Source organism: Lepidochelys kempii, chromosome 27, assembly GCF_965140265.1.
Source record: "Lepidochelys kempii isolate rLepKem1 chromosome 27, rLepKem1.hap2, whole genome shotgun sequence".
Taxonomy (NCBI): Eukaryota; Metazoa; Chordata; order Testudines; family Cheloniidae; genus Lepidochelys; species Lepidochelys kempii.
The window spans coordinates 5076554-5146245 of NC_133282.1; the positions used below are offsets into that span (position 1 = coordinate 5076554).

General features: G+C 55.9%; 2 protein-coding genes and 1 long non-coding RNA gene across 4 annotated transcripts; 1 reads left to right on the forward strand and 2 right to left on the reverse strand.

Moving 5' to 3' along the window:
- Window positions 1–1153: 1153 nt before the first annotated feature.
- HEXIM1 (HEXIM P-TEFb complex subunit 1) lies at window positions 1154–3583 on the reverse strand. Its single transcript, XM_073325711.1, has one exon. The coding sequence runs from the start codon at window positions 3216–3218 to the stop codon at window positions 2247–2249; it is 972 nt and encodes a 323-aa protein (XP_073181812.1). The 5' UTR covers window positions 3219–3583; the 3' UTR covers window positions 1154–2246.
- Window positions 3584–30552: 26969 nt separating this feature from the next.
- LOC140903774 (uncharacterized) lies at window positions 30553–35580 on the forward strand. Its single transcript, XR_012156338.1, has 2 exons — window positions 30553–31186; window positions 33452–35580. It is a non-coding gene; the product is annotated as an uncharacterized lncRNA (long non-coding RNA).
- On the reverse strand, window positions 34055–58672 carry ACBD4 (acyl-CoA binding domain containing 4). 2 transcript variants are annotated; one of them, XM_073325546.1, is made up of 10 exons: window positions 58605–58672; window positions 57415–57509; window positions 55599–55719; window positions 55244–55328; window positions 54683–54803; window positions 47161–47267; window positions 45684–45858; window positions 41498–41676; window positions 40828–40863; window positions 34055–34677 (listed from the first exon to the last, which is right to left on the reverse strand). In XM_073325546.1, the coding sequence occupies exons 2-10, from the start codon at window positions 57494–57496 to the stop codon at window positions 34567–34569; spliced, it is 1017 nt and encodes a 338-aa protein (XP_073181647.1). In that variant the 5' UTR covers window positions 57497–57509; window positions 58605–58672; the 3' UTR covers window positions 34055–34566. The 2 variants fall into 2 exon arrangements, with proteins under 2 accessions (XP_073181647.1, XP_073181648.1); XM_073325547.1 differs by lacking the exons at window positions 40828–40863; window positions 58605–58672 and having other exon boundaries at window positions 57415–57880.
- Between the last annotated feature and the right edge of the window lie 11020 nt (window positions 58673–69692).

Genomic DNA, 69692 nt, shown 5'->3' on the forward strand with positions numbered 1-69692 from the left:
TTTTCTTTTTATCATATCCCTCGTTAGTCATCTCTTTTCCAAGCTGAAAATCCCGGTCTTATTAACCTCTCCTCATATGGCAGCTGTTCCATACCCCAAATCATTGTTGCCCCTTTTTGTACCTTAGCCTCCATCCTAGAAAATGTTACATGTAACACTGTCTTGTATGTTTTATAATTCAAAAGAAAAAATGATTTGTGGAAACATTATACACAAAGTACTTGAAAGAATAGTGGGAGTTTAAAAACAAAGTATTGTTAGACTTGATATTCCTTGGAGAGAATTTCATTTGTACTTATAATTAACTCATTCCCTGCTGCTGAATTCTGCCATCCATTCTTACCCTTCAGAAGGCTGATCTTATGGGCTGCAATGCCTACTTCACACCAGACTTCTTTCTCTACAACTGAAGCTACAGTGCACCAGCCCCAGCTAAATGATGTCATGGCAGAAGGAAAGAAAATTAAGACAAACCTATTTACCACAAATAGATCTTTAATAGTGTCTTTTTCTTTCCAAAGTTAATTGATATCAATACATGCCTTAAAGCAGAATTTCTGCCAGGAACATGTAGTTAAAATCCATCTTGATCCTTAATATTGGAGTCCCTAGATCATTCCATGGCCAGCTGTCAAATTCACTTGACTAGTTTATACAATTTCAATTTGAAATGTGGATTACTTGTGCTTCCCACCCCAACTACAATTGCCTTTAGCTGGTGAATTTAACTTGCTCCACTTGCATATTGTATTTTAAGCCCAGTTGCTGCACAGATACTGACTAGGTAGGGTGAGTAAACCCTACATACAGGCTAGTATCAAAACTGGTAGAAATATTCACACTCAGTATGAAACTGATTAATTGAAAATTGCATGTGTTTAAATGGCTACTAGTTATGGCTTTACTATGGGTTAGGATGGCTGCATCTACTATCCACATCAGGTTGTCTTTTAGGGTGAAGGAGATCTCACTGGTCTATCCCCTGAGAGAATGTCCTGAGTCTGACCCTCTGATTACATAATAGTGCAAAAAATTCAGCACAAGGCAAAACTAACTCCACACTATACAGAGCGGTTTGGAGAGAATAGGGGCATCTCCTTTTTTCTCCCCTGGATCTTGCTTTTATTCCAATTCAAAGACATTGATTCAGAGGTTAGAAACATAGGTTTTAAGATAGCAATACAATTTTCACTGACCAACCTTATCCCCATCACTTGTGGGTCACATTTCTGTACATTAAAACTCCTAAAGGTTATTGCACAATTTTACTAAGCGTTTATTAAAGGATCAGACTTCTGTTCTGGAGTTTAAAGTATATTAAAAAAATCAAGGTGCCTGTAAACAAACAAATGTAGGCAGTGCTTATTTGGGTTCTTATCGGCTCTAGACAGATAAAAGATGAGAAATTCAGAACTATCCTTGAAATTTAAGGAAGGCCAACATAGTGTAATTTTTTTTTTTTTTAGAATAAGTGAATGACTACTACAAAAACATGATAAAGTAGAAGCAAAGTATAGAACCGACCACTTGCCCACCAACCCTATTGTATTTACTTTTGTTACAGCAAAAATATTTGCTAAACCACCGGAAAACAAAATGGGTTTATATGAACCCACTTACATTAGAGTGTTAGTGGTTTAGAATTGGAAATAGGAAGTTCTGTAGTCTGCAGGGAGCAGAGATGCAAAAGAATTAAGTTTAAGCCTTAGTTCTGTTGATTTATTAGGCAATAAAAGCCATTTAAAAATACAAATATCACTTTAAAAATTATTCAAAATTTATTCCCAGCTAGGAGAATGCTATTTTGAATATTTTTCTAGAAATCACACTGAAACTGTTACATTTACAAGTAATTAAATTTATTAGAACTAATGAATTTTATTGTTTTCAGAATTTGGCCGATTTACAATTCCCTAGGTTTTTCCCCCTCCCCCTGGATTTTTTTCCCTTTTGGTTTAAACATAAAATGCATCATAAATTGAGTCAAATTTACTTGCACATCAAAAAAAAAAAGTCACACCCCTCCCCTTGAGTCACATTTGCCTTAAAAAAGGGGGCATTCGCAGTTGCACATAGTTAACAGAACACACACTACACTATAGCTATAGCTTCAAAAACAATACAAGGCTGTGGTTTATTCTGATTATGTATCATAAAAAGGATCCACTGTCTTATATACACATGTATATAATGTTACATTCCATCACTGTAAAAAGTCCCCCCCCCACCCCACCCCCCAAAAAGTTTCACTCTCCAAACTTGGAAAGAGAGTTCTCCTGTTGTCTGTGAAGTTCATTCTCTTTCAACAGCTTCAGGTTCTCAGCTCTCAACATGTCCAGTTCCAACTCGAGTTCTCTTACCCTAGGATCCTCTGCGGAGTCCCCCCCATATTTTTTGCTTTCCATCCTCAGCCTGTTGTTCTCATCTTCCATCCTGGAAAGGCATTTTTCCAGCTCCAAGTACTCCTTGATCAGCTCCTGCTTGCTCATGTTCTGCAGGCTCTCCACATGGTACCTCTCGTAAGTCTCTGAGAAATCCCTCTGGAGAAACTCGCTGCCGTCGCCGCCCATCCCGTCGCTGCCTCCGTCCTCGTCCGCCGCCTCCTCCAGGAAGTCTTCCTCGCTGGTATCATCCGACTTAGCGGCAGCCTTCCTGGGGCAAAGGCCAGTCTTGAGATCCGGCTCCTCCTGGTCGTGATCCTCCATCAGGAACTGGGTGGTGTTGTAAGGGGCCACGGGCTGCCCCTTGGCGAACATCTCTGCTCGCAGCCGGGAAGCCCGCTGGCTTTGCTTCTCATCGAACAGCTTCTTCTCCTCCCAGGTGAGTTTGTAATAGGGCTTCCAGTGCCGCTTCTTCTTGGAGGGGCGCCTCCGGTGCTTCTTCTTGCCCAGCTGCCGCTGCCGCCATTCCTCTTCTCCTCCGACAGGGGCCCGGCACCGGGGGCCCCCCGGCCCGGCGCAGCCCTGGCACTGCGGGGCCGGCTGGGGCCCGGCTCTTTGTCCCTCCGCGGGAGGCTGCCCCGCTCCGGCGGGCCAGGCTCCGCCCTCCGCCTCCTCGCCCCGGCCTGCCCCGGCGGGCGGCGAGGCCTGACAGGCGCGCTCCTCCGCCCGCTGCTCGGCTCCTCCCGCGGGCCACCGCCCGGCCGGCTCGCGGGGCGACGCGCCCCCCGCGGGCTCCGCGGCCGCAGCGGGGCAGGACGGCGGCGGGCGCTCGGCCATGGCCGGGCCGCTCCTGCTCCTCGCGGGCCGGGGCTCGGCGCCTCAGGCGGGGCTCTCTCCGGCGGGGCGCGGCGGGCTCAGGGGCGAGCGCTCTCCGCCCGGCGCGCCCGAGCCTGGCGCATCTGGAACGGGCAGCGCGGGGAGTCCAGCCGCCGGGCCCCGGAGTCAGTCCGCGCCAGGCCCCAAGGGGTTAACGCGTCCGCGGGCACGAAGGGGTTAACGCCTCTGGTCCCGCCCCGGAGCGGGCCGCTGCCTGGCTGCTGCGCCGAGACCTGACACACTCATCTCAGGGCCAGCCTCCGCCCAGCCCCTCCCTTCCCCGGGGCTCCGCCTCCCGCGCTCTGCGCTCCTAGCTCCCAACTGCAGCGCCCAGCCCGCTGCCTCGCCTTATATAAAGGCGCCAGACCCCGCCCCACTCCGCGCAAGCGCGCTGCTCACCCCGTGTCCCGGAGCATGCTGGGATGTGTGGTTTCCCGTCCCGATCGATTCCCTGGCCCGCGCTTGCTGGAGCGACTACGGTTCCCAGAGTTGCGGCGGAGCCTCTCCTGCGGCCAATCAGCTCGAGAAGTGGGCGTGGCCAGGCGCACAGTACCACCCATTGGCCTCCGAGGCTTCTTCGGGAATACGATTGGTCCTTCATCTGCGGCTAGACCAATGAGAGAGTAGGGGTGGCACTTGGTCCCTACCATTGTTTTTTCAGGGGTCTTAAACTCGAACGGCTCCAAGCGACCTTCAAGGGGCTCTCTAAGGACAAAAGTCAGTAGCCAGACGGTTCCCTTTTTCTCAGTGTGTGTGTCGCGGAATGTGCTCTCTTTTCTCCCCATGAAGTGGAATGGTACGATCCAAAATAGTCCTAGGTGGCTTCGTGCGTTGAGCGGATGAGACTGCGGATTGGGCCACTTTGCCCCCTCGGTCGCAGCGTGGGGGTACGGGTGGGGGGTGAACTCCGACTGGAAGCGAGAGGGGCCTTAAAAGCGACACACGAGTGGGAGGCGGAAGGACACCAGGGATTGGGAGCTGCGTAAAATGTGAGGTGACTGTGATGAGACCTTGATTGGAGCGGAGGAAGATGTAAACAAACCAGAGAGAGAGAAACAAGTCCCATCTTAAAGGGACAGTGTCTCCTTCTCTTCGCAGCCTCCCGCCTCCCCCGCGATCAGACACAGAGCTGTGCTAGGAGGGGAGCCCGGACTCCTGGGTCCTAATCCTGGCTGGGGAGCCTCGTCTCCTGGGCTCTCTCTGGGAGGGACATGTCCCAGTGTTCAGAGCTGGGTTCTGAACCCGGGCTGCTGGGTTCCAGTCCTGGCTCGCTTCCCCGCCCTAGCCAATCCCTGCCCTCGCTGGGCCTCAGTTTCCCCATCTGTAAAATGGGGCTGGGGTTAATGTGTGTAAATCCCACCCCTCGCGCACACTGCCTGGGGTTGGCCTGTGCCAACTTGGCCCCCAGCACTGCGGGAGGATGGCTGGTGTTCCCCACTCCCTACCCACACGCCTTCCCTGGCTGAACAGCAAACCTGCTTTCCCCCATCTCCACTGGAGGCTCTGGGCTCTGTAACGAGCCATGAAGGAAAGATCCGAGTGTGTGCCATCTCAGCACACCGCAGGGATAGAAATGGACCTCCGAATCGGTGACTGGTGGGCTACCCATGCACTTGGCATGGCCCCAAAGCCTGGCCGATAAGACAAACGTGGCCTACACAGAGCTGGTCACAAGCACGTGAAATCAAGGGTCTCCTCAATCCCATGCAAGCTCTGAACCTCACAACCCTGTGCTGTCTTTTTCTGCACTGGAAACTGAGAAAGAGGGAACATCTCAAAACGCAGCGGTACTACGGGGGATGGAGGGGGGCAGGTCTGCTGCTGCTTGGTGTCCTGCAAATCGTATGGGGTACAGACCACTGTCTCTTGGGAAGTTTCCAGGGCAGCTGTCGATGTTGCAGAGGCTAAGGCCCCGATCCTCAAAGGTATTTAGGCTCCTGACTTGCTTTGCAGTCAGGGATCTGGGCCTACATGCCCACTGGACCCCAGCATGTGTAGCGCTAGAATTAAAATGCCAAACTTAATCTGACCTTCCATTAGGAGAAGTACCAGGAATGTTTGTCAAACGATCAGGACTCTTTCCTTCACTCTATCCCCCCTCCATACCCCCAGAATTAGAGGAACCAGGGATCTTTCACTGATAATGAAAGGGGAGTGGGACTGGGCTTGTCATTTGATTCTGCAAACTGCATGAAGGCAATGGAAGGGTTTCCCCCTTTCTTTCATGTATTACATTTGGGGCTGTTTTGCACTGTGCAAATTTAGGAAGTCAGAACAGCTGTTTAAACCTCTACATCTTTCTTGGATGGCCAGTGGGTTACTCCTGGTATAATTCCAGGCTGAGAGTACACAAAACCCCCCCTGCCTTTAAACAAGCCAGCAATTCTGTTAAAGAAATCATGAGGAAGCTTTCATTCAGTGTGTATGGAAGTGCATTTTTGTGTTAAGGAGGCAGTGTGGTCTAGTGGTCAGAGCATGGAACTTGTAGTTCTGGAGTCTAATCTTGACTGCCATTCTCTTACTTTGTCCTCACCCACAACTATTTCACATTCGGGGACAACGTATACCTTCAAGTCAGCGGCACTGCCATGGGTACCCACATGGCCCCACAGTATGCCAACATTTTTGTGGCTGACTTAGAACAACGCTTCCTCAGCTCTCGTCCCCTAACGCCCCTCCTCTACTTGCGCTATATTGATGACATCTTCATCATCTGGAGCCATGGAAAAGAAGCCCTTGAGGAAGTCCACCATGATTTCAACAATTTCCATCCCACCATCAACCTCAGCCTGGACCAGTGCACACAAGCGGTCCATTTCCTGAACATTATTGTGCTAACAAGCGATGGTCACATAAACACCACCCTATACAGGAAACCTACCGACCGCTATACTTACCTACATGCCTCCAGCTTTCATCCAGACCACACCACACGATCCATTGTCTACAGCCAAGTTCTAAGATACAACCGCATTTGCTCCGACCCCTCAGACAGAGACAAACACCTACAAGATCTCTATCAAGCATTCTTAAAACTATAATACCCACCTGCTGAAGTGAAGAAAGAGATTGACAGAACCAGAAGAGTACCCAGAAGTCACCTACTACAGGACAGGCCCAACAAAGAAAATAACAGAACGCCACTAGCCGCCACCTTCAGTCCCCAACTAAACCCCTCCAACACATCATCAAGGATGTACAACCTATCCTGAAGGACGACCCATCACTCTCACAGATCTTGGGAGACAGACCAGTCCTCGCTTACAGACAGCCCCCCAACCTGAAGCAAATACTCACCAGCAACCACACACCACACAACAAAAACACTAACGCAGGAACCTATCTTTGCAACAAAGCCCGATGCCAACTCTGTCCACATATTTATTCAAGTGACACCATCATAGGACCTAATCACATTAGCCACGCCATCAGGGGCTCGTTCACCTGCACATGTACCAATGTGATATATGCCATCATGTGCCAGCAATGCCCTTCTGCCATGTACATTGGCCAAACCAGACAATCTCTATGCAAAAGAATAAATGGACACAAATCTGACATCAGGAATCATAACATTCAAAAACCAGTAGAAGAACACATGGGGGCATGGGGGAAGGATAGCTCAGTGGTTTGAGCATTGGCCTGCTAAACCCAGGGTCGTGAGTTCAATCCTTGAGGGGGCCATTTAGGGATCTGGGCCAAAAATTGGCGATTGGTCCTGCTTTGAGCAGGGGGTTGGACTAGATACCTCCTGAGGTCCCTTCCAACCCTGATATTCTATGATTCAACCTCTCTGGTCACTCAGTAACAGACTTAAAGGTGGCAATTCTGCAACAGAAAAGCTTCAAAAACAAACTCCAGTGAGAAACTGCTGAGCTTGAATTAATATGCAAACTAGATACCATTAACTCAGGCTTGAATAGAGACTAGGAGTGGCTGGGTTATTACACATATTTAATCTATTTCCCTAAGTTAAGTATCCTCACACCTTCTTGTCAACTGTCTAAATAGGCCATCTTGATTATCACTGCAAAAGTTGTTTTTTTCCCCTGCTGATAATAGCTCATCTTAATGAATTAGCCTCTTACAGTTGGTATGGCTACTTCCACCTTTTCATGTTCTCTGTATGTATATATATATATATATCTTCTTACTATATGTTCCATTCTATGCATCCGATGAAGTGGGCTGTAGCCCATGAAAGCTTATGCTCAAATAAGTCCCTATCTGTACCTCAGTTTCTCCATTGTAAAATGGGGATTGTAATATTTGCTTACCACACAGGGTGAGTTGGGAGGCTCCATAAAGCTCTTTGAGATTCTTGGATGGAAGGTGCTTGAGAAAGCAAATATTTTCACTATAATACCTTTCAAAGCACTTTAACAAAGCTTAATTAACAAAAGGACCACTCTCAGATTAACAATAGGTGTTTTAAAAAATTCTTACCCATGCTATCAATTATATGTTCAATTAATTAATTGGAAAAAATTTGGAAAATCTTTTTTAATTTTTACTCTTTATACTGTTTTTGGTGTTTGTTTTGTTTTTCATTTCATTCAAGTCCTGCAGACACTTATGTAGGGACAGCTTTAAAGAAATTATTTCCTTTTCATTGCCTGAAAAACATTTCTCTTACTTTTCAGTTTTATAAATGCTTGTTTCTACAAAAATCAAACTTTGGGACCTAATTTCAGCTGTCTGTGTTATTTTTGAGCCTCAAAACATCCCTATGAAGGAGGTAAGTCTTATTATCCCCCATTTTATCTACTGGGGAAACCGAGGCACAGAGAAGCTACACGATTTGCCCAAGGTTACACAGTGAATCAGTGTCAGAGGTCAGAGCAGAATCGTGTCTCCCCATTTGCCTGCTTTTTGTGTACTTACTATGCTAGTTTAGCAAGCCTTTTGCACAACACCTTAAAGAAATTGCTTAAAGAAGGTATAACAAGGTCACTGCTTCTAAAATGTCTCTCTGCCTCAGGCCTAAAGCTGCACCTTCAGGGGATGAGCTGAAGAGGGAATATATTCGTTGTCACTTTACAATTGATCTGAAGGGAAACCTCCAGTGCAGCACACAAGAGATACTAGTTATTTCCTCTAATGACAATGAAGACTCAGCTACTAACACACTTTCTTCCAGTGTCTTAAATACAGTAGGAAAAGACTAGCTCACAATCAGACAGGAAGCTGCCAACACGTCAGTCTGAAGATGAAGATTAAAGCACCGGAAATGCAGCTCAGTGTCTGGCTGCAGGAGGAAACAGGAGCCTCTCTCATTTGCTGCAAGGTATGTCCTAGGGCTTTTAAAAAGTGGTTATAACCACAGCAACAGCTCACCAAAGAGGAACCTCGGCTGGGAAGTAAAATGGCAGCTCCTGCAGCGATGGCCCAAGGCTTGTGCAGGCCTCGAGTCTGGAATGTTCACACACAGAATTGGATGCCTGATGTGCACGTGCAAAAGGATGCACGTGAAGTCTGTGTGTGTGTGTGTAAACGGCCAGGCGGTCTCCGCCAGTTTCTGCTCACATGACCTTGTTTAGTGAATAGTTCAGGTAGGGGGACCTCCTTTGCTGGGTGGAAATAAGGGAAATAGCATGAAAAATAAGCCTTCTTTTAAAGGACATGTTAGGGAAACACCATTCCCCTTAGACTATCATATATTTTTCTCTCAAGTGGACATTTCTACTGCCCTCATGTATACAATGCAACTATCATAAGCGTCGATTTAATGTTTAAAATGGTCAAGGGATAGGCCTTAAAATAAGAGACGGTTGGTTGCCCTACGTTCGGGCCCAGGCCTGTTGGCTGGAGCAGACGCAGGGTAAAAGCCACAGAGCTGAGGATCAGAATCTCTAGCCCCAAACAGCCCGGAGGCCTGTGTAGCCAGGCCCTGCCTGCTCTGTTTAGCTAGCTTAGGGACATTTCTAGCCTCAATTCCCATAGGCTCTGAGTACCCCACCGGCTTAATGCAATTATCCTCAGAACTCCCTGGGAGGCAGGACAGGGCCATTACCCCATTGTACAGGTGGGGAGGACGAGGCACAGAGAGATGAAGGTCAGATCTGCCCCTTTAGGCCCCACTGACATTCTCAAAACCACCCCTCAGCTGCCACCTAGCCCCACGGGTGCCTAAATCCCCTAGGTGCCTGGTTGGTATTTCTTAAGCCACTGAAGCCCTGACACCACCCCACAGCCAATGGGCAGCTTGGCGCCCTCGCTCAAGCCCCCACTCCAGAGGCCCCAAAGCAGGATTCTTCAGTTAACGGGGGGGGGGGGTGGGGGGGGGATGCAGGTATCGCCAGCAGGGCCTGATCCTGTCAGCAGCGCTTGAATTGTGGGGAAGAAGTAGGGGGACCCTGAATGTCAAGTGGCTTTAATTTTAACCCCAGTGAGAAGTAAGGGGGCCATCAGGCAGAAGGGAGCTAGCCCCCAACAGTAGTAAGCCCGCCTCCCCCCCAATGCTTCTGTAGTTCAAGCAGGGCTTGTGGGTGTGCTCTGAGCACCCTAACCGCTGATACCCGTCAGATACCCATGATACCCATCAGATACCGCTGATACCCATGGCAGGGGGGCTGGATCTAGCCCCGCCCTAAGCGTGGGGACAGCTCAGCACCCCACAAGAGACAGCCAGGGGCACAGGTTTGGGCTGCTAGGGCATGGCTAGGAGAGGGTTTGTGGCCCAGGACCCAGGGCAGGAGGAGGCCCATCGGCAGGTGCGCCAGGTCAGCCGCTTGGCATTGAAACCCTCTCCCTGGCATTGTATGCCAGGCGAACGTAGGCAGCTCCCTGCTCAGTTTGCCAGCTCCTGGAAACCCTTCCTTAGGTGCCTGGCTCCCCGCAGGCCTCGTTTGGGGAGCCAGGGCCCTAGCATGGGGCTAGGGGATACGTTCGTCATCGCAGCACGCGCGCACTTTGCCACGAGAGCAGGGGACTGGACTAGGTGGCCTCTCAAGGCCCCTTCCAGTTCTGTGATTCTGTGGTATGGGCCCAAGGCAGAGGTTCTCAGACTGCTCCGCGGACCGCGGGTGGTCTCAGATCGTTCCCTCTGAGGTGCACTCCTGGGCGGCCACGCAGGAGAGAACGAAGGGCCACCCACCTAATTAGTGGGTATTGCCTGCCTGGACCCTGGAGAAGACGCACATGTAAGGGGAGGTGGTGCCGGGGGGGAAATGGCGGGAGGTGGGAGGGGGCAGTGAGGTGAGAAGAGGGGATGGGGGGGAATTTGGGACGTGCGGGGCTGCGTTAGCCAGAGAAAGAGGCGACTTTCCCCAGCTCCAGGGCAGACAGTCTTGCTTTGACGACGTCAAGAGACAGAGAATCCCCCCCTTCCCTTGGTGGTTTGGTCCAACAGTTAAACACCCTCACTAGTCAGAATGTGTGCCGTATTTCTAACTTCAGCTTCTCTGACTTGTGTCCAGCCTTTCTCGGCTAGAATAGAGCCCTGTAGTACCTGGCACTCTCTCCCCAGGAATCACCTCTCAATCTTCTTCTTGGGGCGCTCACAGATAGAGCTCCTTGCGTCTCTTGCCGTGCGGCCTCTTCTCCAGCTCTCAGATCCTGTTTGTGGCTCTTTTCTGCACTGTCCAATTTTAATATCTTTTAAAAAACGTGGACACCAAAACTGCATGCAGGGTTCCAGGGCCCATCTCAGCGATGTCGTATACGGAGGCAAATCACCCCCCTTATCTTACCCACTGTTCCCCTTTCTGCAGCCCAGGATGGCATTAGCCCGGGTGACCCCAGCGTTGCACTGGGAACTCATGTTCACTTGTTTGTCCGCTACGACCCCTCCATCTTTTCAGCGTCCCTCTGCTTCAGGGAGCAGACCCCCATTCTGCAGTCCTTGGACCTCGACGTAGAGTTTTGCATTTGGCTGCCTTAAAACGTGTTTTCTGTGAATGGGCCCAGCTTAGTAAGTTGTCCAGATCGCCATGGATCACAGCTCTGCCCTCAGCATTATTTACCACTTCTAATACCCTGCCGGGCAGGGCGCCTGGGCCACGCCACCCAGCAAGGGCGTCCCTGTGGCTTGCTGCAGCACCCACAGTGCAGAGAGATGGCTCGTGATCGTTCAGGAAAGCAGCCTCGCCACAGGGACAGTGCGTGGCGCTGGGTATTTGTTCCCCTCTCTGCATGCCCACAGGAGACGCCTGCAGCTTGGGAAGACCCAGGGGAGCCGAAGCCCCTCTCGGCCATGTTATCCTTCTGGCTACGCTCAGCACTTCCAAGCACCGGAGCTGGCATTCATGCCCGTCAGAGCCATGGCGCTCCCTGAGAAGCAGACTTTCCAGTGCAACTTGCTGAGCCTAACCTGCCTCCCCACTCCCAACCTTCTACTGCTAAGCAAGCAGGGCTGCAGCCCTCCGTGCAGCATTGACTTGTCCAGGGCCCCTTTCCCTACAGACCTTTGGGAAACGAGGGATTGTGAATCTGTGCAGAAGCTGCACTAAAATCCTGGCCTGTCCCCATCAGGGCCAGGTGCTGCACAGGTGTTCCCAGGCCGCTGCAACTGCCTACCCCTCCTGCATTCGCACGGGCTCCATCCTGCCTCACGGGGCCTGGGCTGGGACACTGAGCGCTCAGCTCCCTCCTGGGCCTGAGCAAGGCGGCCTGGCACCATGGCCCTGGGGCACAAGGCAGAGGAGGAGCTACTGAAAGTGCACACAGAGAGACAGAGCAAGAAGCTCATGTGCAAATACACACACACCGAGCAAGAGGTTCACAAGCAAACACACACACACCGAGCGAGAGGTTCACAAGCAAACACACACACACCGAGCAAGAGGTTCACAAGCAAACACACACACACACCGAGCGAGAGGTTCACAAGCAAACACACACACACAGATAATATCTCAGACACACTCGGCATGAGATTCATGAGCGAGCGAGCACACACGCACGCACACACAGTGACAGGCTCATGTACTGAGTATATTTATGGCAACCCGTATTAATAATTACATCCACAAGAACTACGTGAAAGGAGTGTTGCGGTTGCGAAGTTAAGCACTCATACGGTAGGAAATGCCAGAATTAAGGCTGCCTGTGGAACCTTAATTTGGCCCCCTTCTGCCGGTGCATTATGGGACAGGCTTTACTTACGTGATCCCATGGGCCAGCGGTAGGGTTTAGCACTTTAGAGCCACAGCAGAGACCTCAGCCACTTGAGCTAACAGTGACCTATAGCACATGGGGGAGGGGATGGGACGGTGGGGGTGGGGGGCGTATAAAAATAAAGGCTTTGTCAGGAATGTGCAGTTGTTTGTATTTCAGGATCTGGGCTCATTGTGTTGGGTGCTGCACAGTCCCACAGCCAGAGAGGCTGAACCTGCCCACATCGCCGAAGCACCGGCGTGCACCACCGGCATGCAACGGACTTGCCGGTCAGGATTTGCGGAAGCGCTGCCTGGGGGGAGCTGAGCTCTTTTGAAAGCCAGGCCCACAAGCGCCGAGCCCAGGCCTGCCATTACACGTGCACCCGTGCGTCGGAGAGCCAGCCAGGTGCAGGGTTGCCAGCTCTCCGGATTTTGTTGCAGGTGTCATGACAGTTGGTCTTTTACTTCAAGCCTCAGGGCCTGGAGAGGCTCCCCGTTGTTTGTGGAAAAGGACGTTTCTAGCTCTCACTGTCGTGGAGACAGTGTGACCCCAAAGGCTCCAAAGATGGAAGGCGAAGGAACGGGCCCACCTGACTCTTGGAACCCCATGACGGGAGAGGGGCTGGCACCTGATTGTCAAATGTTTGGGGTTGGCCTGGATATGACACACTGAGTCAGGGGGAGGGCAAGAGTTCACCCCAAGGCTGGGGGAACAAACCCCTGTGGCGAGCGAGCAGTAGCAGCCCCTATGGCAGAGCTGCCTCTGTGCCCAGCCCCACACATGTCACTCGGAGGGGCTGGAAGGGCCCTGTTCTGCCACCCGGCATACGAGCCATGCCCGTGGTGACCCGTGGCATGATGCTGCAAGGGGGAATGCCCAAGGCAAGTCTTCGGTTCCCCCACAGCTCTCCCCAGCCCAACAGTGGTGGATTCCCAGCCGCAGACATTGGCCTCGGGGACGGGACGCAGCAGAGGGCTCTGGCCGTGCTGGCAGGTCGGGATGGGGTCACAGGTGGGGTTCATGGGAGGTCACCTAGGGTGGGGCTGGGAGGAATTGGGCGCAGACCCAGGGCCCATAGCTACATGATGCCATGGGGTTCACCTGCCAACTGCCCTCACGGACCTTCCTCTGCGTGACGGGGCAGGGCCCCGAAAGACACGTGTCGGACTCGGTCATGCGACACCCAAGACAAAACCAGCAGGAAAGCCCTGAGGTACCACAGCAGAGCCGGGGGCCCAGGCCTGGACAAGTAAGGCCTGCTTTGGGTCAGGCCGAGCTGGGTGACCAGGGGGGTTGCGGGTCGGGATTGAGGGGCACCAGCAGAGCTGTGTGTGAAGGGAGCCCAAGGCTGGAAGAGCAGGGGGTTGTGGGTCAGGATTGAGGAGCTTGGGGGGATCCCAGTGGCAGAATAGCAGAGTTGATGGTCGGGGGGAGCCCAGGGCTTGGCTAGCCGGAAGGCTGCGGGTCGGAGCACGGATGGAGCTGGTGGGGGGTAGAGATTGCCCACACTGTACCCGTTGCTGGCCAGCACTGTTGCGCCCTCTCTGAATTAAGAGCTGTTCCCTGTTCGTAGCTCCTGTTACCCAGAGCAGCCCCCCCAGCTCAGGGGCCCTGGCCGGGGAGCGGAAGAGGTCAGTCCTTGCATCCAGGCTTTGCCTGGGGCTATACAAAGTGTCTGTGTATTCAGTAGGTCACCTTGTTTGCACTCCAGGAGAGCAGGCTCTGTCTGTCTGAGCCAAGGCGCTGCTGGCAGGGCTGTCTGCATGTGATGTCACGCCAGTGCCATGAAAAGGAGCCGTAATCGCGACTGGGCCAGAGGCCGAGCTGTGGGCACAGAGGCCCCGTGTTCTCTCCGGGAACAAAAGAACTGACAGCTCGCTACAGTCTGGCAGCCTTGACGGGAGATACGGGGACAATTCACAGCAGAGCTTGAATGGGAAGGAGAAATCAGGGCAGGCTTTGTAGGCGGCATCCCTGCAGCACAGAGGGAGGGAGAGGGAGGCAACCCTGGTGCACAGACCAAGGTTCTGCTGCGGCAGGGGGCTCAGGGGTACGGGGGCTAGAGACACTGGAGTCAGTGGGTGCTGCGGGTGCTCAGTGTTTCTGAAAAGCAGCCGCGGAGTCTCAAGCTGCTCCCAAAACACAGTGGCCACTTCTGAAAGTTTGCCTGTAAGTGATTTTACTCAGGGGGCTCCAGCGGTGCTGGCAGAGAACCCAGAAGTCCTGACTCCCAGGTCTTAATGAGCTAATCTGCATATTTGTAAAGACTGTAGATATAACCATAAGCCTCAGCAGGAGGGATTGTGTTGCTTATAAAAGGCCTTGGTCTATATGGTCCCTGGGGAAAGGCTCCCCTGCCAGGAATGGCTGTGGCTTCCCCCTCAGAGCCAGGTGGGGGCCACAAGGAACCCAGGACTACAGTAGTGTGGAGAAATGACCAAGTGCGGGGCTAGAGAGTGATGCCAGGGAGCCAGCTATGGCACCAAGCAGAGGACCCCAGACCGTCCCCCCAGAGTGGTTATTCACCCAGCCTCTGCTCAGCCCCTCTGAGCTGGCCTCTGTGCCATGACCCTGTCTGGGATTACATGATCACACAGTAGGTGTCAGAGAGCACCTAGGGCAGGCAGACACACCCCGTGAGGTGTCTTGGAGTCAGGAGTATAAAGTTATCTGTGAATCCAGTGCAGGTAGGAAGCAAAGTACAAGTGAGCAAGAGCAGGGGTGGGAAAAGGTCAGAGGAAAGTTCTGTGAAACCAGCAGGGGAAGGAGGCGCAAACAAACCGAGGCCCCTCAGCAGAAAGAAGAACTATAAATGTCTAGATATAAATGCAAGACACATTCCGCAGGGAAACTCCCCCTTCTCAGAGTCCCCCCTCCTTGGTTGAACCTGTGCCCAGGGACCATTTCGCTCCAAGGCTGTTTGCTACAGGGCCGAAGTGGGAAGTCCGTTTCCCCATCACCCAAGCAGCTCACAGGCAGCCCCACGGGTGAGAGATGGGTGACAAATTTTAGCGTGAACATTTTTTCATCTAGAAATGCTGGTTTGCTATCAAAACATTTCTCGGGAACGTGTTAACGTCAGTTTTTTTTCAATGGGAAAAGTGGGAAATGGGAAAAATCTTGGTGTTTTGATTCATTTCATTTTTACTTTGATATTGCATCGGAACATGAATTTTAATATTCTATTTAATAGAATCTACATCTTCCATCTATTATAGCAATAGTTCCTCTACGATCAAAGTCCAAATACAATGAATTTGTTGAAATGAAATGAATCCATGGGCCCCATTAGACACTTGTTGGAATTTTCGTTTCACGGGAAAGTTCCATTTTCTATTCCAAATTGAAACAAACAAACAAAAATTCCCACTGTCGCCTTCCCCGTGCAGTGGAAATGCTGGGGCCTGCGATGGCTGGTTGTTTGGCAGTTGGACCCATTCAGCAATCCCAGGCCATGTGCTGTGGGGCCACGTGCTGCGCCTGTCTCGCGCCCTGACGCGCCAATGGCCACCTCAGAACTCTTCTGCCTAAATGCATGAGGGGTCCAGAGCAACCGTCATTCGCCACCAGCACCCCCACATCGGTCACAGCAGCACAGCGAGGGAGCAAAGAGGCAGCAACACCCAACAACGTGGAAACAGGGAACTTCAGCAGCCCACGGATAAACTAGTCGAAGTAGCACAATGGGACAATGGCCAGAGACGCTGTTTCTTGACACTCGACTCAATTGCTTCTTAGTGCAGCTAGTTCCAGTGAACACAAGAGGGAAGCTGCTCCTCACTTCCTCCTACCTAATGCTGAGGAGTTAACTCAAGAAGGAACAGGAGCTGAGCCACTCAGGATCTGTCTACACTGCAATTGAAACCCTGTGGCTGGCCCGTGCCAGCTGACTCGGACTAAAGGCCTTGGGCTAATGGCTGTTTAACTGCAGTGCAGCCATTCAGTCTCAGGCTGGTAAGGAGGGTCCTAGAGCTTGGGCTCCAGCCTGCGTCCAAACGGCTACATCACAATTAAATGGACCAGTAGCCCCCAGTCAGCTGGCCTAGGCCAGCCATGGGTGTCTAATCGCAGAGTGGACATTGCCTGTGTAATGGTGACCACGGTATAACTACATTCCACATTCTAGCGAGAGGTGAAGTACCGAAAATGGACAGTGATGGGGAAAGGGCGATTCCAGTACAGCAGGGAGCTAGTCAGAAAAGCCACAAAGCAAAAGAAAAGGAAATAAATACCTGAGACGTGGCATGAATGGTACCTAAGGAACCAGAGCAGAGTTCCAGGACGCTGGCAAACCTCAGGGCACAAAGGGAACCGGGAAGGCAAGGAGGGAGCCAGTCTGCCTAACTAGCAAGGTGGAGAGGTTCCACAAACTCGAGAGCCTTCACAATGTGAAGGAGGACTTGTGGCACCCTAGCGACTAGCCAATTTATTTGAGCAGAAGCTTTCGTGAGGCGTGCATCCGATGAAGTGAGCTGTGGCTCACGAAAGCTTGTGCTCAGATAAATGTGTTAGTCTCTAAGGTGCCACGAGTCCTCCTGTTCTTTTTGCAGATACAGACGAACACGGCTGCTCCTCTGAAACCTTCACAATGTGAAACTGTAACCCCAGGGAAGGAGAAGAACGAGCAGAAATGACAGCAGGTGACATGCAAGAGGGAAACTGGGAGAGCCAAGGTGGATTTCAAAGAGCTAAAGTACAGTACCACAGTTAGTAGTTCTGCAACCCAATTTCATATTTAAGTTCCTTTAGGATTCTTTGGTGAATGCCAGCTGGTCCTGGTGACTTATGACTGTTTAGTTTATCAGTTTGTTCCAAAACCTCCTCTAACGACACCTCAATCTGGAGCACTTCCTTGGATTGGTCACCTAAAAAGAATGGCTCAGGTTTGGGAATCTCCCTCACCTCCTCTGCAGTGAAAACCAACGCAAAGAATTCATTTAGTTTCTCCACAACGGCCTTATCGTCCCTGAGTGCTCCTGTAGCATCTCCATCGTCCAGTGGCCCCATGGATTGTTTGGCCGGCTTCCTGCTTCTGATGTGCTTACAGTTTGTTTGGCTGTTCATTTTTGTGTCTTTTGTTAGTCACCTTAACATTCTTTTTTGGCCTCCTTATCCTTTCACACTTGACTTGCCGAAGTTTTTGCTCCTTTCTATTTTCATCAGGTGGATTTGACTTCCAGGTTTTAAAGGGCGCCAGTTTGCCTCTAACTGCCTCTTTCACTCTGCTGTTTAGCCACAGTGGCATTTTTTTGGTCCTCCTACTCCTTTTGGGGGGGTGGGGGGGAAGATATACATTTACTTTCAGCCTCTATTATGGTGTTTTTAAATAGTTTCAATGCAGCTTCCAGGCATTTCAATCTTGTGACTGTTCCTTTACATTTCCACTTAACTAGCTTCCTCATGTTTGTGTAGTTCCCCTTTTTGAAGTTAAATGCTATGGTGGTGGGTTCCTTTGGCATTTCCCCCCATATAACGATGTTGAATTTAATTTCATTCTGGTCACTATTATCATAGAATCATAGAATATCAGGGTTGGAAGGGACCTCAGGAGGTCATCTAGTCCAACCCCCTGCTCAAAGCAGGACCAATCCCCAATTAAGTCATCCCAGCCAGAGCTTTGACAAGCCTGACCTTAAAAACTTCTAAGGAAGGAGATTCTACCACCTCCCTAGGTAACCCATTCCAGTGTTTCACCACCCTCCTCGTGAAAACGTTTTTCCTAATATCCAACCTAAACCTCCCCCACTGCAACTTGAGACCATTACTCCTTGTCCTGTCCTCTTCTACCACTGAGAATAGTCTAGAACCATCCTCTCTGGAACCACCTCTCAGGTAGTTGAAAGCAGCTATCAAATCCCCCCTCATTCTTCTCTTCTGCAGACTAAACAATCCCAGTTCCCTCAGCCTCTCCTCATAAGTCATGTGTTCCAGACACCTAATCATTTTTGTTGCCCTTCGCTGGACTCTCTCCAATTTATCCACATCCTTCTTGTAGTGTGGGGCCCAAAACTGGACACAGTACTCCAGATGAGGCCTCACCAATGTCAAATAGAGGGGAACGATCACGTCCCTCGATCTGCTCGCTATGCCCCTACTTATACATCCCAAAATGCCATTGGCCTTCTTGGCAACAAGGGCACACTGCTGACTCATATCCAGCTTCTCGTCCACAGTCACCCCTAGGTCCTTTTCCACAGAACTGCTGCCTAGCCATTCGGTCCCTAGTCTGTAGCTGTGCATTGGGTTCTTCCGTCCTACCAAGCGGTCCAGCTATATTCCCCTCTTGGACCAGATCCTGCGCTCCACTCAGGACTAAATCTAGAATTGCTTCTCCTCTTGTGGGTTCCAGGACTAGCTGCTCCAAGAAGCAGACATTAATGGTGTCTGGAGATTTTCTCTCTATATCCCGTCCTGAGGTGACATGGACCCAGTCAACATGGGGATGGTTGAAATCCCCCATTATTATTGGGTTTTCTGTTTTTGTAGCCTCTCTAATCTCCCTGAGCATTTAAGAGTCACCATCACCATCCTGGTCCGGTGGTGGAGAGGATATCCCTACTGCTGTACTCTTATTATTCAGGCAGGAATTTCTGTCCAGAGAGATTCTATGGCACAGTTTGATTCATTTATGATTTTTGCTATACTTGACTCTAGGCTTTCACACGGAGTGCCGCTCGCCCAGCCGCCCAAGCTACTCTGTCATTCCTGTAGATTTTGTACCCTGGTGTTACCGTGTCCCACTGGTTACCATTGTTCCACCAAGTGTCTGTGATGCCTATTCTAGCAATACCCTCATTTGATATCAGGCAACAAGGTCACCCGTCTTAGTATTTAGACTTCTAGCATTTGGATACAAGTGCGTATAAAACCTGTCACTGTTTAGCTGCCTGTCTTCAGACTGTGTAATTGAACAAGGCTCTTTTTCGTTTCTCTTCAGCTCCTATCTGTACGTTATCAGCTTCTGTTGTCTTCTCTTCACTAGGATGTAGATTATGCTCTTTCACAAACCGTCCCCTAAGGGATGTCTCCATCCAAACCACGTGCTTCTCCACAGCTGTCGGCTTTCCCCCAGCCCTTAGTGCAAAACCTGCTCTACGACCTTTTTAATTGTACAGGCCAGGAACCGGGGTTCTGTTTTGGTTTGGTGGAGCCCGCCATTCCTGGACAGGCTCCTCCTTTCCCAAAGGTACCCCAGTTCCTAATAATCCCAAATCCCTCCTTCCAACTCCATCGTCCCATCCCCAGCTCTGCCGGTCTAGCTGGCCCTGCGCGTGGAACTGGGAGCATTTCAGGGAATGCCACCATGGAGGTCCTGGACTTTAATCTCTTACCTAGCAGCCTAGATTTGGCCTCCAAGACCTCTCTCCTGTCCTTCCCTATGTCACTGGTACCTACATGTACCAAGACCACCGGCTCCTCCTCCACACTGCACGTATGTCTGTCTAGGTGTCTCAAGAAGTCTGCAACCTTCACACCCAGCAGGCAACTCACCAAGAGGTTCTCCGGTCATTGCAAACCCAGCAATCGATATTTCTAATAGTTGAATCCCCCATGACTGTGACCTGTCTCTTCCTAATAACTGGGGTCTCCTCCCCCGGAGGATATCCTCAGTGCGAGAGGACACCATGATGTCATCTGGAAGGAGGGTCCCAACTATGGGATCTTTTCCCTCCACTCCAGCTTGATGTTCTTCTTCCCCAAGACTTTCATCCTCCTCAATAGCACAGAGGCTCCTCGCTGCTGTGTTCCAGAAAGTCTCATCTATGGACCTGTCTGCCTCCCTGAGCTCCTCCAGCTCAGCCACTCTGGTCTCCAGAGCCCGGACTCGGTCTCTGAGGGCCAGGCGCTGCTTGCACCGAATGCACCCGTATGTCACCTGCCACACGGTACATGCTGCTTTCCGTGCAGTAAACTGGGAAGCCCCCGCTCGGCTGCTGGACTCTGCCTGCGGGGAGAGGGGTCGTTTGCTTGTTCTTTGGGGGGGTTTTGTGGGGGAGGGTTGTTAGAGCATGTGTGTTAGGCGGTGGGTATAGTAGGCTGGGGAGGCTAAGCCTCCCCCGGTGCAGCTGCCACATCCCCCCCCACCCCCCGGACTCCTGGGCCGTGATGGTCCTGCCTGCGCTCTGCCTCTTCCCATCCCTGCTCTGCCCTTCCCCGAGGCCCCCGCCACTCAACGCTGCCCAGTGAGACCCTCCTCGCTCCTCTCCTCCCCTCCCCCAGGAGCCCCCCCGCCTGCCGCTCACCGTGTCCCTGTGGGCGGTGGGGGCCTCGCAGGGATGGGGGTGGAGGAGAGGAGAGGTGCGGTGAGTGGCAGCAGGGGGGCCAGTTGGGGAGGGACCCAAGTGGGGCGGGGCCTGGGGTGGAGCGGGTGGGGGTGTGGGGGGGGGGTTGAGGGCGGAAGAGGCAGGACAGGGAATTAGCCTCCCCCAGGGGAAGCTTCACCCCCTGCCCATGTGTGTTGGGTGTCTCTGGCTCTCACACTTCCTCTGGAAACGTCCTCGCAAAACTCCCCAGGTCGCGTTGCAGCCGGCTCAAAGCCCCTGCTCTCCCCGGGTTAGCCCCAGCCCCCTTGCTCCCCCAGGGAGTAGGGATCGAAGGTGGCAGGCTGGAGCCTTGTTGGCAATCCCTCGGCCGTGTCTAGCAGGCCGCACAGAGTCCTACACTTACTGCATCCTCCGAGGAAAGAGCCTGGGCCCGTGGCGGACCTTGCAATGGAGACGCCGGCTGTGGTTAAAACAGCACCCGACGTAGGGCGGCCTTAGGAATGGGATGGTGGCTAACACAAAGCAGAGGTGGGCAAACCACGGCCCGCGGGACCGTCCTGCCCGGCCCTTGAGCCCCCAGCCCCGCAGCCTCAGCGCGGCGGGAGGGGGCTGCACGGCGGGAGCAGGGGGCAGGGAGGGAGGCTCCCCTGCAGCCTCTGGGGAGCAGGCGGGCGGCGCGGGCGGCGGGAGCGCGGTGAACGCGGGCAGAGGACTCGGGAGGAGCAGGGGCGGCCGCGCAGCCGGCCGGAGAGAAGCGGTGCTTTGGAGGGGGAACGGCCGCCTCTCTCCGGCTGCGCGGCCGCCCCTTCCCCCCCCGAGTCCTCCGCCCGTGGTCTCAGGGCTGCGTTCTGAAAGGGGCTTTGGGTGTGGGGGGGTCCCAGGGGGCCTGTCAGGGGGCGGGGGTGTGGATAGGGGGCAGGGCAGTCAGGGAGCAGGGGGGTTGGATGGGGGTAGGGTCCCGGGGGGGGTGTTTAGGGGCAGGGAACCCCAGGAGGGGGCGGTCAGGGGACAAGGAGGAGGGGGGCTTGGATGGGTCGGGAGTTCTGAGGGGGTCAGTCAGGGGCGGGAAGTGGGAGGGGGCAGATAGGGTTAGGGGTTGGGGAGGCACAGCCTTCCCTACCCGGCCCTCCATACAGTTTTGCAACCCCGATATGGGCCTCGGGCCAAAAAGTTTGCCCACCCCGACATAGAGTCTAGCCTAAAGCCCTTGCACATATCACTGGGGCAGCCTTACCTGGATACTGTGTGCAGTACTGGGCACTCCATTGCCAAAGCCTATTGCAGAATTAGTGGGGTTCAGAGAAGGCTGCTGAGAATGATTAGGGGCCTGGAAAACCTTTTGTAGGAGGAGAGAAAGAATATTACAGAGAAAGGAGCTCGGGAGCCTCTGTTCTCCCTGTCCCATCATAGTACATGAACAAGGGGACATATTCAAAAGTGATTCAAAGAAATACTTTTCACACTACATGTAATTAGCCTGCGGAACTCACTGCCACAAGAAGTTATTGAGGCCAAGAACTTAACAAGACTCAAATAGGGGTGGGCCATGTACATGGATACAAGACTATCCAGAGTTAATGTACCAAAAAGAGTTTTGGAAGGGAAAAAGCCTCATGCTTCAGACTTTAAATCAACAGAATGAGACCTATTGTGGAGGGCAGATTAACCCCTGGCTGCTAACTGTGGGATTCTTGCACCTTCCTCTGAAGTGTCCGCTGTTGGTGACTGTCAGAGACGGGCACGGAGGTAGATGGGCCACAGGGCTGAGACCTTATGTTCTTAGGGCAGGATTTAGAACCCAGGGGCACAGCACAGACCTCATCCACTGGAGCTAAAGGAGCAATAACTAGTCATTTCCAGTGCTTCACCACCCTCCTAGTGAAAAAGTTTTTCCTAATATCCAACCTAAACCTCCCCCACTGCAACTTGTGACCTTTACTCCTTGTTCTGTCAACAATGTCTTGTTCACATCTTTCCCCTGCCAAAGAATAGCTTTTTAAGCCGGTGATAGCCCATTTACAGTGGCTGCCAGTGTGTCTTTGTCTCTGCAAACTGTTTGGGGCCTGCTTTTCTAACTTGGAATATGTTAAAGCAAAGTTATACAGTAAAATCTCATAACTTTGCTTACAATGTTGGTACCCACAATTTACCAGGACAAGAATGTTCAGCAGGTTATGAGTTTTCAAATGACGCCTCACAAGACATACTTTGTATAAAAGTTGTCAGAATTCCATACAAGTGGTGAACATAATGGCATAGAAAAGGAGTACTTGTGGCACCTGTCTTTTTGCAAATACAGACTAACACGGCTGCTACTCTGAACCCTGTCATACTGGTATAGACTGTCACACCTGCTTTGAACGGTGCATAGCAGTTTGATGAGAAATTAATAGGTCCAGGAAGAAGAAGAAGGGTTCAAAACTGCTCCCTCTTTGGACCCCTCCTAGAAGAAATCTCAAATGCCCATGGACCTGCCCTTCAGCCACAATGCTGCCCCCTCATGGGCTGACCCCTGGAATATCGGTTAGACACAGGAGTGTTTGTCTCTTGGGCATCTCCCTGTGTGGCGGGAGGGATAGCGCAGTGGTTTGAGCATTGGCCTGCTAAACCCAGGGTTGTGAGTTCAATCCTTGAGGGGGCCATTTAGGGATCTGGGGCAAAAATTGGGGATTGGTCCTGCTTTGAGCAGGGGGTTGGACTAGATGACCTGCTGAGGTCCCTTCCAACCCTGATATTCTATGATTCTATGATCACCGCACACTTGTATACTCATCTATGCACTGCACACACCACTGCACACACCCCATAACCCCTCACTGCATGCTCCTACATCCCCCACTATATATCCCACTGCACATACCCACACCCCCACTGTACTCCCCACACTTTGCTCATCTACCCACCACCCATGACACCCCCCGGTTATACCCCTTCTGAACTCATCTATACACTGCCTACTGCACACACCCCACTTTCCCCCCCACCCTGACAATACCCCCCCACTGCACACTCCTACACCCCCCCACTGAAATCACCCACACACCCCACTATGCCCTTCACAATGCGCTCATCTACATGTTGCCCACGGCACACAGCACCTACATACATCTAACTACACACACACCTCATTGCACATCCTCCCCACTGCACATCTACCTTACCGCCCCCTCCCCCGACGGCACACACAGAATCATAGACGATCAGGGTTGGAAGGGACCTCAGGAGGTATCTAGTCCAGCCCCTGCTCGAAGCAGGACCAACCCCAACTGAATCATGCCATCCAGGGCTTTGCCAAGCCGGGCCTTAAAAACCTCAAAGGAAGGAGATTCCACCACCTCCCTAGGGAACCCATTCCAGTGCTTCACCACCCTCCTAGTGAAATAGTGTTTTCTAATATCCAACCTAAACCTCCCCCACTTTGCTAAAGTCAAGATATATCACATCCACTGCTTTCCCCGTATCCACCGAGCCAGTTATCTCATCACAGAAGGCAATCAGGTTGGTCAGGCATGTCTTGCCCTTGGTGAATCCATGTTGACTGTTCCTGATCACCTGATCACCTTCCTCTCCTCCAAATGCTTCAAAATGGATTCCTTGAGGACCTGCTCCATGATTTTTCCAGGGACTGAGGTGAGGCTGACTGGCCTGTAGTTCCCAGGATCCTCCTTCTTCCCTTTTTTAATGATGGGCACTACATTAGCCTTTTTCCAGTTGTCCAGGACCTCCCCCGATCGCCATGAGTTTTCAAAGATAATGGCCAATGGCTCTGCAATCACATCCACCAACTCCTTTAGCACTCTCGGATGCAGCGCATCCGGACTCATGGACTTGTGCTCATCCGGCTTTTCTAAATAGTCCCGAACCACTTCTTTCTCCACAGAGGGCTGGTCACCTCCTCCCCATGCTGTACTGCCCAGTGCAGCAGTCTGGGAGCTGACCTTGTTCGTGAAGACAGAGGCAAAAAAAGCATTGAGTACATTAGCTTTTTCCACATCCTCTGTCACTAGGTTGCCTCCCTCATTCAGTAAGGGGCCCACACTTTCCTTGGCTTTCTTCTTGTTGCTAACATACCTTCTTGTTACCCTTCTTGTTACCCTTCACATCCCTTGCTAATTGCAACTCCAGTTGTGTGTTGGCCTTCCTGATTACATCCCTGCATGCCTGAGCGATATTTTTATACTCCTCCCTAGTCATCTGTCCGAGTTTCCACTTCTTGTAAGCTTCCTTTTTGAGTTTAAGCTCACTCAAGATTTCTCTGTTAAGCCAAGCTGGTCGCCTGCCATATTTGTTATTCTTTCTGCACATCAGGATGGTTTGTTCCTGCGCCCTCAATAAGGCTTCTTTAAAGTACAGCCAGCTCTCCTGGACTCCTTTCCCCCTCATGTTATTCTCCCAGGGGTTCCTGCCCATCCGTTCCCTGAGGGAGTCAAAGTCTGCTTTTCTGAAGTCCAGGGTCCATATTCTGCTGCTCTGGTTTCTTCCCTGTGTCAGGATCCTGAACTCGACCATCTCATGGTCACTGCCTCCCAGGTTGCCACCCACTTCTGCTTCTCCTCATCCCACACCCACATCCTCCCCACTACACACACCTACACCACTGCACACCTACATACCCCCATCTGCATAAACACCCCACAGCACCTGCCTCACACACCTACACACACACACACTCACTGCATCCACCCAAGCACCCCACTGCATCCATCTCACTGCAGACACTCATGCTGCATGCCCCCCCACTGCACATCCCCACCCACACACCTGCATACACTTATCCACACTGCCCCAACACATCCCACTGCACACACCTACGTACTCCTATCTGCACACCCCCCCATTGCACCTACCCCACTGCACACACCTACCCACCCCCCACTGCACGCACAACTACTGTGCACACATCACAGTGTACATACACACACGCAGTACCTGAACGTGGTACATGCAGAGATACACACACGCGTGCCAAAGTTCGTCACACACGCTGTACACGTCGGTGCACCCTCCCCCCCCAAACCACTCGCACCGCACTATGCGTGTGCACACAGGCCGAGCAGAGAGACACACACACACAAACTGCACAGATACACACGCGTCACACTGAGACGCTCCTTGCCGTACACACTGGGGTTCCTGTACACACCCAGAGACACACACATGCTGTTCACACCTCCCCCCGCCCCCATGCGTAACCACACCTGCGAGAGCAAGATTTTCCGAGGGAGCCATTTGCCACTGAAAAATGCGGATTTGGCAGAACCGAACCTTTCTGTGGGAACCTGTCGATTCGGTCGGAATTCTTGAGGGGAGGCAGACAGGCAGGCGGGCTGGACCGGCCCCCCACAGCCTCCTCAGCCCACCAGGCAGGGCTGTTAGGCGCCAGGACCCACACGGTGTCTCGGCCCCTTGGCTGTGGTCTGGCGAGCTGCCAAGGAGCCGGGGTAGGTGGGCCCGGAAATGTTCCACAAATTCCATTTTGGTTCTTCTGAAACAGAATTTATTTTGGCAATTGCCCCCCACCCCCCATGGAAGACTTTTTTTCAGAAATGCAACATTTTCTCTGGGCAGGAAATGCCCGTTCTTGTGCATCTCCACCCCCCCCCCCACACACACACACGCACACGCACATGGGCACGTGCCCCTCATGGACACACACAGCCAGATCCTGTTCCCACTCCTGCTGGCCAATGCTTTTAATAGCAACATCTGGGGGGCAAATCTCAGCCCTCACTGTAGGCCTACAAGGACAGACCGCTCCAAGTGTACCCAGGCCTGACTGCTAGCAGGTCCAGCGTGGTTTGCAGCCAAACGGTCAAAGACATCTGAGGCCCCAGTGAGCCCTGCCCCACAGCCCCTTTGCAGTGCTCTCTTGGCACCCAGGGGCCGTGACGCTGGCTCAGCTTGGCAGATCCGATTCCCCACATGCCCACTTGCCAGCCCCAGCTTAGGGGACATAGCTGGAGCGCCTCTGTACTCAGGCTCTTCCTGCGGAGCCCCCCCGTTGAAGCCATAAGCAGCCAAATGTAGGTTAGAGCTACCCTGAGGTTGCTCTATTTTATGCCAGTGGTGGAATTGGCTCCCAGAAACCCCCAGAATCAGGGACCCACAAAGGCAGCAGAAAGCCACTTTTGTTCCTCCCTCACTTGTGGTGAGTGACCCCCTCACTGCTTGCTGGGGGAGGGTTACCAGCTGGCTGGTGTTTGACCAGTCTGGCTGATGTTTTTATGGCTTTGCCAGTTGTCAGTTATCAGAAAAATAATGTAATCTGTGAGGTTTTTTTACGTGGACCTAAAAACTTGCTTTATTATCACACGACAAGGGGCTAGCGAATGGTAAAAGTGTCTGTGGCCAGCTAAAGATGCTGCAGTGTTCCTGCTGCCGCAGTTCAAGTAAGAAAATGATGTTATCAATCGTATCTACGTGTGGTCTCTCTCTAGCTACTAGAAGAGGCTGTTGAACGGGGGGGGGTGTGCAGCATTGCCTTGTGGTTGGGGAGCTGGATTTGTGGCGGGCTTGCTTTGTTGCCGGGGGCGGGGGGGTTGCATTTCAAAGGTGGGTGTTTACAATGCCAGCACGCAAGGATCAGGCTGCGGGGAGTTTATCTGAGCTGGGCCCTGTCTGTGGCAGCGGATGGTGTCACTGCGATTGAGCCCGTGGAGTTGCCCAGGGCTTCTCTCAGCGCCTCCCGGGTCGTTCCCGGACAAAGCAAGGGCCTGTGGGGACAGCAATTGCCAAAGTCTAGCGGCCTGCTTGCTGGGCGAATCAGCCAATCCCAGCTTCCTCTGCAGCCTATTCGGTGATGCCCTGGTGGGCGGAGTCTCCATGGAGCCAATCAGAACTCCAGCTCTCCCACGCCACCATGGAACCAATCAGAACTGCGGCTCTCCCACCTGCCAGCTTTGGTGGGTGGAGCCTCTGTGGAACCAATCAGACCTGCGGCTCTCCCACCCCCAAGTTTTGCTCCCGCCATGTTAATTACTCTCAGTGCATCACATCTGGTGCTGAGTCTTGTGGTTTTTTTCCCCCCGGTTTCCATCTGGCCTGTCAAGGCCTGTTCCTGCCCTTGCTCAGGCCATGGCTACACTGACACGTTTGCTGGTTCAGTCAGCTCACTTAGGGCTCTGATAATTTTATAGGGAGAGCAGCAGGGATAGCTCAGTGGTTTGAGCATTGGCCTGCTAAACCCACGGGTGTGAGTTCAATCCTTGAGGAAGCCATTTAGGGATCTGGGCAAAAATTGGGGATTGGTCCTGCTTTGAGCAGGGGGTTGGATTAGATACCTCCTGAGGGCCCTTCCAACCCTGAGATTCTATGATATTTTTATATTGGCAAAAGCCTTAGTGTAGAGGCAATTTCACGGCAGCAAAAAAGTGCTTTTGCTGGCACAATAACTACTCCTACAACCAACTCAGGCTCCAGTTTAGCTCACCTGGGAAATAAGCTAGACCAGCAAAAGCACTCTTCTTCCAGCGTGAGCTGCAGCTGCACTAAGAGGGTTTGCGTGTGGAGCTCTGCTGGCAAAGCTTGTCCAGTGTAGACTAGACCGCAGCACACGAAGCTCCCACTGACGCCCATGTTGGGGGCTTGCAGGAGCGGACTCCAAGGGCCAGATTTGCATGAGCTCCGGCCCCTTAACTGGGGCAGATTCCAATGTGCACCTGGCAGGCTGAGCGCTCCTGAAAATCTGGCCTTAAAGGACTCCTAGACACAATGGAGCCCAGGCCCCGGGAACAAGCCTCTTTCTGCCACCTGGCTACATTGTGTCTGGGCCCTGTTCTGCACTGGATTCGGGGATTGGGAAAGTGTTGCTGGGTTTTCCGCAACCAACTTTAATGGGCGTCACTCAGCCAAGGGCCTGGAGCGCTGCCTGGAAGGATTGGGGGCAGGTGTGGGGGGAGTTACTGTTTTTCATGGTACCAGGCAGCCTGTGTCTCCAGCATGTTTGCCATGCGGACGTGGAAGTCTGCTGCTCCAACAGCACCGACATCTGCTGGCATGGCCTGGACACTGGCACTATGGGGGAGCTGTGCCTGCCAGCCTCCTCGCTCTCTACCATCAACTGGTGGTTAGATTTAGGCCCTAAAACCAAGGCATTTTGTACAGTCTCCCGCCACCCCCCTTATCCTCCAGAATCTCAGATTTCATCACAAAACCAGCGCTGTGTTTCCAGTTCTTCCCGGTGTAAACCCAGTGCAGCACTGGCTGGCTGAGCCTGTGGCAAGCCCGGCTGAAATATCAGCTCTGCGCGATGTCTTCTCAACAGGATGTTCACTCTAAACATGATGATTACGGCGGTGTAACGGGCAGCACTATTAATTGGTTCATTGTTAGCAAAAAGATTCCGATAATGTCCTTGGAGTCTATTTGGGACCTCGCTCGTATCTGCCGTCCAGGGGTGCACTAAGCAGTGTGAGGAACATCGGTCACCTGTTTGGTCTCTGCTCGTCCCAAGGAGAGCGGTGTGTTTGGGATTTGTTTATACCACAGACATCACCCTCACATGCTGCTCTGTCAGACAAGGAAGGTCCAAGACATATGACCTGCAGAAGGAGCAGACGGTAGAGAGATTTGGGATGGGCCTTGGTTCTGGGGCGTGGGGGCGTCAATCCACCGTACTAGGCCATTTTACAAACATGAGTGAAGCTAGCTGGAAGATGGGCATCGCCCCACGTTACAGCTGGGGCTGGACAGACCAAGGACTCTGGAGGAAACCTTTCCTTAGAGGCCGTGGGGCTGACTCTGACTTGCCGTCAGTGAGGAGTCTCAGTTTGACTCCTGATGCACCAGCGTCTCACCGCAGCCACCAGCGAGGGCTGCCAACTTTCTGATTGCAGAAAACCGAACACCCTTCCCCAAGGCTCCACCTCTTCCCTGAGGCCCCGCCCCGCCCTCCCCCTCCTTCCGGCTCTCCCCCACCCTCGCTCACTTGCTCCTTTTTACTGGGCAGGGGGTTGGGGTGTGTGCAGGGGGGTGAGGGGTGCAGGCTCTGGGGTAGGGCCAGGGATGAGGGGTTTGGGGTGCAGGAGAGGGCTCTGGGCTGAGGGGATCGGAGTGTGGGAAGGGGTGCAGGCTCTGGGAGGGAGTGCAGGAGGGGGCTCAGAGCTGGGGCAGGGGGTTGGGGTGCAGGAGGGGGTACCTCAGGCAGCTCCTGGCAGCAGCTGGCATGTCCCTGTGGCCCCCCAGGTGCAGGTGACCCCTAGGTGCACGGTTCCTGGCCCGTGGGAGCTGCGGAGCCAGCACTCAAGGCAGGGGCAACGTCTGGAGCCTCCCTGCCCACCCCTGTGCCTAGGGGCTGCAGGGACATACCAGCTGCTTCCGGAAGCTGCGTGGAGCCAGAGCAGGCAGGGAGCCTGCCTTAGCCCCGCCGGACCGCTGACCGGACTTTCAATGGCTCGAAAACCGGACACCTGGCACCCCTAGCCACCAGCACCCTGTGCAGTAACTGGCCCTGGAGCGGGGAGGAGCCCAGGGCACAATCTGTCTCGTGCCGTGATCCCACGCCAGAGGGCAGGTCAGGCCGTGAGCTGCCGCCCATACCAGCCCCACCGGCCCTGGCCCAGACTCACGAGACCAGAAGCCACCGTGCGCTCCAGGGCAGCGTCTGGCCTGCACGGGGCTGGGAAATGGTACCAATGGGGCCAGCAGGCTCACTTCTCTGCCCCACTGCCTGCCCCCCAGCCTGGGCTCACGCGGGGAGCTGGCAATGCAAATGCAAGCGGCTCTCCCAGGGAGATCCTGCCCACTGGGCCGGCGGGGGGCAAGTGATTCTGCTGAGGTTTTGGAACAAGGTGGGAACTAGCCCCCAATCCTGGGCCTCACCACCTCCTGCAGGCAGCAGCCCTGAACCTGTGGCCAGCCTGGGTCGCTGAGCCCCGGCACGCCTGGCAGCCTCTGGGCCTGGCCCCATCGCTAAGCCGCACCGGAGTGGCGGGCAGGCTCCAGTGGGGACCGGCCCGGAGGAAGCGCTTTGCTGCTGGCTGCGCAGCACTTGCTGCTCCCTGGCCTCGCTGAGTGTCGCCGGGGCCGTAGGCCGGGCGCAGGACTCAGCAATGGAGAGGCCTGGCCGGAGCGGGAGGGGGCGGCCCCCTGACTGGCAGAGCCCTGGCACCCGCCCCAGCCAGCAGCTGCGGGAGGCTGGCCAAGGCAGAGGCAGGGCCTGTGCCCAGGGCAGGGAGCAGCACTAGGGAACCCCCACAGCCATTCGTCTCCCCCGCCCGCCCCCCGCTGCCGCCTGGCTCAAGCCGCGGGGGGTGGGGTGGGGGTGGGAAGCAGCTGCTACAGGGTTCCGTTGTTAATGGACACGGCCCAGAAGCGAGAGGGGCGCTGGGAAATGCTCCCCCCCAGCAAGGAGTGGGGTGGAAAGAGGAAGCTCATTTACTTCTTGGCGCTGGCAAGCAGACGTGCGGCTGGCTGGCCCACAGATCCGAACGGCGCAGGGTCCTCCACATTTTCCAGCTGGGGAAACTGAGGCGAGCGACTGACTTGCTTGTGGCCTTATAAGGATTCGACATCACAGCTGCAATCTGACACCAGGGGCTGCTCGGAGCACTGGAGTCCCCACAGCAGGTGCTTCCCCACTGTCCCACCCTGTGACCCCCGCCCCCCAAATCCTCTGCCGCACTTCCACAGCGAGGGGCTGGGGCTGGCAGGATGGGTGAGGGGCTGCGGCTTGGAGGTGCCCAGACGCCCTGCAGCAGCAGTCCAGAGCCAAGGGGGCAGGGCAGGGGGGCTCCCCATTGTCCAGGCAGCTGCTGGTGACCCCCAGTGGGTCTCTCATGCTACAGCGGGTCAGCCTGGGTTCGGATGGGGCGAGCTGGCCGGTGGGTGGGTGGGGACAGCTCTAACCTGGGGGAGGTTGAGGGTGTGGGTCTTCCCCACGGGACCCCATGCAGACGCTGGGCTCCCTACCCCCCCAGCGGGGCTCTGTCCCTCAGTGGAAACGGGGGCTCAAAGGCCCAAGCACCAGGCGCAGGTGGCGGCTTGCAGGGAGCCAGCCTGGCTGGAGCTGCTCCTGGCACTGTGGGGCCCAGGAGGGCACAGCAAGGGCATTGCCACCCACTCCCACACCCATTCCCCAGACTGGCCAGGGGCCAGTCCGCAGCACTGCCAGCCATGACAGCCGTTTCCCTCCTCCCCCCGCCATGCTACCCCCTCATCTGCTCCAGCCCTGGCCTCGGGGGGGCTCAGTCTCCATGCCCTTCCAGCCCTGAGCCTCTGCTGAGGCTGCCAGCTCTGGGCAGCTGTCGAACAGTTCGCCTGGAGGAACTGGGACCGAGACCCCCCAACAGTGCTGGGAACCTTCCCAAGCTGGGTCAGGGCCAGCAGCCCAGCCCCGGCCCTGGCCAGCCCCCTGGCAGGGAAAGGCCCCCAGGGCCTGGGGGTCAGGCTCCAGGGAGGGGCTGGGCCAAGCTGCCCTGCTGGCTGGCTCCCAGGAGGATCCTGACCGAGGGCAGGGAGCTGGGCAAGGCGCATGGTAAATGGCTCCCCACTAAAGAGGAGGAGGCCGAGGGGCCCTGCCCTGGCCTTGGGGGCACAGAGAGCGACCTGCACTGAATGTGCGGGGGGGGGGGGGTGGGTGTGCTGCTACCTGTTCTATGGCAACAGCTCTTACAATTCCACACACCCCCTTGGACCATCCACGGCCAGTTTGACAGTGGGCGGGGGCTGTAGGCCAGCACCCAGCGCCCCTCACAGACCCCAGCATCAAGGGCACGTCCTCACAGGACACCCCAGAGTCTACCTCCAGCCCCTCCCCTGGGACAGCACCCCCAGCCATCAGCCAGGGCAGCGCAGCCACGAGCCGCCCCCCCCCCACCCATGCATGCGGTAGCTGCTGGGTTCTCCTCAGAGGTCCCCGGGGCATTTCCAAAGGGCTGAGGGCTGCAGCCTCCACAGCCTTTTCACGGGGGCTGGGCACAAAATGAACATTTCACTCTCTGGAACTACAGCGACACCTCCCCCCACCGCCTGGTCATCAGCGGGGCCAGGATCTTGTGTGCTATAGCACAGACCTCTGCCTCTCACGCAAACACAGAAACTGGTAGCAGTAGAAGGCTGTTATCCTCATGTGGACCAGCCCCCAAAGGGGATGAAGAGACACTGCCAGTGGGTTCCACAGGGAGCTGCTGGTGTCCGGCGTGAGTCCTGTTCCAGGCTGCGGAGGAGAGTGTGTCCTAGGACCTGCAGCCCCCCTGCCCTGCTACCCCAGCTTCTGCCACTGTCCCCTCCCCTGCTGTTCTCCCCACCAGCTCCTGCCTGTCCCTCCCCCGTCCTATTCCTGGCTTGTCCAACCGCTGTCCTTCCCATGTCTCCCCAATCCCACCGCATCCCACCCTGGCTCCTGCCCCGCAGACTCTTATCCCCCTGCCTTGTCCCCTCTCCCTTTGAGTCAAGCTGCTTCTGCCTTCTCCTCCACATTGCCTGGGCCCAGCAGGGGAGCTCTGAGCGCACAGGAGGGACAAGCTCCCTGCTCTCAGTTCCGGGCTCAGTGCCAGAGCGATCCCCAGCAGCTGGGACCAGCAATTCCCAGGAGAGTCCAGCTCAGCCCCTGCAGCCTCGGACTGGAGCATGCTCAGTGCAGACAGAACCTGCGGAGACTTTAGCTGTCAAACTAACAAGTCTCTACTTGGCCAAACTGGGGTAAATTTTTGTAGGAGAAGCCATGGCTCACGTCTGGCACCAGGCGACCCCTGCCAAGTTCCAAGTCCCAGCTCTAAAGCACCGGGGTGTGAGAGCTTCTCCACCACAGCTATAAGAATTTGTTATTTTAACGTGGGCAAAACAGTTTGTCGCCTAATCTCGTTCTCTCGACTGGTTGAACCATTTCAACAGAAACAGAGGCAGCCAGAGCCCGGAAGGGAAACCTTGGTTACAGCCCGGCAAAGTGAAGAGCAATTGAGGATGGGGGCTTCTGCGAGAACGCGTGAAGCAGCCGTCACTGGAAGGGGTGCTTCCCGCATGACCTGTGACCACGGCCTTTAGATGGCTCCCACCACCCTTTACGTGTCTTTATCCTCACAACACGGCCTGGGGGGAGGGAGGGCAGTGCCGTTACCCCACTGTACAGGGGAGGGAGGCACAGAGAGACCAAGGCCCAGCTGCTCACAGGCACTGAGACTCAGTGGGAACTCAGCGGGAGTTAGGCACCTAAATACCTGTGAGGATCTGGGCCTAGGTGACGTACCAGGTCACATGGGGAAAGCTCATGCTCAGATAAATTGGTTAGTCTCTAAGGTGCCACAAGTCCTCCTTTCCTTGTGGCAGTGCAGTGACTCGAACCCAGATCTCCTAGGCTAGCCCCCGCAGCCCTGCCCCACCCACTCGCTCCATGGGGAATGGCCTCTCGGCTGGGGACCAGTTTCCCTCGCAGGCTGGCTGTCGTGCTTCAGCTCGCTGCACCATCCGCCCGACGACTAACGAGAGGAACAGACGGCGGAAAAGCTGTTTTTCTTTAATGGGGGTGTTCCATTTGTGCCACTGTCATGCTGCAGATCACCTGAGCGGGCGTGAGTGGGGCGAGACAGAGGAGCCTGCTGGCAGGCCTCCCACGAGAGTCCCCCGGTCCTCCCACAAGTGAAATGGTGTCTCAGAGGAGAACGTGCTGGGCCAGACCCAGGCTGGGGTCCCCCGGACCAAGCTGATGGCTCCAAGCTTGCTGAGGAAGTGCTGAATCCGATCTCTCCTTGCCACACTTCTGGACTGGTTTGTCCTTCAGAGGAGCTGTCCCTGGCACCTGGGGGACAGCCCGCTGCTCCCCCAGAGAGTGCTGACTGGCTTGTTCTCCTTTCCCAGCTCCTGGGAGTAGCATCACTTTAGTCACCCATTGCGGAGCTGCAGGTCTGCTGGGTGCTGCGTCCCGACGGCTGAGCTGCAGGCTCCAGCCTGGCGGTGTGTTCCTGCCGCGACCGGGGTTTCTGCTCAGTGCTGCACATTCAGACAGAGAACAATCACCTCTTCCTGCGCTGGAAACGCCACAGCAGCCACTGGACGACGAAGGGCCAGGCGAGGAGGAACAGCAGGGTGCGAGCTGAGACCTCCAGCGGCCAGCGGGACGGCTTCTGCAGAGAGGAGACAAGCACAGGGAGGTGGGGAGGGGTTAGCGACCCTGAGGCTTCCTGGGTGCTCCGCAATGGGTGACTAAAGTGATGCTACTCTCAGGAGCTGGGGAAGGAGAACAAGCCAGCCAGCACTCTCTGGGCTGTTCAAAGACGCTGGGCCCAGCACAGGTGTGACACAGAGCGCAAGGGCTCGGAGCGAGGCCCCTGCTACTGCTGCACTTTGCTTCTCGGCTTTATTAGCGTCTCTAGCTCAGTGACCCTCGGACCCCTCCCCAAGAGACAGCGTCACCATCTCCCTTTGGGAGAGCATGAGAACCAGCAGTAGGGCCCCAGTTTTCGGTGTATTGTCACCGTAGTTACTAGCGAGCGTCTCAGACGACGGTATCCTCACGACTCCCTCCGGAGGGAGGGAGGATCACCCCATCTCACAGAGGCTGTGACAAAGTGGGACTGTTCTTAATGTTTCTTCTGAATAGCGTGGAGGTGCCTCAGTTTCCCCTAGGCAGTTCTCAAGTCTCTAGGGGGTGGGATAAAGGTGTATGATCATTGCAGAGACCTAGAGGGCAGGTGTGTGCAGGGGTCTGGACACAGAGAATGGCCGACACCCTGTTTCCTGGCCACTGATGGCCTGGGCCCTTCCCCCCTGCAAGGTGAGAGCTAAAGGGTTGGAGAACAAAAGAATCCGGTGACCTCCTGGCCCGGGAAAGGGATAAAGCCCAGAGGAGGGGGGCACTGGGGAGAGTTTCAGTTTGGGGCTGGCTGGAGACATGGAGTGAAGGGCAGACGTGGTTGTCTGGCTCACTGCCCCCCAAAATGGACCCAGCTGAGGGGTCCTGTTCTCTACACCTACAAGCTCTGTGTTAGACCATGTTCCTGTCGTCTAATAAACCTCTGTTTTACTGGTTGGCTGAGAGTCATGTCTGACTGCGAAGTTGGGGTGCAGGCCCCTCTGGCTTCCCCAAGACCCCGCCTGAGCGGACTCGCTGGGGGAAGCGCACGAAGGGGCAGAGGATGCTGAATGCTCCGAGGTCAGATCCAGGAAAGTAGAAGCTGTGTGAGCTGTGTGTCTTGCAGACAGGCTGCTCACAGAAAGGAGACTTCCCCAGAGTCCTGCCTGGCTTCGTGGGGAGCAGGTCAGAGCATTGCCCAGGGACCCCATGACAACTGGTGGCAGCGGTGGGATGTACTGCACCCCATGGATGGCACTTCCCGCAGTAAGTGACTGGGGAGCAGTAAAACGAAGGGGGATTGACAGGGACCAGGCGTGCTGAAGATTCAGAGAGAGACGGTTTCAGGGGGCGGTTAACCCCTGGGAGTGTGTGACCAGAGAGAGACGGTTTCACGGGGCGGTTAACCCCTGGGAATGTGTGACCAGAGAGAAGGACTTTTGCAGTAACAGGGTTCCCCTGGGGATTGCAGTGAGCGGTCCCAGGCGCGGAGGAGTCTGCAGCTCAACCCTGGCAAAGAGGTGGTGACCTCGAAAAGGGCTGGCACACTAGGGGTTCTCCCTGGAAACCGTGGGGAGCTGAGAGCACACAGGCCTGTGAGTCCACAACAACTTGGGAAGAGCAGAGTGATGGCCTGTCACCGTCTCCTGAAGAAGGACATTGTAACTCTGTGCAGAAAGAGAGGGTTGCGCATTGGAAAGTTCACCAAGGCACAGTTAATCGTGCAGCTGGAGGAGGATGACCGCTCTAAGGAACAGATTCCTGACCCCAAATGGGGCTAGAGCAGGATCTGGGAGCAGCTGGAGTGGTAGCCAGGGATCCCCGAGACTCCTGTCCCCGACCAGACGAGGGTCTTCACGATTGGGTTCCCCACCCGGGGATCGGAGACGGACGGGATTGGAGCTGAGTCTGAGGGAGCAAGAGGACTGTGAGAGACAGCGAGAGCCCGAGAAAGAGCTGCAGAAACAGCAGCAGCATGAACTGGCGGTGGGGGAGCGGAGAGGCCTAGGGGACCTCCCCGGGGTGAGTGGGGATAGACCCCGGGGGGCCAGTTCCGCAGGGAACCTCGAGACTAAATTGCTACCCCAGGTTAAGGGGGGGGGTGTGGATGCCCACCTGACTACCTTTGAGCAGGCTGGAGATCTGAACCAGGGGGACCCTGCGGAAAAGCCCCAGTGTCTAGCTCCCTTGCTGGGTCCCAAGGCCGTAGACTCCGTCAGCCAGATGGGTGGGGAGGTGGACAGGCTCCCACGCCTGACCCCAACCTATATGTCTGTGTGGAGTTTCCTGGGGCCAGGCCCCTCGGACCCCCAGTGGGAGCAGAAGGTGACGGTCAATGGGGAGACATTCCTGGGGTGGCGAGATCCTGGGACAGAGAGAACTGGTGTCAGGCCCTGGGTGGTGCAGCCTCAGATGCTGAGGGGCTGTGTGAGCTGTGTGAGGGTCCCAGGGATGAAGGCCCTCGCCCTGCCTATGGCCCAGATCCCTGTGCAGACCCAGGAGGGGTCGGGCTGGTTGGCCGTTGGGGTCCTCCAGGACACCAGCTGTGAGACCCTGTTGTGGGGTGACTGTGTCTCTTTGGGACAGGATCCACGCCCTGCTCCTGTAATGGCCAAGGGTTTGAATTTGAATCCAGGGAACCAATTGGCAGAGAGGGAAATGGTCAGTGAAAATGCAGATGACCTGGCTGGCAGGGGGGAGGAGCGGCTAGGCTCAGGCTACCTGCCTTCCTGTAACCAGAGCCCTGGGGCTGTGTGGGACAGAGAGATGCTCCCTGCCCCCTTGCACACCAGAGAGGGGGACTCAGGGGGCTCACGCTGGCTCTGATGCAGTGAGGAAAGCAGGGAGCTCGCTGCCTACCCCCACTGGGACAGCAAGGGCAGCGCTGAGCACAGTGGGAGCTGAGACCCCAGCTGAGTGGGGGGAGACACAGGCAGGGCAGGGGATCTGTTGGGAGTGGCAAGGTGCTTGGTAAGAAAAGTCTGGATGAGCCTAGGCAGCCTTGTGAGCTGATGGCTGTGTCTAGTCAGCAGGGTGGGAAGGCGAGGAGAGTGGAAGATGAGTGTCCCTGGACCTTACCTTGCATAATGACAGGTTTCAGAGTAACAGCCGTGTTAGTCTGTATTCGCAAAAAGAAAAGGAGGACTTGTGGCACCTTAGAGACTAACCAATTTATTAGAGCATAAGCTTTCGTGAGCTACAGCTCACTTCATCGGATGCATATCGTGGAAACTGCAGCAGGCTTTATATATACACAGAGAATATGAAACAATACCTATTCCCACCCCACTGTCCTGCTGGATAAGCTATTACCAGCAGGACAGTGGGGTGGGAATAGGTATTGTTTCATATTCTCTGTGTATATATAAAGCCTGCTGCAGTTTCCACGATATGCATCCGATGAAGTGAGCTGTAGCTCACGAAAGCTTATGCTCTAATAAATTGGTTAGTCTCTAAGGTGCCACAAGTCCTCCTTTTCTTTTTGGACCTTACCTGTTAGCTGGGTGGAGAATTGGGACAGTGAAGGAAACGTGCCTGTGTCTGCCAGGGGTATTGACTTGCCTATGGAGGGAGCTACCCTGATCTCCAAGCAGTTGTCTGTGACCAGCCTTGTGTGCTGGGACCAGGGGAAAGAGATCCCAAGCTGTGTGTCTGGGAAAGGAGAAAGTGTGTCCGGCTCTTCTTTGTCTGTGGAGCAGACAGAAGGGACCTTTCAGCCTGTGATGGTTGAGGGGAGTGCAGTTGTCTCAGAGTTGGTTCTGGATTCAGCTAATGCGCAGGAAGGGAAGGGTCCTAAGTTTGTGTCTGCTCGGGAGAATGGCCCTGTAACTAGGTCGCATCCAGTTAGTGTCTATGTAAAATCCCAGAGACCAGACAATTCTGGTGCTTGTATTTTGCCTGTTGCTAGTGTGTTGTTGGGAAAGGGTGTCGCAACTCTGTCTAATCAGGGTGAGATCCTAGCCAGGGCACAAGGAGAGCATGAAGGTGATTTGATTGTGTTACCTACGGAGGGTGTGGAAACCTGTAGCAAGAAGGAAAAGATTCCTGAACTTGTGTGTGGCAAAGGGAAGGAGAATGCTTCTGACCTTTTATCTAGGAAGTCTGTCAGTTTGCCTGAAAGGGGATTGTGTAGGAATCCGCTGGATGGGCCAGAGGTAATTCTGGATGTAAGGGAGACCCAGAAAGAGTCTTGTTGCTCAGGAAAGTGTTCCTCTAGAGCAAGCCCTAGGTAAAGAGGGTAAGAGCAGAATTTCTGTGCGGGGTGAATTATTGCATAGAAAAGCCCTAGGGAAAGGAATCCTCATGGAGTCTTTGCAAGCAGTTTACTGAAGGGTGTGAAAGTGATTTAATCAAGAAAGTTTCAGGTCCTAACAGCGAAAAATTTTCTGTTGTGAATGGATCCACTGACTGTCCTGTTGAAAGATCCAGTGTGGATAGCTTTGAGAAGGTCTCAGATGGAGTGAAAGCTGTTAAGAAAGTTAAACAGTCCTATAACCAAGTGGCTGTGTTTGGCCAGCTTGTTGGGCAGAAGACCCAATCCCAGTTTGACCCCCTGGGGTTTTGGGGGTGGCCAAAGGGCACGGGCCGCATAAACCTTCCCACATGTGGCCTGCGAGTGCTATCGACCACCCCCGACCTAAGGGAGGGCGTAACACTGGAAGGGCCTGCTGTAACTACCACCAAGGAATGGGAGAGATGCTGGGGCATCCATGGGAACGTTGCTGGCTTCGAACTTCCCCAGGTCACCGGCTAAAGTGACCCCGCTCAGTTCAATCTCGCAGGGGGGAGAGATGTGACGAAGTGGGACTGTTCTTAATGTTTCTTCTGAATAGTGTGGGGGTGCCTCAGTTTCCCCTAGGCAGTTCTCAAGTCTCTAGGGGGTGGGATAAGGGTGTATGATCATTGCAGAGCCCTAGAGGGCAGGTGTATGCAGGAGTCTGGATACAGAGAATGGCCGACACCCTGTTTCCTGGCCACTGATGGCCTGGGCCCTTCCCCCCTGCAAGGTGAGAGCTAAAGAGTTGGAGAACAAAAGAATCCGGTGACCTCCTGGCCCGGGAAAGGGACAAAGCCCAGAGGAGGGGCTGGCTGGGACATGGAGTGAAGGGCAGACGGGGTTGTCTGGCTCACTGCCCCCCAAAATGGACCCAGCTGAGGGGTCCTGTTCTCTACACCTACAAGCTCTGTGTTAGACCATGTTCCTATCGTCTAATAAACTTCTGTTTTACTGGCTGGCTGAGAGTCACGTCTGACTGCGAAGTTGGGGGGCAGGATCCTCTGGCTTCCCCAAGACCCCGCCTGAGCGGACTCGCTGGGGGAAGCGCATGGAGGGGTAGAGGAGGCTGAATGCTCCGAGGTCAGACCCAGGAAGGTAGAAGCTGTGTGAGCTGTGTGTCCTGCAGACAGGCTGCTCTCAGAAAGGAGACTTCCCCAGAGTCCTGTCTGGCTTTGTGGGGAGCAGGTCAGAGCATCGCCCAGGGACCCCATGACAGAGGCAAACCATGGCAGAGACACCAAGGGGAGTACTGAAGGCCCCTTGCTCGCCCAGGGCTGTCACTCACTAGGAGGAAGGGGCCCAGCCAGGGCTCGGATCCCAACAGAGACTCACCCCAGACCACATGTGGAGCCTGTGGCCAAGCGGGGAAGAGACGCCTGGTTTCCCGGGTCCCAGCATGTTGCTTTCACTGCCCAGCTGGGGACCTGCCTTTAGATACCTGGGCTTGGTTTGCTGAAGTGGCCAGTGCCCCGGGCAGCAGCTGAATGCAGGAGCAACCCCACTAGCCCCCGGGTCTGGGATAAGCGCAGAGCGTAGCTGGGCTGAACCCGCGGTGGCTTTGGGTGGACGGCGGTCTGGCTCCTAGACTCTGCTCTGCTCTGCCAGCTGCTGGGGCTGGTCGACTCGCCACTCCAGGCTGCACAAGCCCAGTAGGCAGCTGCAGATGGAGGCTAAGCCTAAGTGTCTCTCCCCACTTCTTCCTCCTGGAGTCCTTGTCCTTCTGCCCGCCCAAGGACAGCACCTCCCACGCCCTCTGCTCCCACCAGCCCCTTCCTCCCCCGAGCCCGCTGGGGCAGCTCCCCAGGACCCTGCTGTCATCCATCCGTGGCTCGGGTGGCCCAGCCGCGCTGCACGTGTGCCTGGGAGACGAGGGAACTGCTGGGAAACCGGGGCCTGCAGCGCGCTTGTCTTTGAGCACAGCCCTACCTGCCGGTGGCGAGGGCCGGACCCAGACGCGTGCCCCTGAAAGACAGAAAGAAGCTCAGCTCAGCGCCACGTGGGCTGGCGCGAGGGGCTGGGAAGCTGGGCAGTGAGGGGAGCCCAGCCGCACCCATTTCCTGCTATGTAGAAACAGCACTGCCATTTTCACTGCACGCGCCCCCCACGGGCATAGGGGATCCAGCCCCACAGCCGTGGGCAACGTCCCCTTGCTCTGCGCTCTGGGGCTCACACGCCAGCACAAGAGGGCCTGAGGCACCTTTCCTGACTCCAGGCCTGGCGGGAAGGGACTTGCTGGGGTCACCCAGCGAGTCAGCGTCAGAGCGGAGTCTCTGTGCCGCGGCTGCCCCACCGCTCACCCCCGGCTCTGCGGGAGCTAACCCCCCCCCAGGCTCCAGCTGGTGGCGTGCGCAAGGCACAGGCCCTCTGGCAGCCCAGCCCCGAGCCTCCCAGCCACTGACCAGAGCAGAGCCTGTCTCCACCGGGGGCCTGGCCCCAGGAGCTCACCTTGCCGCTGTGAGGCCCTGTGGTCTGATAGCGACCATCTCCCCCACACCCTGATTGTAACCAAGGGTGTGTGTGTGCATGTGGGTGTCCGGCCTGGAAAGCGCCCCCTTGCGGGCCTGCCTGTGGCATCGGCATGGTGAGGGGCACGTACCTGCATGGTGCTCAGCGTTTCCAGGCGGCTCAGCCTCTTCAAGACGCTCCGCATGTTGTCCTGCAGGGCACGGACGGTGCCAAGCAGCTGCACATCCAGCTCCGGCCAGAGCCCGGCGCTCGCTGCTTCCCCCTGGTCAGCATCTGGACAGCCCCTGGCTCCCGGGGCAGCCTGCAGCTCTGTGGGGCAGGAAGGACAGACAAGGATGCCAGAGGGACAGACCAGGGAGGACGAGGCTTCGTCCTCCACGGTTGCCCCAGAGTTTGTAACCGAGGGATGCTGCAGGCCCAGGCCAGGAGGGTGCAGCTCGGTGATGCGAGGCTGGCTAACCCTGTCAGGTACAAGCCTCTTCCCCCAGGGCGTTCTGGGGCGGCTGGGCGTGACCTTCAGCTGGAAGGATGTGCTCTGCTGGAGCCGACCCAGACGGGTGACGGTGGCTCAGCTCTGTCCAATCCCCACCATCACTTCTCCAAAGCACGTGCGGTTTTGCTACCAGACTGGCGAGACTCCCGGGCCCGGGGAGGCAGACGTTCCCCCGGGCCGGAGAAGCCCCAGGAAGGGCTGGGTAAGTACCACCGCAGCGCTAACTCCAGCAGGGGGCAGCACAGAGCAGGATCCATCCGGGGCATTAGTGAGCGCAGCTGGACGCTGGCTCTGAGCGAAGTGTGCTCGGGACCCAGGTGCCTTGAATGATTAGCACTGGCATCTGGCCATTGGTGCTGGGAACTGCCCTGCAGAGCTCACCCGGTCAGCACACGCTGGGTTTGGCGGGTCACGGTGGCCCAAGCCTGTGGCCATCAGCCCAAGCCTACAGAGAGGCATCCTGGTGGTCTGTGTGTGACACAAACGGGTGGGTTTCCAGGCTGTGAAGTCAGCTGGATAGTGTGTGGGGGGGAGGTCTCAGCCCAAGGGGCCAGGAGTCCATACCACGGCCATCACCAAACAGCCCCTGGTGGCACAGTCTAGCTGGGGAACAAGCTCACCCCAGGGCTGGTCCCTGTGGGCAGGGGTGGCAGGCTGGCAGGTGGCTGCATGGGAGGAGATGGCCCTGACCTCTGTGGGGAAACACAAGCCATCAGGTCCTTGGGCCGTCAGGCCACTGGAGAGCTGGAAGGTGCCAGCCAGCCTGAGGTCAGCTCATGCTGTGACCAGGTCACCCTTCCCAAGCTGGGACACAGCCCAGCAATGCAGGCTCAGCACGGGTTAGCGAGCCAAGTGTGGACCCAGAGCCCCAGGGCGCACGTCTTCAGAAGGGCTCAGCTCCCCTTCAGGAGCTGAAACAAACTTGCCAGGGCTTCAGCAGAGCCTGGAGACAACAGAGCATTTCCTCCCCACCCCAGAGAGCAATGGGAGCGGGTCGGTGCTATGCACTGGGGAAGGAGTGGCTGTGTGCGAACAGGCTGGCAATGCTCATCTGGAATCAGCGTCACTTCTCTTGCTGCACTGACCTCAAGCTAAGCTGCCGCCCAGGCCCCTCACCCTGCTCCCAGTCAGGACCAGCGTCTCAGGGCTAGGGGAGAAGAGCAGAGATCTGGCTTGGCAGCCTGGCCGATGCCTGAACCCACCCCTGCAATCCCCGAGGAGAGGCAGCTGCACTGAGCCAGTCGCCCCCGTCTGACTGAGCGCCGACACGGAGCCCCCAGCGCCAGGACCCTCTGGGCCCCAGGGTGTGCTGTGGGTGGGAGTGGGGAGGCGGCGACGGAGCACTTGAAATGGTGAGTGCATCCAATGGACATGGCTACCCCGAGTCACAGCGTGGCTGCTATGAGGCACAGAGAGATCACGTGGCTAGCCCGAGGTCACTCGGTGAGTCTGAACCCAGGAGTCCTGACTCCCAGCCCTGCAGTCTGTCTGCTCCTCAGGTTGCACTGTATCCCTCCGTGCTGCAGGCCCCCCAGGCCCAGAGCACTGTCAAGGAAACACTTTCACAGGAGCCTTGCTCTGGGGTGCATGATGACCTCTTCATGCCGGGGTGGGATGCAGAGAGGGCTTTGCAAAGAGCGCAGGCCAGCACCCCTGGTTCCGGCTGACAGCTAACACAGACTGGGGCCGCACCTCACAGCAGCGCTCGGGAGCAGAAAGCAGGGACCAGCTCCTTCCGCAGAGGCACCAGCCTGGGGAAGGAGCAGTCCAAGCCCAGGGGCTGCTCTGCTCCCACTCAGCCCCAGGATGGCCTTATCCTGAGAGCTGTTACAAATTAACCTGCCAAGCAGCCTGGGATGGGGCTGAAGGAACATGAACGGAGGAGATAAGCGTGGATGGATTCTACTTCGAGTGGGTGAGATGCCAGTGCCCGCCCTGCGACACAGCCCTGGCGGGGACAATCACCCCCTCTAGAGGTGAGGGGGGCAGACGCACGACACAAAGCACAGACGGGATCGCGTGTGGCCTGGCCGTGGGGTGTCGCTTTCCTCCTCAGCTCGGTGCTGGGCTGCTTTACCCAGCCCTCGCTGGAGGGGTGGCTCCGGGGTGGCCATGGGGGCACATGAGCTGCAAGGGTATGCAGCCATGGGAGCAGCGCCCAAGGGAGGCGGAGGATTCTCCCTGTCAGGATTGGATGGCTCTTCCTAGCAGACGCTCTGGCTCCACAAGAGTGAGCAGGCTGGATGGAGAACCCCTGGGGAGCCTCAGGCCTATGCTATGGGGCAGGTTGCACTGGATGAGCCCAACGGTCCCTTCTGTGTCCAGGACATTCCCAGACTCCCTCCAGCCCCCAGAGGCCCAGCGGCAATGAGTGTTCCCCTGAGGAAGGGCAGGGAGCTGCCCACCTGGCAAGAGGACGGATTTGTCCACATGTCCATGGCCAACATCAGTCGATTCCCACCACTGATACTGACCCAGCTCACAGAGGTGCTGCAAGCCTTAACCCATTCATGTCCAAGACTGCTGGGCGGGCGCACCAATTACGACACGGCATTGCCTACGTGCAGATGGCCTGTGGCCACTTGTGCTGCTCCGAACCATGCCCCGTTGCAGACGCCTCCTGCGGGGCTGGGTGACCCGAAGACAAAGGCAGCAGCTTCCCGCACTTGATGTGCTTGAAAGAGACCTGCCAAGGATGCTCCTCAGGAACGGTTCCTCAGCTAGGAGGGCCCAGTCTGCATCCTGGGTGCAGCTCAGACACACAGCCGGCCACCTGCCCTACAGGCCTCCTGAGAGGACTTGCACCAGGGCTCCCTTTGCACATGCTGCCCCACTGCCTGGGGGGTGCAAACCCCGAACTGTGTGTGCAGAGGGCCGAGGCATCAGACCTGCCCAGCTGGCGTTTCCTGTCATGCGACAGAGACCTCTGAAATGTGACCCACGGAGCACAGTGGGAATCATGCTCGTGGGCTGAGTCTATTCAGGGCCTGCCTGAGGGGCAGCCACAAACCAAATGCCTTGGGAAGCGGTAGCTGGGCACAGCCAGGGCACAGGTGCCAGCCCCGGCTCTCAGGGAAGGAGGGGGGAAACTCAGCGCCCCGTGGGATCGGGCCATTAAAGAGCCTGAACTGGGCCAGCACGTGCCTGAGCCCTGGCCTGGCAGAACCTCCCAGGGGAGGTGGGGGGGTTCGCGCTCCGTGGCCCATTCAGTCCCTGGTAGCTCTGCCCACAGGGCGTTAGCGTGTGCAACTCACCCCGTCCCTCAGACCCGCCAACTCCTTCACCAGCCGACACGGAGCAGCCAGGCAGGGCTGGGCTGGATTTGACCTGGCGACCTGGGGGGAGGCTCCCTAGCTCCTCACCAACTGCCTGGCTCAGCTGTTCCCAGGGGGGCTGGGACAATGTGTACAGTGGGGGGCGCTGAGAGTCACTGAACCAAACTGTAAACCCTGCATCTGGTGGAAACCACGTCAGGCCGGGGGGTGCGGCAGCCCCCAGACCCAGCACCTCTGGCTGTTCCCCTCCTGCAGACCCTGGCAGAATCACCCGGCAGGCGCTCAGCCCAAGGGCTCCTTGGCCCCAGCATTTGCTTCCCTGACTCAGCGTCCTTCCCTTCCCCGCTGCGTATCAGCACAGCGAGAGCTCAGCCCCCCGCCTGCCACTGCGGCAAGGAGCTGAACTACCAGCAAACCCAGAGGCAGGCCTGCACGCGCCGCCCCAGCTCCACCCAGGTCCGAGGCCCCTGGCTCTGCTCCGCTCCACCCCACCCCACCTAGCACCATGGCTCTGCTCTACCCCACCCAAGGGCTGGTGCCACACCCACCTCTCTCTGTGCCGAGGGGCCTGGGGCCATCGCTGCTCTGCCCGGCTAGTCCGCCGCCTTCGCCAGGCTCTCCCTCCCTGCAGGTTTCCGAGGACTCACGCCCGACATCGGCATGTAGGCTGGCTGCATGAGGACTGCTTAGGGAAAGGCTCTGCCCAGCCACGCGCTGACCAGCCTGCGGGAGGGAAAAGGGCAGCAAGAGTTGCAGTGAGACCCCCAAGTGCCAAGGGTGAGTGGGTGAGACACTGCAGGGAGAGGCCAGGTGTCCAGTGGTTAGAGCAGGGAACCAGGGCTCCGGGGATCCATGCCCAGCTCTGCCACTGACCCACTGCATGACCTGGGTTGAGCTCCTCCCCCACATCACACACATCCACCTGCAAAGAACCATTTACCTTTCTGCCAAGGGCTTTGATTAAACCTGGCAGGAACCATCACAGACAAGAGATGTAACTTAGCCACAACATCTCAGGCTGCAGTAAAGGTAGGAACAGACCCAGGGGTCCCAAGCCAGGCTTCCACCCACTAAAGCCAGAACTTTCACCTAGCATTTTCTACCCCCCAGAAAAGGGCCATTCCCACACAGAGCAACCCACAGCAGCACCTGCGAAGTGGGATATGCTGGGCTGTGCCTGACAGTCTGTGAGCTCGGTGCGAGCTCTCTGCCCCAGCTCTGGGATAACCCCTGAATTATCCTGCTGCCTGAAGACTGGGCTGGAGGCAACCAGCAAAAGCATGAGCAAACACAGCATGGCGTGCAGTGGGTCCCTTGGCCAATCCGCAGCACAGAGAACCACCCATGAACACCTGGGGTGAGAGACACTGAGTTTTGATTTGCATAATTCCCACAGCCATACCTCCTCCTAATACAACTAAATGAAACCAGACCAAGCTCTACACACGGAGCCATTCCCTGCCCCTCTCCATGGAGCTATCAGTAGCAGCTCTGGGGGGGGTCCGAGAGCGATACCGATGAAGGAGCTTCCACTAGTTGCTGGGGGTGGGAGCACATGGACTGGGACTCTCCTCCCACTGCCCCCAAGCACGGTGCAGGGCCCCGCGGGGTCCTTCTCTCCCTGGTCCTACACAGGACGGGAGCAGGTGGCTCATGCTCTGCAGCAAGCGAGGCCCCCGCCCGGTGCACACTTGGAAGCAGCGAGGGAGGGCAGCTGCCATCAGGGCTCTGACTGAGACTCACGTGTGGGATGGCCGGAGAACAGGCGCCCAGACGGCAGCAAGGGACACTGGGGTCACCAGGCAGGGGCCGGGGCCCGAAGGGAACTCAGAGCTCTGCTGAGCAGAGGCAGTGTAGGACAGGGCGCTGCAGATCCGGGCCTGGCACAGCAGCCGGTGGGAGTGAAATCGGGGCACCGTGCTAAGTGCGCAGGGGAATGGCTGTGCGGAAGGAGGGACGATCTCTTGGCACATGAAGGTATCTGGACCCGGGCCTCACATTGGCTCGCTCTGCGAGCGGCGTTACCTGGCCAGGCTCTATCTGCTCCAGGGTGTCACTGTAGACTTCGCTTTCTGAGTCACTGGTCACTTGGCTGCTCTCCAGGGCTTCGTCAGTGCGGCCCAGCCCGCCACCTGGAATGGGAGACACACGGCTCAGCGGGGGGGGACACACGCGGATCAGGGGGGATGGGGGCGGCTCGGCGGGGGTGGGGGAGCACACATGGCTCAGGGGGGGACGCGGGCAGCTTGGCGGGGTGGAGGGACACAGCTAGGTGGGAGTGGGGGAACACGTAGCTCGGGGGTGGGGGGATGCAGGCAGCTTGGCGGGGGTGGGGGTACACACCCGGCTCGGGGCGGGAAATGGGTGGCTCAGCAGGGGGAGACATGGGGGTGGCTGGGTGGGGGGATGCGTATGGCTCAGCAGGGAGGCGTGGGTGGCTCAGCGTGGTGGGGGGGCACTCTCTGGCCAGGCACCAGGAGAGCAGGGGGCTCATCACAGCAGTACAGGATGTTGAGTGGAAGGATTTTCAATCTACTCCGTGTCCTTTGTGCCCCAAAGCCACAGGCTGGGGCAGTCACTAGAAGGCCAAAGATCCGTGTGCAGGAAGCAAAGCCCACCAAGTGCATCTGGGGGGTTTGATCCTTCCCTGAGTGCCGCTCATCAGGGATCTCACCACACTTAGCTCACACAAAGCCTCAGAGCTCACCTCATCGCACATCACTCACTGTACAGATGGGAAAATGGGAGGAGAAGGGACATGCCCAAGGCCATGGAGTCAGTAGCAGAGCCAGGAGTTCAGGCTCTCAATCATGGCCCTGCTGTGCCTGCTACATAACACTCTTCCCAGGACACAGCGCAGGGCCCTGGCCACCTGACACTGAGGAGCACAAATGACAAGACTGCCATGGCCCCCGACAGACAGCAGCACCCCAGCGGGATGTGAAGCTTCCTGGATGGGAGAAAGCACCACTGAATGTGATTTGCAGCCAAGAGAAGCCCCACATCCCGGGAGTTTCAAGTGCTGCCCACGGTGTTTATCCGGCACCACACACGGCCCACGTGCCCCACCACGGAATAACAACATGCCGACCTCATGCCCACTTCCACCCCACGCTGTGGAACAGGCCCTGTCCTTGTGCCAGCCACCGCCCGACCCCCTGCCCACTTCCACCCCGCCTGGGGTGCAGGCCCTGCCCCCTGTGCCAGACAGGACACTGGGTTTGTTCTCCTCACAGTAAGGCCAGGCCAACTCCCCTTGGAGAGCCCCTCTGGCACACCGGAGCCAGCACTGAGCGCCTGCCCCTCTCGGTTCTGCTCCCCAGACACAGCGTCCCCCAGGATGTTCCCCAACAGTCCTGCTGCTAGGCCATCCCGGCTAAGGACGGAGTCCCTCTCCCGTTTGCCTGCACAGAAAGGGAGCAATCGGACTGGCCCCTTAGCACTCAGCAGACAGGTCGAGGGCTGAGATTCCCACACGTCAGCCCCTCGGCACCGACCTGACAAAGCCTACAGCATCACTGCTTCCAAGCCCCACTCCAGAGCTCCCCCCAACCCCCACATCCCCTCTAGGAGCCCGGCTAACCCCAGGGAGGGGCGTCTTCTGGCGCCCAGCCCAGATGGAAAGAGACGTGGAAACACTTCCACTCCCCCCCTTTACCCACCACGGGCTCTTCGCTGGCTGCCCACGGGCATGCTATCCTGACTGGGCCCACCTGCGAGAGCAACATTGCTTTGCCCAGATGCCCTCGCTGAGCCAGGAGAGCAGCCACCAGCACCCGTAGGACAAGCATGGAGACCACACCCGGACCCTTGAGCCCCTCCTCAAGGGCCCGCAGAGCTGCAGGGGGAGCTGCAATCAGCCAGTGAAGACAACAGGTCCCAGGGCCCACAGCCAGCACCGGGCCCTTTGCTGGCAGTCCATAGGTTCCAAGGCCAGAAGGGACCACTGGGATCACCCCATCTGCCCTCCTGCATGGCACAGGCTGGAGAATGCCCCTGGGATAATCCCTGCTGGAACCACAGCATCGCTGCCAGGAACACAGTCAGATTTCAGGGCTGCCAGTGAGGGCGAATCCGCCATGGCCCTGGGTGAGTTGCTCCGCTGGTCAGTTACCCTCACTGCTAAAAACCTGGTTTCTGTTCTGACTTTACTTAACTTCAGCGTCTGTCTCCTGGATCTTGTTAGGCCTTTGTCTGCCCTCAATTACCAAATATTTGTGCCCCTGTAAGTATTTACAGGCCATCATCAAACCGTCTCTCTGTTAAGCTGACTAGACAGAGCTCCGTGAGCCCATCACTGGGCGGGCTGGTGCGTGACAGGGCCACGCGTGGGTGTGTGGGGAGGAGGCGAGTGTCTTTCCTCTGGGGTCTCAGACATGGGGCAAATCCCAGCCTGGCACAGGTGATTCCAGCTCTATGTGAGTGACAGACAGGATGCCTTGGCATGAGGGAGTCTGCCGCACTGGGCAAGGTGACCCCACAGGATGGGCTCTGGGCAGGAGCTGAGCAAACACTGGCTGGCTGCCCTGCTGTGGCCTAGACCCCCCACTTCCAGCCGTGTGAGCCATGAGGGGCATCGCCAGCAAGAGCAGCTTGAGCCAGGATGGCAGCTCTCCCGCCAGGAGCAGCGTGCAGCAGGCCCAACTCAGCAGACACCCTGTTTAGGCTGCCTGTAGCCCTGGAGGAGCCTGGCTGCTTGGCCGTGAGGGCCTTGGTCCCAACTGCCTTGGCCAGCGCTTCGATCCTTCCTTGGTTAACGGCTGTGGAGGGATGCAGCATGCGTGGGGTTAATACTAGGGCCACAGGGTCTGCGGAAGTGGCTCACAGAGATTGCTAGTGGCACCAAGCATCCAATGTGCTCACACAAGGGGTGCAGAACCCCCAGGGCTTATGGGGGCTCCCCTAGGGCAGGAAGGGTCTGTGCTGCATCCCCACCAGTGTTACGGCAAATGGAGTGACAGACCAGGCCGCCGTGTGCAGAGCAGCGAACTCCCCCTGCATGGCTATTCTCACCCCCCAGAGGAGCCGTGCTCTGCCCAGGAGGTCACACTGCTGTGCCAGGGGCTAGGAACTGAACACAGCAAATGCCCCTGGCGACGGGTAATAACTGCCCTGCCCTCAGAGTGCCACAGAGGACTGCGATGTGCTCTCCCATAGCTGTGCCCACTCCTGCAGGGCTCACGGGAGGGAAGCTTGTCTGTGCCTCCCATCTGCTGGCACGGGGTGGGGGCTGGCAGCACATAGCTGCTTCCCCAACTGGAAGCGGCATTCTGCTGTCCATAGGGACGTCCGTTCACAAAGTTCCTCTCTTCAATCCCTAACCCTAACGGGAGGGCTGCTGTCGGCTGAAGAGCCGCCTGGGCAGACACACGCTGGTCTACTTCAGCTCCGCAGCTCAGGTGATTGACAGGGAGCGAGTCTACAAAGCCAGCTCCCCTCACGCTGCATGGCCGAGGGTTTCAAACCTGCTTAGTGTTGGGGGTGGGGGAGGAAGGCCAGTTGGAGACCCCAAGGAGAGGTCTGATTTCAGCCAGCAGGAATCAGGCCTGTTTAACATGCCTTGAGTAGAGCACCTCACCCTGAAATATCCTTGAGTCGGCAGCTGCTTTACGGCCGCATTCGACTCCTTGCGTGGCTCTGTTGGGCCAATGGAAATCACGGGCGGCAGTTTGTCGTCAGTTCCATAGATTCCAAGGCCCGACTGTGATCCTTCACTCTGACCTCCCACAGAGCACAGGCCGGAGCACTGCCCCAGAACAATTCCCAGAGCGAGCTTTGGAAAAATAGCCAACCTTGATTTAAAGAGTGCCACTGAGGGATCCGGGGTAAGTTGTATCAATGCTTCATTGCCCCTCACTGTTAACAATTCACACCTTATTTCCAAATCTGAATTTGTCTGGCTTCCACTTCCAGCCACGGGATCATGTTACACCTGTCTCTGCTAGATTGCAGAGCCCATTATTAATTTGCTCCCGATGTAGGTACTAGACTGTGATCAAGTCACCCCGTAACCTTCTCTCCATTAAGATCAAGGAGCTTAATCTAGTTGATCACTGTTGGGTAGGTTTTCTAATCCTTTAATCACTGTTCTGGCTCTTCTCTGAACCCTCCTCAATTTGACTCTACAGATGCTCCCTGGGTTACGCAAGACCCCACTTACACAAATCCGCACTTTCGGAAAAAGTTCCATAAGCTAGAAATAGGAGGGATTTTTTTTTTTTTTTTTTTTGCGTAACGGTCAGGTATACGTTTCCGACTTATGCAAAATTCGAGTTACCCGTTCTGGAACGGAATTATTGCGTAAATTGGGGAGCGTCTGTAACAGGGTTCAAAAAAGAACTAGATAAATGCATGGAACATCAGAATGGCCATACTGGGTCAGACCAAAGGTCCATCTAGCCCAGTATCCTGTCTGCCGACAGTGGCCAGTGCCAGGTGCTCCAGAGGGAATGAACAGAACAGGTTATCATCAAGTGATCCATCCCTTGTCGCCCATTCCCAGCTTCTGGCAAACAGAGGCTTGGGACACCATCCCTGCCCAGCCTGGCTAATAGCCACTGATGGACCTACGCTCCATGAATTTATCTAGTACCTGTAGAACTCTGGCAAAGAGTGCATTGTGTGAAGAAACCTGAACCTTTTCCAGTCCCAATCTATCTTTTTTGAGATGGGGCAATCACATCTGCACACAGTATTCAAGATGTGGGCGTACCACGGATTTATATAGAGGCAATATGGTATTTTCTGTGTTATTATCTATCCCTTTCTTAATGATTCCCAACATTCAACCTGTGGAACTCCTTGCCAGGGGATGTTGTGAAGGCCAAGACTATAACAGGGTTCACAAAAGAACTGGATAATTTCACGGAGGATAGGTCCATCAATAGGTCCTGTTAGCCAGGATGGGCAGGGATGGTGTCCCTAGCCTGTTTGTCAGAAGCTGGGAATGGGTGACAGGGGATGGATCACTTGATGAGGGGTAGCTCAGTGGTTTGAGCATTGGCCTGCTAAATCCAGGGTTGTGAGTTCAATCCTTGAGGGATCCATTTAGGGATCTGGGGCAAAAATTGGGGATTGGTCCTGCTTTGAGCAGGGGGTTGGACTAGATACCTCCTGAGGGCCCTTCCAACCCTGATATTCTATGATTCCCTGTTCTGTTCATTCCCTCTGGGGCACCTGGCACTGGCCACTGTCAGCAGACAGGATACTGGGCTAGATGGACCTTTGGTCTGACCCAGTCTGGCCGTTCTGATGTTCTTACAGCAGTTCTGTAGAATTCAAACAGGAAATCCTAGCAGTCATGGCAACCCTACCAAACAGCAGCATTTTGAACTGAGCTCATCCATTTTAAACCTACAGCTGCAACAGGTCAAACTTTCAGATTAGTTTTTTCAAACCTTCACCCTGGTATAAATCAATGACTAAAAACAAACCGAGTGATTTAAATCAGGAGTTAAGCGGCTGCCTCCTCTCACTCTGTATCAAGCCTGAGTTTGATAAAAAGTTGTCCCATTCCTAGTGCAGGTTTACAGGGGCAGGTTCACGAATGGAGATGCCCTGAGGAGGGCAATGGCTGGTAGCTTAGGCTCTGCGTTTACGTTCTGGAGACAACAGAGCACATTTCTATCACCCACAGGTTCCAAAGAGGATCCAGCATTGACATGAGGACGAGACCACCGAGTTCCCCTAGATACAGGCCCTCCTGCTGCAGGGTCTAAGCCTGTCACTCAGTGCCACAGGCACCGACTCCCTGGGTGCTCCGGGGCTGGGGCACCCATGGGGAAAAAATGGTGGATGCTGAGCACCCACCGGCAGCTCCCTATCAGCTCCCTCCCACCTCCCCAGTGCCTCCCGCCCGCCGGCGGGCCCCACGGATCAGCGCCTCTCCCTCCCTCCCTGTGCCTCCCGCCTGCCAGCAGGCCCCACAGACCAGCACCTCCCCTCCCTCCCTGTGCCTCCCGCCTGCCAGCAGGCCCCACGGATCAGCGCCTCCCCTCCCTCCCACCTGCTGCAATCAGCTGTTTGGCGGTGTGCAGGAGGCTCTGGAGGGGGAAGGGGGAGCGAGGATGCAGCACGCTTGCAGGAGGGGGCAGAACTGGGTGGAAAGAGGTGGGGCGGGGGCAGGAAGAGGTGGGGCAAGGGTGGGGCCTTGGGGGCAGGGCCTGGGTCGAGCACCCCCCTGGCACTTTGGAAAGTCGGCTCCTGTGCTCAGTGCCCCGGGCAGGGGAAGAGGACTCCATCATGCCCCACCAGGGGCGTTCTTGCCCAGGCCAGAGGAAGTGCAGTCACCCAGCAAGGCCCAAACTCGGCCCGTCCCTTCGTCAGCGGGAAGCCCGCACTGCCATGCCACGCCCGGCTCGCAGCTCCAAGCCCAGCTCCGGATTCTTGTTTTCGGCGCTGCTCCGTGGGGAGCCGAGCCCTCACGGCTCAGCGCTGGCGGCGGCCAAACCAACGCTTACCAGGCTTCCAGGGCAGGGCCACTTCTCCCAAGCGCCAAGGGCAGATCTCTGCTCGGCGACCTGCGCCGCCAGCAGCCCCGGCCGGAGCCCCCGCGCGCGTGGCAGGGCAGGAGGGTGCCCTCAGGCCCCAGCCGCTGGTGGCAGCTCGAGCGAGCCTGGTGTGAACGCTCCCGGCGAGGAAGCGAGCGGACGGCTTAAAGGGGATCTCAGAGGGGACGTCTCCATTAACACGGGGCTCCCAGACGGAGCCCCACAACCCCAGCTAGGCTGAAGCTCCCCGGGGTGCAGGCTGCCAGACACGCTGCACAGCCGCTGGGGGGCGGGGCAGGGGAAGGAGGGCGGAGCCTAGAGTCAGCCCACCATTGCATCCCTGCAGCCCAGCCACGCCCTCCTCCCGCTCGGGGCTGAGGCTCTCACATACAATCACTCGAGTCAGGAGCACGGAGAGAACAAACTGGGCACAAGTTCTAGTCAGGAGCGAGCCCCCCAGGTGCTTGTAGTCTCATTCCCCACTCCCTCCCTCTTCACAGCACGCAGTGGGGTGGCGAGGGCTCGGCTTGCGCTGCACAAACCCACATCAGGCAATGCCAGCTTGCTGGATGCAGCTGGGCCGAGGCTGCACTGTCCTCGAGGACACGCCATCTGGGAGTCCAGATTGACAGGAAGAGGAAGGCTAGGACTCAGGAACCCAGGTTTAATTCCCTGCTTCGTCACAGACTCCCTATGTGACCCTGGGCAAGTCACTTAGCCTTTCTGTGCCTCGGTTCCCCACTTGTGCAATGGGGATTGTGAGGCACTCAGATACTACAGTGATGAGAGCCAGATCAGTACCTGCGATGGATGGCCAGGGAGCTGGAAGGATGAGCTGTTTCCCTCATGGGCTAGGGCATGCGGGAACCAGCAGAAGGAAGTATCATTTTACAGATGGGGAAACTGAGGCACAGAGAGGTGAAGCAGCTTGTCCAAGACCTTGCAGTAAGGAAGTGGCAGGGCCGAGACTAGAACCCAGGAGTCCTGACTCCCAGACTGTTGCTCTGCCCATTTCACCCCAGCCCAGCCCAGCCACCCTCCCAACGCCCCAGGCTTACCAGCCTTCTTCTTGAAGAAGGACTCTGGGGGCCGGGGCATATCGTGTATCACCTCGTAGAGAGGTTCGAAGAACCCAAACACGTCCTCAGACACCTCGCCCGCTGGGATCGTGTCAATGACCTGGAGAGAACCCCAACAGCTCTTTTGTAGCCAAGTCAGAAGATGGAGGATCCCGCGCTGAGGCAATGGTCACTAAAGCCCTGGGCCTAAGTGCGGTGTCTGGGAGAGGGAGGGACCGACAGTGCTGCCTATGGCAAGTTGGCTGTGGCAAGCGGGCTCCGAAAGCTTCCCCCCACAGCGCTGCCAGGGCACCTCTGGTCTTCCCAGCCTGGGGTCCTTCCCCAGCTCTGCCAGCGCCCTTCCCGCCCCACCTTCCAACGACTCTGAATCCAGGCCCTCCTCAGCCAGAGCCCGTCAGCTGTACCAGCGTGTGCCACGTGGCCCTCACTCCACCAGGGACGATGCCGAGGGCACTCCTTCCAGGGTGTCCCAAGGCACACGGGGAGCGAGCGGAGCAGCCCCAGGAGCTGCACATAGCAGGGAAGCAAGGAGCTCTGTACCTTCTGGGCTACCTTCTTCATCTCCGAGACATACGCGGCCATGGCCTCCTCTTTGGACATCTTCCCCAGCCTGCTCCACGCATCCCTGCCAACCAGAAGGTCTCATCAGGGGGGACGGCATAGCTCAGTGGTTTGAGCATTGCCTTGCTAAATCCAGGGTTATGAGTTCAATCCTTGAGGGGGTCGTTTGGGATCTGGGGCAAACATTGGGGATTGGTCCAGCTTTGAGCAGGGGGTTGGACTAGATACCTCCTGAGGGTCTTCCAACCCTGATATTCTATGACTGATGCCCCACGAACAAGGCTGTACTGCAGTCTACAACACTCCTGCCAAGCAGTTACTGTTTCAGCCTTACCACTTATACCGGCCGATGGGATCCCAGAATCCAGGCCGGGGGATCTTGCAGCTGCCCACTGTCGCCTGCTTGTAGTAACTGTAGAATCGTAGCATCACCTCGTAGGGGGGGCGGTAGGACCCTAGAACACACACAAACCATCAGAGCAGGAACAGAGGGACTCCGGCCACTTCCCCACCATGAGAAAAGAGAAGGAGGACTTGTGGCACCTTAGAGACTACCGTGGCCATTCAGGGGCTGTTACCCGCATCCTTACGCTGTGACCCAGTAGGTGGGTCTCTGCCCACGAGACCAGCACTGAGCCCATGCCCCAGCACGGCGCTAGCAGACCCCAAACTGCTGGAGCTCTGCCCTTCAGAGGAGGCATAGCGCTGAGGTGACCATCTGGTCATTGACGGGCCCACGAGTCAGGGCCTTAACCATGATCCGGGCCCAATTCCCACTCAGTTACATTCTGCCTCCCGGAAATACCCTCTGCAGTTTTAGCTGGAAAGTTCAGAGGATGCATAGTGTTGCTGTGCACTGTTAAATAGCAGCTGCATTCCACCCCAGAGGTAGCTGTGTTTCAGTGGCGGGTGAAACCGTGTTTGTGTTTTGGGGCAGGAAGCCCCATATACCATGAGATGCTATTACTACAGGGAGAGAAACAACGAGGGCAGACGCCAGGTACCCGAGGCTGCACAAAGCGGGTCGGTCACGATGTCTTTCTCATCTCCTTTCTCCTCTTAAGCGCAAGCTGAAATTTCACATGGCCTAAAGCATCAGGGCCAAGATTTTCCAGCATGGGGGTGGGGTGGCCTTAAGACAAGTACATAAATAAATGTCTGGTCTTCACAGTTGCTAAGCACATGCAGCTCCTTACTGAGGTCTATGGGAAGCACAAGTGCTCTGCACCTCTGGAGATCAGGCCTACAGGAACTGCCAGAATAGAACAGATTAAACGCCCGTCCACTCCGGGATCCTGCCTCCAGGAGCAGCCAATGCAGGATACTCCAGGAAGAGAAGTCCCTCTGCTCCATACATGCACCTAATTGTACAATACCCTACAAAGGAGAGATTCCTTCCTGACTGCCCACTAGTGATGAGTGTGTGGCCTGAAGCATGAGAATTAACAACCTTTTGTCCTTATCCTCCCTGGTGTAAGGATAAGATGTGGAATTTTGATTGGCCAGGACGGGACACCAAAGCACGGATACAATCAGAAACCTGACTGAAGTGGCATCTTGTCAACGTCACACAGTTTAACTGATAAGACCCATTTTCCCCACCCTTTTACTAGAGCCAGCGCTGCAGAACCAGCCTATCTGGGAATTAAGCTGTGCTCTGCCAAGCACTAGCTAGTGTCCACCCCAGCACTGCAGGGTCTGAGCACAGAAACGCTACAAACAGCTTGCGTGTGTGCTTACAGCAAGTGGGAGGTGCTGGCTGAGAGTCCTGGGGACTGACACACCCCAGGCAGCAGCAGCGCTGGGCCCTTCACTCAGCCTGCTCTGGGGAGCCAGCTCTCGTGGCAGGAGCAGAGAGTTCAGTGGCCTTCCAGTTGTCGGCCTCTACTGAGACTGCCAACGAAAGGACCAGTCCATGCCCGTCGTGAGGGTGTTTTGTGATGCGACACACGGTGGAGGATGAGACAGTCCATTAATTCCCATCTACTCTGTCTCTTGGGGACCGGCACAGGCCTGTCCACACTGGACACTTAGTCAGGCTTTGTCCAGTTTCAAGAGACCAAGCCTCAGCCTCGCCTACCTGGAGACCCATCCCAACATCCAGCCGACAAAGCCCACGCTAGGCCATCTACGGAGCATGCTGGACTCACCGTTCTTAGGCAGGCCCTGAATGACTCTGACAGCAGCCTGGAATTGCTTCTGGTAGTCCGGCTCTGCAGGCTCCATCCCCATCCACTCACAGGAGCTGAGAGAGAAGCACGACCCCCCATGTTAGCTCGGGGAGGCCTGTCAGAGGCACTCCCGGCTGGGCAGAGCCTTTGGGCAGGATAGGGGCCTTCCCCAGGGCTCTGGAGCATGTGGGGTTCAGGCATGTGGGCCAGGACTTGGTACTGGTCTGTGAGTTTGCACTGGGCTCACAGCCCTGCCAGGCAGGAACCTCTCGATTCACCAGTGCCCCCTGCCGTCCCTCAGCCCCATCCGGCAGCGACCCTCTGGGGCGACAGGGCAGCTGGGTCTCCTCCGCCTGCAGAAGCTGGTCTGTGCCAGGCACACCAGGCTTGGGAGGCGCTGGCCCGGGGCAGGAGCTGCCGGGTGGATCCACAGCCCTGCCCCGAGCGCCCAGCTCCTACCCTGAGCGTTCCCGCACTAGACCTGACCCGGGGCCCAAGCACCTCACCCCGCAGTGCCCTGCTCTAGGGTGCCCTCCCGAGTGTCCCCGGCACAGACCCTGCTGCCCCCTGCCCAGATCCTCCCCATAGTCCATGGCCCCCAGCCCAGATCCCGCACAGCTTAGCTCAGCTCTGGACCCTCTTAGCTCGGACCCCGGAACCCCCCAGCTCCGTGTCCCCCCAGCCCAGACCCCGGATCCGCCCTGCCCAGTGTCCCCAGCCCATATCCCCACAGCCAGGGCCCCCCCAGCCCAGCCCAGCCCAGCCTGGGCCCCCCCGCCCGGTCGCCACAGCCCAGGCCCCCCTTAGCTCAGACCCCAGATCCCTCCCAGCCCAGACCCCCTTAGCTCGGACCCCAGATCCCTCCCAGCCCAGACCCCCTTAGCTCGGACCCTGGATCCCCCCAGCCCAGACCCCCTTAGCTCGGACCCTGGATCCCCCCAGCCCAGTGTCCGCCCCCAGCCCAGACCCCGGTTCCCCCAGCCCGGGGCCCCCCGTAGCTCGGACTCCGGATCCCCCCAGCCGGATCCCCCCAACAGAGCCCAGCCCGGGCCCCCCCGCCCGGATCCCCCCAGCCCGATGTCCGCCCCCAGCCCAGACCCCGGATCCCCCCCGCCCGGATCCCCCCAGCCCAGTCCCCGGATCCCCCCGTCCGGCCCCTTAGCTCGGACCCGGCTCCCCCGCCGCCCCGAACAGCTGATCCACCCGGAGACTGGGGTGACCGTCCCAACCAATAACCACATGTCTTTCATTCCCTCGTCACACTTCGCCCAATTAGCATCAAGCTTTAAAAACAATGCAAATAAGCGCCGCCCCGCCGCAGCGGGCTGAACGCCGACTCCAGCGTTGAAGTCGGGTAACAGCGCCCCCTGCAGGGGAAGGGGTGGCCTGCGGACCGCTAACCTTGGGCAGTAGTGCCCCCTGCAGGAGCGCGTTGGGCGTCCGCAGTTCGTGGCTGTTTTCTTGGGTGAAGCTGGGAAGCGAGCTCTGGGCTGATTTATTATAGGGGGTGGAGAGGAGAGATTCCAGTGTGGCAGGGGCCTATGCAAAACAATGCCCCTGTGGCTGGGTGTGTGGCCTGTGTTTGCGTGGCCCCATGGTTTACGAGGAGAGGCTGCGGGAACTGGGGTTATTTAGTCTGCAGAAGAGAAGAGTGAGGGGGGATTTGGTAGCAGCCTTCAATTACCGGAAGGGGATGGAGCTTGGCTGTTCTCAGCGGTGGCAGATGACAGAACGAGGTGCAGTGGTCTCATGTTGCAGTGGGGGAGATCTAGGCTGGATATTAGGAAACACTATTTCACTAGGAGGGTGGTGAAGCACTGGAATGCGTTACCTAGGGAGATGGTGGAATCTCCATCCTTAGAGGTTTTTAAGGCCCAGCTTGACAAAACCCTGGCTGGGAGGATTTAGTTGGGGATTGGTCCTGCTTTGAGCAGGGGGTTGGACTCGATGACCTCCTGAGGTCCCTGCCAACCCTGATAGTCTATATTAGTACACTAATGTCTGGTGCCTAAGCAACAGCGCAGGGCAGAGGAAGGATGCACGATACAGTCAGTGTGGACAAGGCCAAAGGAGGGATTGCAGAGTGTGGGAGGTGATCCTGTCACTTCACAGACAAAGGACAGGTCCCTGGTACAGGAAGTTTACAATCTGGATCAGATTGAACACAGTGAACTGCTGCGGCAGAGTGACGGAGCAAGCCGTGGGAGAATGGAGTCACAACAGTGAGTGACCATGGGCTGTGCTGTGGTCTCAGGGGGTTACGTTCTGAGGCTGTAATTTGAGGTTCTGGCTCTTTGACAGCGTCTCAAAGGTGAAGCCCTGAGTGGGGAAGGAATCTTGGACCTGAGAAAATGTGTGTGGGAAGGGGAGCTCTCCCCACCTGGCTGCTATTTACTAGCATGGACTGAACCAAAAGAGTAGCATCTCCCTGTGTGGGGGGAGGGATAGCTCAGTGCTTTGAGCATTGGCCTGCTAAACCCAGGGTTTTGAGTTCAATCCTTGAGGGGGCCATTTGGGGATCTGGGGCAAAAATTGGGGATTGGTCCTGCTTTGAGCAGGGGGTTGGACTAGATGGCCTCCTGAGGGCCCTTCCAACCCTGATATTCTATGAGTCCGGGCACTGTCTCCTGCGTGTTGGCTCCTGTGGGTCAGAGGCAGACTGAGCAGCTGGTCTGAAATGCCCTTAGGGAGATAGCCCCTATCCCAAGGAGGCCTCCTGTGACCAAGGCCTTAGCCGCATCATCAGAGTGAGAATCCAAGAATTCACAGCTGGGCAGAACTTTCACTTCCTCTGCCTGCACCAGGGCATGGTTTGCTTTTCCACAGCACCTGCTAAAGCAGCATCTAAGTGCATTGTCAGGTCAAATGCCAGCCCGTCGCAATGCACCATGACCAAACGATGCCACCATGTCGCCCCTCCAGAAGGCAGAGCAGTCCTAGAACTATCAGGATGGGTGGCAGCACACCCTGCATGGGTCTCTTGGGGTGCTGCCCAGGGTCTTCCCCTGCTGCAGCCCAGGGTCGTCTGGGGGTGCTGGCTTTGAGGTGAGATGTAACATGCAGATCCCAGGGCCTGTTGTGAAGAAGGGGGCAGTGACGCAGGCTTCCGGGCCAATTGTCAGAGCATATTAAATGGTCTTGCAGTTAAAGCACAGGGCTGGGCACCAGGCCGGACCCTCCATTGCCCTGCGCCTCACGCAGTCATTCACACCAGTGCACAGTGCAGGCAAACTGTCCCCATGCCTGACTCTGGTGGTGTTTGATAACCACTTTACGCTGGTGTACATGATGACAAAAAGTGCGGGGCAGCAATGGATTGGGCCCCTGGACTCCTGGGTTCCATTCCCAGTTCTGTCACAGACCAGCTGGGTGGCTGAGGGCGAGTCCCTTCCACTCGTTGTGCCTCACTTGCCCCTTCTGCGGAATGGGGAGTGATACTGATGTGCCCCAAGCAGTGTCCCGAGGGCTAATGCCCTGGGGGAGAGCGTGGCAGGTTATCCCCACTCTGGGACGCCACCTGATGTACTGGGGTACCACTGAGCCCGCCTGTTCCACCTACCTGGCTCCCTTACACTGTCCTGCTGAGCCAGACCCTCAAGCCTCCTCCAGGACACACAGGCAGGGACACGCCCAGCTGCAGAAAGACACCAACTCTGAAATCCATACAGCTGGGGAAATCCCAGCACTCAAGTGCACACCCCTCTGGGTGCAAACCCCAGACTGTATTGTCTTGCGCTGCACAGAGACCTGTACGGTGCACGCTAACAAACTTCGCCTGTGACCCTACACCCCATATTCTTCACAGAGATCTTGTTATGATATGAATATGGCATAACTAAGATGTGTCATGCAAGATTGGTCTTGTGAGATATAATTGGAAAGGTTTCAGAGGGGTAGCCGTGTTAGTCTGTATCAGCAAAAACAACGAGGGGTCCTTGTGGCAACTCAGAGACTAACAAATTTGTTTGGGCATAAGCTTTTGTGGGCTAGAACCCAAGGTGATGTTATTGACTTGAACTGGGACCATATAGAACATGGTTGCAACCAAGGTCCTGTAGAGGCACCAAATCTTGTATAAAGGGGGTCAAGTAAGGTGTCTAAGACAAGGTGATGGTTTGCTGGTTAGGATTATGCCGTCTATATATGTGTATCCTTGTATTTAAAGTTATAAGTATTGGCTCTATCCTGTCTGTAGTTCAAACTTGTGCTGTGCTTCTGGGTGACACCCCAGACAAGTTGGTTTCAGCACTGCCTAATCTGCTTGATGGCCCATTAAGGACCATCAGCTCTACAAGTGACCCATTGGGAGAAGGCAGACACGCCTTGCGACTCAGCCAGGTGTGCAGGGACCTGCCTGCGGACAGAACTCTGAGGTGTTTCCAGGCCATGTGATGGACAGCTTGTCTTTGGAACAAAGAAAGAGAGACCACATGGCAAGAGACTATAAAAAGCTGCGGCAGCTCCTCCATCTGGTCTTCAATCCTGTTTCGTGCCTTTGGAGGGACTTTGCTACCCTGAAGCTTTGAACCAAGGACTGAATGACCCATCCCAGCTGTGGATTTACTCCAGAGACTTGATTTGAACCTGCAGTTTATTCTACCACTGCTGCAAGCCTGAACCAAGAACTTTGCCATTACTGTGTGTCATTGTTTCCATTTAACCAATTCTAGCTCTCATCTCTATCTTTTCCCTTTTATGAATAAACCTTTAGATTTTAGATTCTAAAGGATTGGCAACAGCGCGATTGGTGGGTAAGATTTTACTTGTATATTGACCTGGGTCTGGGGCTTGGTCCTTTGGGATCGAGGGAACCTTTTTTCTTTTACTGGGGTATTGCTTTTCATAACTATTCGTCCCCATAACGAGTGGCACTGGTGGGGATACTGGGAAACTGGAAAAAGAACAGGAGGACTTGTGGCACCTTACAGACTAACCAATTTATTTGAGCAGAAGCTTTCGTGATGCATCCGATGAGGTGAGCTGTAGCTCACGAAAGCTTCTGCTCAAATAAATTGGTTAGTCTCTAAGGTGCCACAAGTACTCCTTTTCTTTTTGCGGATACAGACTAACACGGCTGCTACTCTGAAACCTGGGAAACTGGAGAGTCTAAGGGAATTGCTTGTGTGACTTGTGGTTAGCCAGTGGGGTAAGACCAAAGTCTTCTCTGTTTGGCTGGTTTGGTTTGCCTTGGGGTGCATAGAAACCCCAGCCTGGGGCTGTAACTGCCCTGCTTGAAGCAATTTGTCCTGAATTGGCACTCTCAGCTGGGTCCCGCCAGAACGAGCGTCGTTACACCCGACCCCCAGTTTGAGAACCCCTGGCGTAGTGAGTGTTTATCTATAGTCTCCAGCACTGTTCCTCTCATGCAATGAGCAAAGCTCTGTCAGATTTCAATCCACTTTCTTAATTCTTGTTATTAGTTATTATTTTTCTGACAGTAGTGTTCAGGGGCCCAGTCATGCACCGGGCCCCCTTGGGCTAGGCCCTGTACAATCGCAGAACACAAAGACAGGCCCTGCCCCAGGAAGTGTGCAGTCTAAATCTTGTGTGTCCATGATTGAATATTTTGGCTTTAGGGAGAAGCAGTTGTGGCAAAGGGCCAGATCTCCAGAGATCCTGCTGCTGAGCACTGGAAAAGCTGGCCTGAATCGGGCCCTCCATTTTGGCTCTGTAAATCCAAGCCTGCAGAGCGGGAACGAGGGTTACATCCACTAGCTACAGCAGAGCCGCGTGTGCCCAGGCCCAGCATCCCTAGCCTGAAACGTAGAGGATGGAAGCCCCAGGGTGGGAAGGTTTGAAAGGCCTGAGTAGGAGCGCGGGGTCTCTGCTCTCCACCAGCACAGGAGTATGAGGAGACCCCAGGGACACAGCCAGGTTTGCTAACTACATGCAGACACACAAGGCCTGGCTACAGAGGTGCATTGCTGCGCCTTAGGATCTGTTGGCTTCTGCAGGAGAAGATTATTTAAAGTGATGCTACCCTATTCCGATACGCTACACCATCCTTCCCCTCAAGGGACATTGTAAGGGGGTATGTGTCCCTTTAAGAGTAGAGGGGGCCAGAAGACCCGGTTCGGGAAGCTAGAGCTCCAGCTAGAAGGGCGAGGAGCGGTGCCCCTGGGGAGAACAGATGCTGGCAGGAGCAGAGCTCCATAAGCAGCCAGAGAGGAGTGAGTGTGAGCACTGCCTAGGGCTGCAATGGTGAATGGCACTTTTGAGCCAGGGCCACGTGGAACAGTCTGTGGTCCTTAAACCTGCCCCAAGAGGAGTGTCAAAGCTCCCCGAGCCAGTGGCTCATTGCACTGACACAGGTTCATAGCCAGCGGTGCACCAGGGCCAGCATCACAGGCAACTGCCTTTGACTGCCCTAACCCCACGCATGCCCTAGCCCCATTTTGCAACTGGGTGAACTGGAGGTGGCCTCGCCCTGTAGGATCAAGTGAGACTCAAAGCCACAGGTTTTGGGGGATGCACCTAAACCACTAAGCCACCAAACCTCATCAGCTGGTAGGTAAGACTATTCATAAGAGAGACTGTGTAGAGCTCATTAGGGGCCCTCAAGAGGGCACCCAGAGGGTGGGTGCTGCAAGGAGACCTCTGGCTGGGAGGGGTGCTCAGGCAGTGCTGCAGACATAAAACCCAATCAGGAACATATCGCTATCAGAATGGCTCCAATGAAATACACAGGTGCTCCAGGGTCAGTCCGAGAGGCGGTGGACGTGTGGGCGTTACTACAGAACCCGGAGCAGTGTCTCCACAGCATCTCCTGCTCCGTTGTGGCAAGTCACTTGTAGCAGAAGCAGGGCCTTGAGGCTCGCTGCTGCTATCACCAAAGACTGTCTGGGGCTGTGTTGTCACCTGGGTATTTTCCACAGTTTGGAACGGCCTGCTGAACGTCTGCTCAAAAGCTGGGGTAAGCCATGGAGTCTTCTCCATGGTCTTGGTGCTGCGCCCACACAGGACCTGTCTGTGATGTGTCCGTGTTTCCGTGAATTATCTCAGTCACTTCCTACCAAGATCTTTTCTCCCATGTGAAAACTGCACAGCTGGGTCGGACCGTGTGTGGCCTGGTTTTTAGATCAGGCTTTAACAGCTCCAAGTAAGACCTTCAATTATGTCCCACAAACAGCATTGCTGGTGTCTGATTTGTAGTCGCACAGGCTACGTACCTAGGGGCCAATAGGAAATTTACAATCTTGTGTTGTGAGCTGCTTTCACCTGGGGTCATGAATCACTTGCTTGAACATCTGATGAAATCACTTGCTTGAACATCTGATGAAATCTTTCCACTGATCCATTTGGTGCAGGATGGGAAGGAGCTGATGGGACATCTGAACACTTCCACCGGCTGTGCTGAAGTCGTTGAAGTCGTACCGGAAACTCCAGGCCAGCTAGAATGAGCATCTGTCCCATACGTGGTCCGGCTCCAATAGTCTATGTGAATTTGCTGCCCTGGGGCCACTGGCCACTCGGAAGGATGCAGAGGAGCACGCTCAGGTATGTGCTGCGATCGCTTTGCCATTCCCTCTATTTGACAGGTTTCAGAGTGGCAGCCGTGTTAGTCTGTATCAGCAAAAACAACGAGGAGTCCTTGTGGCACCTTAGAGACTAACAAATAACTGATAATAGCCCACTGTAACTGATTTATCTCGTTAGAGTTGGTAAGGCAACCCCCATCTTTTCATGTTCATGTTTTCATGCTCTCTGTATCTATCTATCTTCCTACTGTATTTTCCACTCCATGCATCTGATGAAGTGGGTTTTAGCCCTCGAAAGGTTATGCCAAAATAATTTGTTAGTCTCTAAGGTGCCAGAAGGACCCCTCTATTTGAATGTCAGTCCCTGGTCCCTGCACAACTCCTGGCCAGGACCTTCATGTTCCCAGTTCCCAAATGGCCTTCATGTAATTTTTGGGGTGTCTGTATGTAGCAGGACCTGAGCTTTCGGAACTAGTTACTCTGGGGCCATACATTAGGCACCTCTCACAGGGTCCATTCACTTCCTCCTGGCCACTGTGGGGAATCAGCTCTTTCGAGGTCTGAGGCCTCCTTCTGCTGATTTCTGCATGGCCTCCTGCCCCTCACTTGCGCTCTTTCTGCACCTCAGGGTGCTCCCTCTTCGGGTCTCCACCCTCCAGCCAGGTCGCTGTGCATTTCCCCCTTCTGGGGTACCAAAGTCTTCCCTTACCAGCAGCCTTAGGCAGTCTTCCCATTCGCTGCCCCATGGTGCCACTTCGCCAGGGGAGGGCAGGAGCCCCCCGCCCCCGAGTTTCATACAGGAGGTGCAAGCTCCCAGGTGGAGCCCTTAACTACAGCCCAGCATCAGTGTGAAATGTAAGGGCTTGGCTCCACTTGCGAGTCACAGCGCATTAAGGGAGCCCCGGGCGCACTAGCTCACTCCCCGTCCACACTGGCAAGGCACGTGGAGCGCTCTGTCTCCGCAGCTACAGCGCTGCTGGTACGCCACCTCAGCGAGTGGACGAGCGTTTTGTGCGCCCCCCGCTGGAGCGCCACGGCGCCAGTGTGGACGCCCTGGTCCTATAGTGCGCTCTGATCGGCCTCCAGACGTGTCCCACAATGCCTGTGCTAGCCACTCTGGTCATCACTTTGCACTCTACTGCCCTGGCCTCAGGTGACCACCCGTCACACCCGCCCTTTAAATTCTCTGGGAATTTTGAAAATCCCCTTCCTGTTTGCTCAGCCAGGCGTGGAGTGCTCTCTGCGCATCTGTCCAGGTGACCGTGCCTCCACCGTGCCGGGAGGGGCGGGGGGACCATTGCTGCACACAGGCAAGCTGCAGATGGGCCTGGGCGGAAGCCCATTGCAGTAGAAGACCCTCCCTTGCTTCCCAGGTCACCCTCAGCAGCGAGATCTCTTCCAGGACGCAAAAAGAAAAGGAGGACTTGTGGCACCTTAGAGACTAACCAATTTATTTGAGCATAAGTTGAAGTGAGCTGTAGCTCACGAAAGCTCATGCTCAGATAAATTGGTTCGTCTCTAAGGTGCCACAAGTCCTCCTTTTCTTTTTGTGAATACAGACTAACACGGCTGCTACTCTGAAACCTTCCAGGACGGACTCCTGTGGAAAATGTGGGGACCGTGTTCAGTGTAGGGGCTCTCCCCAAGGCACAGAAACCCAGAGGGCAATCAGTCCCCCTTGCCCCTGTGCTTACTCACCATGTGGGGGCTCCTGTGGGTTATGTGCGCTCGCTTTGGGATGGGCAAATTATGCTATTGTGTAGACTGTGCTTGCCCTTAAGTACGGGGGAATCATTGCTCTGTCTGCTGTGAACACTGCTGCCTCTGTCAAGTGTTGCCTTTTGCCTTTACAGATGCAACCTTGAGATCTCAGCCCTCCGTGTTATCACTGGCCGAAAGACTCAAAGAATCAGAAAGAGGCCACGTAGAAGCAAGGAAGACATGTTGCTTGAAGTAATGCAGCATTCAAGTCATGAAAATTGAAAAGTCCCGGACTCGCGGGACAGTGAGAGGAGGATCCGCCAGCAGAATGCGGCACGCCGGCACAAAAGCGCGGTTCTCCGGCAGCAAAGCACGGATCGGCTGATAAGCATAATGGAGCACCAAGCGGACTCGATCCAGGCGCTCGTAGCCATGCAGGCAGAGCACCGACCCCCCACCCCCGCCGCCCTTGTCCCAAAACTCCTTCCCTTGTGCCCCCATGTCACCTCCAACCCACTTTCCCCAACATCTCGGTTCTTACCGCCACCAGCTGCCTCCAACACCGGTAGCTTCACCACCCAGCCCTGCAAACTGCCCACTGCACTCAGCCCCCGTCACCAGGCAGTAGAGCCAGCCCGAAGTGCAGCACTCGTTGCACAGCACTCCAGGCAGGAAGGCTGAGTATGAGAACAGGACATACGCAAATCTGTGATTGTACCGTTCCCCACCCCACCCCCTTGCCCTTTCTGTTTCCCAAGCGGTCGTGTTTCTTTTCAATAAATGGATTTTCTTTTCAAAAAATGGATTTTTGGCTTTAAAAACATTCTTTATTATTGCATAAAGTAAAAGATACTTAGCCCAGGAAAGCAACAGGCACCGCAAGTCAGTGTAGCAAACACAGATTCCTACTAACATTGGAACCACTGCACTTCACGCCCGTGCAGGGCACCAGACATTACTGGTGGCTTTCAGGCTCAAATTGCTCCCTCGAGGCATCCCTAATTCTTGCAGCCCCGCGCTGGGCCCCTCTAATAGCCCTGCTCTCTGGCTGTTCAAATTCAGCCTCCAGGTGTTGAACTTTCAAGTTCCATGCCTGAGTGAAGCTTTCACCCTTCCCTTCACAAATGTTATGGAGGGTACAGCACACAGATATAACCGCGGGGATGCTGTCATCGGCCAGGTCCAGCTTCCCATACAGAGAGCACCAGCGGCCCTTTAAATGGCCAAAAGCACACTCCACAGTCATTCTGCACTGGCTCAGCCTGTTGTTGAACCGCTCCTTGGTGCTGTCAAGGCTCCCTGTGTAGGGTTTCATGAGCCATGGCATTAAAGTGTAAGCAAGGTCTCCAAGGATCACAATGGGCATTTCGATTTCCCCTACGGTGATCTTCTGGTCTGGGAAGAAAGTCCCATCTTGCAGCTTCCTGAACAGGCCAGTGTTCCGAAAGATGCGTGCGTCATGCACCTTTCCGGGCCAGCCTGCGTTAATGTCAATGAAACGCCCACGGTGATCCACAAGCGCCTGGAGACCATAGAGAAATACCCCTTCCGATTAACGTACTCGGAGGCTAGGTGGGCTGGTGCCGGAATTGGAATATGTGTGCCATCTATCGCCCCTCCGCAGTTAGGGAAACCCATTTCATGCACATTACCCAGAGTCACGGTTCTTCTGAGCAGGATGTGATTAATGGCCCTGCAAATTTGCATCAACATGATTCCGACGGTCAACTTCCCCACTCCAAACTGGTTAGCGACTGATCAGTAGCTGTCTGGAGTTGCCAGCTTCCAGATTGCAACAGCCACCCGCTTCTCCACCCTCAGGGCAGCTCTCAATCTTGTGTCCTTGCGCCGCAGGGCGGGGGCGAGCTCCTCACACAGTCCCATGAAAGTGCCTTTTCTCAGCCGAAGGTTCTGCAGCCACTGCCCGTTATCCCAGATGTGCCTGACGATGTGATCCCACTGCTCAGTGCTTGTTCCTGAGCCCAAAAGCGGCGTTCCACGGCGGTGAGCATGTCCGTGAATGCCACAAGCGTTACTCGAGTCGATATCATCGTCGGACTCCTCACGGTCACTTTGGATCGTAAGGAGTAACTCGACCGCCAAACGTGACGTGCTGGCGAGACTCATCAGCAGACTCCTCCGCCGTTCGGGCTCCATTCCCGCAGACCGAAAGGGAAGACAGCGCGCAGTGCAAAAACGTTGACAGATGGCGCCAAATGTGGATGGAAGCCCAGGGATTGCTGGGATGTGAACCGATGCATCACGGGGCGTTGGGACAGGACCCAGAGTGCCCTGCACCCCCTGCCCCGCACCCCCTGCCCCCTTCCCACAAGCCACAGCGCCCGAATGGGAAGAGGTGCTCTGGGGGATGGCTGCCCACAATGCACCGCTCCCGATGCCGCTGCAAGTGCTGCAAATGTGGCCACACCGGTGCACTTGTTCCTGTCCGTGTGGACAGACTGCAGCGCTTCCCTGCTGCGCTCCCCCAAGGCGGGTTTAACTCAAAGCGCTCTACATCTGCAAGCGTAGCCAAGCCCTAGGTCTCCCACATGCCGGGAGTGGTCCGGGGCAGGGGGGCAGGGTTTTGTTTACAAACAGAGGCAAGGTGATTAAGATAAGAAAGGGCTGGTGATTAAATGAAGGGTATGGAAGTTTAGGGTGTACAAGAGGAATCCCTCTGTGGAGGGGGAGAGGGAGGAGGGGTTGTTTTAGAGAGAATGGGGGGGATTCACAAAAATACAGCAAAGGTTACATTCAGAAAAGGGGGGGATTTGGGGGCATAGGTGGAAAGAAAGGGTCAGATCCAGGGCAGGGCTAGCAGCGTACAGAGACGTTCCCACTCTACCTGTGATACTTATGTGGCCCCATCACCATAGTATCTAAGGCTGCACCTCGCAAGGTCTAACCTATTTCTCCTCCCAGCTCCTGCCCCCAGAGCAATGCTGTTATCCCCATTGTACAGAGGGGCACTGAGGCACACACAGACTAAAGGCCAGATTTTCAAAGGTGTCTTGGCACCTAGTGAGATTTTCAAATGCACTTAGAAGGTTTGGTGCTTTGTAAACCCCACTAGAGATC

Bases quoted from the DNA above. Each gene is read 5' to 3' on its own strand.
- HEXIM1 (XM_073325711.1), bottom strand. From the start codon at position 3,218: ATGGCCGAGCGCCCGCCGCCGTCCTGCCCCGCTGCGGCCGCGGAGCCC.
- ACBD4 (XM_073325546.1), bottom strand. From the start codon at position 57,496: ATGGGGATGGAGCCTGCAGAGCCGGACTACCAGAAGCAATTCCAGGCT. The intron at 47,268-54,682 runs GTAAGCCTGGGG...CTCCCATTCCAG, and splicing joins CTTCTTCAAGAAGAAGGCTG to GTGGCGGGCTGGGCCGCACT. The intron at 34,678-40,827 runs GTAGGGCTGTGC...TCCTCTCTGCAG, and splicing joins CCGGCCCTCGCCACCGGCAG to AAGCCGTCCCGCTGGCCGCT.